At 38.9% G+C, this 70,206-nt stretch overlaps 1 protein-coding gene across 1 annotated transcript; it reads left to right on the top strand.

Moving 5' to 3' along the window:
* The first annotated feature begins 9,880 nt into the window (after positions 1-9,880).
* On the top strand, positions 9,881-37,529 carry SLC2A2 (solute carrier family 2 member 2). The gene is made up of 11 exons (NM_001081879.2): positions 9,881-9,946; positions 17,011-17,103; positions 20,022-20,284; positions 24,448-24,572; positions 27,573-27,688; positions 28,579-28,741; positions 29,234-29,421; positions 32,399-32,503; positions 35,955-36,056; positions 36,763-36,966; positions 37,056-37,529. Exons 1-11 carry the CDS (start codon positions 9,932-9,934, stop codon positions 37,254-37,256), a joined length of 1,575 nt encoding a protein of 524 aa, NP_001075348.1. The 5' UTR covers positions 9,881-9,931; the 3' UTR covers positions 37,257-37,529.
* The last annotated feature ends 32,677 nt before the right edge of the window (positions 37,530-70,206 follow it).

Genomic DNA, 70,206 nt, shown 5'->3' with positions numbered 1-70,206 from the left:
GGATCACATGGATGACAATCTTTATAAGTGGCTTCCTGAACAGTAACAAAGATAGTAGGCTATGAAGAAACAGCTGAAGCCAAACATCTGAGTTCATTCGGAACTCAGTCCCTAGTTAATCCTGTGACCTTGAACAAATCACTAAACTGCCTTTGAATACCAGGTTTTTCATCTGTAAAATGAGAAAAATAATGATACCTACTTCAGAATGTATTATGAAGATCCCATGAGATCATATTCATTATAAAGTGAAAGTTGATAAGATTATTAGTTATGACGATCATCATTAACACAACTATAACACAAATGAACAAGGTTCCAGCAATTTGTTTCAGTCCAACTACGCTGAATCTGAAAGACTTGGACTTTCAGGAATCTTTCATGGATGCTATGTGGGCACACTCAAGTGAGTGTGGATGAGAGAAGCAGGGTTTCTGTATTTCACATCGCTTCTTCTTAATTGTCCTACTTATAAATCTCCTACCTTTCCTGAAATAAAACTGCAGGCTCCTTTAAAAATAAATCCACATCCCCAAAGTTAGCAATAAAACAAGAGGCTCCACATGAGCAGTTCTCCACAGCACAGACTCAAGTGCCCCAAAATTCACGATGCTGACATTGGGTCCTCAGCGTCCCCACTAGCCTTTCAGGGTAGTCAATGACTCATCTCTTAGTTCCCCTTGAAAGCTTTTCTAGGGGGTTAGGAATGACAGACAGAAAACACACAGTGAATAACATAGAACTAGATAATCTAGATTACAGACTATGATTAGTTTTCTGGAATCTATAGGTCTAGAACCATCCTCAGAGTACACCAAGGAAAAAGAACACGCTCAGTCAATCCATGCCTTTAAATCCCCCAGATTTTCTCCTCCATCTTTTTGTCTTGGGTTCATCAGCTCTGGAAGAACTCCAAATAATCGACCCACCATTTACTTATGGCTTACATTTGCTCTGACAACACAAATCCCTGGTCTGATGGTAAAATCATCTGGAATCAGGTAGCAGCTGCGCTACGCCCCCCACAAAAGAACACACTCTCCAGTTTGTCACAGAACTCAAATCTCTCTATTACTCTTTGAGGCTGAAGCCAAGTGTCAGCTGCCATTCATCACTATATGTGTGCTGCTGTTTTTCTCACAGTAAAGAGGGAAATGAGATAGATCGTCTCTAACAAAATTAGGAAAAACAAAAGCTAGACCAAAGGGAACCTTGCATTTTAAGAAAAATGGATAAAGGTATATTTCTTTGAAAAAGTGAAGAGTATGTGTAGCTGTTTAGTACACAAAATCTAGCAGTGTTGGAAGGATACAGCACATAGCCATTTTCATCCTTTCCATATCCTGCCCAGTCCCGTTAAGCACTTGTTTGCCAACATTTTTTCAAAGTTCTATGAGCTCTGGGGTTATGTCGATTTTCTTCCCAGTTGTCATTAGAACCTACTTGTACTTGTATTAGAACCTACAAGTATTAGTACCTAGGAAGTGTTCGTTAAATATTTGTGACTGCAACAGTAATTGTTCACTGTTCCCATGTATTTGTTGACACATTTGTTAATTTCCTACCTCATCCTCCACAGGTTATTTGGGGAAATTCGAGGTGCTATTAATATAGACTCTAAAACTTGGATCCCAATCCCTATCGATTGTAAATTCTTGGAAGACAGGAAGCTTATCTGATTGGTTCACTGCTATCTCCAGCTCTGGCACACAAAAGATAATCTATAAATATTTGTTGAAGCGCTGTTTGTCTAAAGGTTTAATATAATATCAAGATCTTTCACTGTCAGAAAAATGCTGCAGTTAAAAGACACTAATGTCCTGTGGCTTCTTCCAAGGTTTGAAGTGGCTCGTCAGTAACCCCACAGTGGGAAGTCCATAATAATAATTAAATTTTCTTCCCTTTCACTCTCAGTGGGCAAGAGATGATGTTTTTGAACTGCTACCTGGGACTAATTCTAAGTGTCATTGATTAAAAAGGGAATAAATAGGGTTGGTCAACACATATCACATATCAGTTGCCATGTTTTGATCAGGGTCAGGGAATTCCTGAAGCATCATCATCCTTTGAGACCCAATGTCCTTATTGGAAATCTTCAAAGTGAAGGTGCCCTTTAATGCAATGTAGCCTATGTTCAGTAATAATGATAGCAGCATATACTTATTATGGGCATGGCACTTCCAAGCATTCCAGATATTTTACATGTATTAACACCTTTAATCCTTACCCAACCGATGGGAGAGGCATCATTATGTGCCCCATTTTACAGGTGAGGAAACTATGACACAGAGAGTTTAAGTAACTTTCCCAAAGTCACAAAGCTAAACATGATGGAACTGGGATTCAAACCTAGACCAGTCTACTCCAGGAATAAGGTAGAAATGGTTTCTGGGAATTGTGTGTCTTGGCTAAGTATGAATTAATCAACAAATATAATAGTCCCAGGAAAGCCTGAAGTCACTAAGTCAACCTTTTACGAGCACCTACTGTGTGTACTAGTAATATTCTAGGGGCTGGGAATACAATAGCGGGCATGATAGATACAGTCTGTCCTTCAAAGAATTTGTACTGTATTAGGGGAGAGACCAAAAATAAACATGTAAACAAAGAAGGCAACTTTAGGTATTAATAAATGCAATGAACAAGTCATAATAGGGAATTCATGACAGTGACTGGAGGAAAGGTGCTATTTTAGCTATGATGGTCAGGAGGGCCTCTGTGGGGGTTGTGGTGTATCATAGCTGAGTTAAGACCTAAATTATGAGAAGGAGACATCCATCCTGGGAAGTGTACTCTAGACAGAGAGGAGCTAGCTTGATGTGTTCAAGCACCATGTTGGCTGAAGCAAAACGAACAAAGATGAAGGTGGAGGACATGTTAAAAATAAGCAAGGAATCAACTCGTGGGCATGTTTAATGTATGTTCTTTGTTCTAAAAAGATATAAGACTGTACTGAAGACCATGCTCCTCCAGAATGCTTTCTTCCTTTCTGGAAAAGGCCTTCTGGGGTTATAATCCTCACTCTGGCTCAAGTAAAACTCACCTTATCTCTCTCATCTATAGAATGGTTATTGGTTATTTTGTGTCGACAGACGAAAAAAAGAAACAAACCAAGCAAACCCCATGGACATATTTCTGAAAACAGTGGCACCTCCTCAAGAGCCTCAGGCAGGTCCTTCAGGAGTATTCCAGAAGAAGGCATTGTTATCATAGGAGATGACAAATCCATGCACATTATGGCCCGTGAAGATCTTCTAGTGGGATAAGATGTGGAGCTGGAAGACAGTGATATCGATGATTCTGACCTGGGGTAGGCCTAGGCTAATGCGTGTGTTTGCGTCTTATTTTTTAACAAAAAAGTTTAAAAGTGGAAAAAAACCACCAATTTTAAAAATAGAATAAGGATATAAACAAAGAAAATATTTTTGTACAACTGTACCATGTGTTTGTGTTTTAAGTTGTGTTACTACAAAAGAGTCAAAAAGTTAAAAAATATTAAAAATTTTATGAAGTAAAAAAGTTACAGGAAGCTAAGGTTAATTTATTATTGAAGAAAGAAAAATGTTTTTTTAAATAAATTTAGTTTGGCCTAAGTATACAGTGTTTATAAAGTCTATATAGTATACAGTAAGATCCCAGGCTTCACATTCACTCACTACTCACTCAGTGACTCACCCAGAGCAACTTCCAGTCCAGCAACTTCCATTCAAGGAAAGTTCCCTACATAGGTGTCCCATGTTTTATCTTTTATACTGTATTTTTAGGGTACCTTTTCTATGTTTAGATGCACAAGTACTTACCATTGTTACAACTACCTACAGTACTCAGTACAATAACATGCTGTATTGGTTTGCAGCCTAGGAGCAGTAGGCTAGACCATATAGCCCAGGTTTGTAGTAGGATATACATTCTAGGTTTATGTAAGTATGACCTATGATGTTCACACAATGATGAAACCACCAAACAATGCATTTCTTAGAACATATTGCTGTCATTAAGCAATGCATAACTGTAATTCAATTAGAAAATGAGCATGATATATGAAAAGACATTTCACCAAAAAGAATATACAGATGTCAAACAAGTAAAGGATAATATGTTCAACATCATTAACCATTAAAGAAATGCAAAATATAACCCCAATAAGATATTACTACATACCTTTTAGAATGGCTAAGATAAAAGATAATGACAACATCAAATGTGAGGATGCAGAGAAATTGGATCACTCATACATTGCTGGTGGGAATGTAAAATGGAAGTTTCTAAAAAATTAAACATGCAGCTATCACATGACCCAGAAACTGCTGTCAACGATCTTTACTCCAGAGAAAAGAATACTTACGTTCACACGAAAAGTTTTTTTTTTTTTTAGCATGAATGATTATAGCAGTTTTATTTGGGATAGCCAAAAGCTGGAAACAATCCAGATGTCCTTCAAAGGTAAATGGTTAAACAAACTGTGGTACATCCATGCCATGGAATACGACTCAGCAATAAAAGCCAGCAAACTATTGATACATGCGTCTTGAGGGAATTATACTAAGCAATAAAAGCCAGTCTCAAAGGTTACATGCTGTGATGATCAGTTTGATGCATCAATTTGGCAGGGTCACAGCACCCAGATATTTGGGTACCACATTATTCTGGATGTTTTGGATGAGATTTCTATTTAATTGGTGGAGTTCGAGTAAAGCAGATGGCCTTCCAGAATGTGGGTGGGTCTCTTCCGATCATCTAGTGACATCCATCTCACCCAGTTGACGGTCTAATAGAACAAAAGGCTGACCTCCCCTGAACAACAGGGAATTCTCCAGCTGACTGCCTTTGGACTCAAACTGCAACTCATTCCTGAGTGTCCAGCTTGCCAGCCTCCCCCATCAGATACTGGACCCTCCAAGCCTCAACAGTCACATGAGACAGTTCCTCAAAATAAGTCTTTCTCTCTCTCTCACTCTCTCTCTCTCTGTGTATATATACATATATCCTATTGGTTCTGTTTCTCTGAAGAACCCTGACTAATATGCATACTATCTAATTCCATTTATATAACATTCTTGAAATGACAAAATTACAGAAATGGAGATCAGACTGGTGGTTGCCACAGTTGGGGAGTCAGTAAAGGTAAGAGGGAAGCAGTTGTGGCTATAAAAGGGCCACATGAGGGATCCTTGTGGCAATGGGAATATTCTACATCTTGACTGTGTTGATGTCAATATCCTGGCCGTGATATTGTACTACAGCCTTACATTGTACTATAGGTACATTGGGGGAAACTGGGTAAAGGGTATATGGGATCCCTCTGTATTCTTTCTTACAACTGCATGTTAATCTACAATTATCTCAAAAAGTTTAATTTTTAATTAAAAATGGAACAAAATATACCTGTTTTGATTATTTTATTGTGGCCCTCCCTGAGGTCTGGGAGATGAACTGGGATCTCAACTTGGGTGAATAAACAATGCAGCACCTATACTACTAGATGGCATCATAGTCATCCCAGTTTAACACACCAGAAACCTCCCTGCCATTCTGAGTTCTCGCTTTCCCTCCTCTCCCAAAAGCAATTATGAAAAAGTCCTGTCCGCTTTACCAACAAAACGAATCTTGAATTTGTTACTTCTCTTTCCCTGCTACCACCATTATTTCTGGCAGTCAAGAGCAAGTGAGAACTGTTGCAAGAGCTTTGCAAGTATGTCCCTCCTCTGTCACAGATGCCCCCATCCAATCCTCCCCTCACTCAACAGCATGAGTAACCTTAAAACATATACTGGATCCTATCACTCCCACACTTAATCCCCTCCAGTGACTTCTCATTGCCCTTCACATGAATCCAAGCTCATGCCCATGGCCCACAAGGCCCTACATGACCATGGCTGCTGTCTATCACCCCAGTAGCATCCCTTTCCACTTCCTCTTGCTACCCTGCTTTAAACAAATTTCTCTTATTCCTCAATCTAAGATCTTTCCTCCTTCAAGTTTACACATACTTTCCCCCTCCACTCTGCCTGCCCATTCTTCAGGTATCAACTAAGAAGATACCTCTTCAAAAAACATTTTTTTGAGCACCTTTTCCAAAGTATGTGCCCCCTGGTGTTCTCTTCCTCAGCACTCATTTAGTTTCTGTCATAGAATGTAAGCCCCACAAGACCCTATCTGTTTTGTTCACTGCTGTAACCCATGCCTAGCAAAATCTTCAGTAAATACTGCATTCACTGAATGTTAAATCAATAGATGTCCCAGTGCCAGCCTCACACACCATTGTAAGAAAGCCATGGACTAACATTGGTCAAGGTCTCCACATTCATGCAACTCAAATATGGCGGGGAAAGTGGACCACAATAATAAATAGACAAGTAAACAATAAAACAATACATTTTAATAATAAAATAATTTTAATATTTAAACAATTACTATTTTAGCTAATTTTATTAATGTATTAATTAAATATTTAACATTTACTGTTTTAATAATAAAATAATAGTAAATAAAATTTCAAGTATAAGTGCTATGAAGAAAACAAAGCAGAGTAACAGGCTTGAGAAGGAGTTGGAGGGCGTTGGCGGTATCCACCTTAAGAAGCCTGGTTGGAGGGTCAGAGCTGTCAACTGAATGCAGAGGAGCCAGCCATGTACAAACCCGGGCGGGGGTGGGGGGGGTGTGCTGGGGGGCGGGGGGGGGGGGGCCGTGCTCTAGGCAGAGGCCCATCGAGTACAAACAGTGCAAAGATGCTGAGCCTGGAACACATTAAACAAGTTTCAGGCCAGTGTGGCTGAGGCCAGAAGAGGAGGAGAGCAGTAGGAGAGAAGGTCTCAGCATCAGGGAAGGCTACATCAAGTCAGTCTCTCAGGCCGTGGTAAGGAAGGTGGGTTTCCTTCTAAGGGTGATGGGAAGACTTTGGAGACTTTTAAGCAAGAGGTGTTATGGTCTGGGTTAATTTTTAAATCACTATGGCCCAGTGGTTAAATTCGGCACACTCCACTTCAGCGGCAGGGGTTCGTTCTCAGCAAGGACTTACACGATTCCACAGCGGCCATACTGTGGCCGTGACCCACATACAAAATAGAGGAAGATCCGCACAGATGTTAGCTCAGAGTGGATCTTCCTCAAGCAAAAAGAGGAAGACTGGCAACAGATGTTAGCTCGGGCCAATCTTCCTTAGCAAAAAGTGGTAATAACAATAAATAATCACTGTTGGCTGCTCTGTCAAAAACAGACTATACAGCAAGAATGGGGACAGGGAGGCCAGGGGGGAGGCTGTGCAGTCCCACTCAGGAGAGATGCTTGTGGCTTGCACCAGACAGGAATGTGTGGAGAGGGTAAGAATAGGAAGGTTACAATGGGGACGAATTTGACTCAGAAATGTTCGAACACACTGGCCTTCTTCAGGGACTAGGACTTTGCAGCATTCTGTTGCACTCCTGGCTTGGGCCTGTTTGAACTCATTTGATTTGGTTCCTTTGCACTTAACCCACACCTGACCCAATCAGAGAGGAATGCAGCATGCTGAAACAGCTGGTTTTCTTTCCTCTCATTTATAGAAATAAACTAAACTCTCATTTTATTGAAAGGAAGGATAATAATGAAAAATGGAGGGGGCGCTCTTTTCTGTCCTTGGAAACTCACCGCCTGGAGCTTTGGCATCTATCTCGAAAATTAATCAGAGAAGTAATTAGAACGTAACCTAAACTGTCTTAAAGTGTGATGCCAAAAGAACCACCACACAGAACTGGCTTCACCGCCCCCAGCGGGGATCTCTGGGTGAACATAGGCGCTGCTGCACCGCATCGAGCGGCCCCTATCCCAACAGCAGAAAAGCCCGACTTTACCCCACAGCTAGGGAAACACGAAGCCGGCTCCGTGCAATCGGACCCTCAGCTCCTCTGGTGGGCGCGGAGGGCGACTCTCCTGAGAGGCCGAAATGGACTATCAGTTCTCCGAGGGCTCAATCCATCAATGCAATCACTGCAACTGAATCCCTCCACTCCCACCCCGGAGACAGTTTCGGCCCATCCCTAAATGGAGCAGAGATTACTCACTTCCGAGCAAGAGCAGAACAAGAGAAGCCTTGGCTAAACCAGACGAAGCTGGCCCAGGAAGCTCAAGGTCCTCGTGCTGGGCTAGCGAGTGGCAGGGCATGCTTGCAAGGGAGAGAATTCCTGCGCGCGCGCGCTCGCGGCGGGGCTGCGCCCTGCGTAAGAAGTTCAAGGCTCACCGGCCCCGCAGCGCTCTCAAGGCCAGTGCCGTCCCTTCAAAGGAAGATTGAAAAAGCAAAGGTTGGTAAACAGCAGAGGGTAACTATCACTTTTGACAGCCGCACAAAGACTTTCCTGCAGTGTCAGGTCACTGGGAAATGATTGCTAAGGAATTCTCCCCTGATTACAGAGCACTCTCTGACGATTGGGCGTGCGCATCCTCAGCCGAAACTGGTGCGCAAAGCCAGTAGCCGGCTATGCACTAACGTCAGTGTGGCTTTAAAGTCTGATTTCACAGCTGCTCTCCAAAGCTTGGGTCTGCAACGGAGAGCGCCTCATGTTATGACTGAACGAGTTAATCCTTGTAAAGTGCTGAGAGCAGCACCTGGCACCAAGCAAGAACTCAATAAAGATTAACTATCGTTGCTAGTAATATTTGTTCATGCTTTTCCACTAAGAAATTACTGTATTGTGTGTTTGCGTTATGTATGTCTCTCCTTATACATTATTAGCTCCTAAGTGTCTTATTCATCTCATGCATCTCACAGCCTGGGGCTGTGCTGGGCTTAATAAGTTTGTGGTTTGAATTGAATTACTCAGGTGAGTTACCTTGTCAAAGGGACAGAAATGAAACAAAGGTGATGAAATAAATGACAAATGAAATCTGAGTCTTCTTTACCTTGTCACTTTATCACCTTCTTTTTCTTCATAACAACCGTTTGTTTTTGCTGCTGTCCATGACATTTCCTCTGCTGGGAAACGACCAAGCTGAGCCTCAGTGGAACCACTGACACTAGTCGCCAAGCACAGCCAAGTTCAATCAATTTTTACATAGCCTGGGCCCCCACAGGGATCGGATATCAGAGAGGACACACAGAAGGCACAAGCTCAAGCTGTATGAGCAGATTTATTTGAGAACTTCACATTACTGCCTCCAACAAGTGCCACTTGACATACACGGAACTAATAATAATGGTAAAACAATAAAACCACCATTTGCTGAGCACTTTTTATGCACTATGCGAAACACTTTCGTATATTACTGCATTTAATCCGCCAAACAAAACAAGGTGTGTATTCTGTTATTTTTATCAGGTGAAAAAACTAAGGCACAGCCGGCCTTTCTTAAGGTCCCCCCACGAGCAAAATGTTGAGATTCAAACCCAAGTTCATAACTCTCTGAACCTCATTCAGGTAACCACTCAAGCCTGCAAGAGACCCTGGCCACACAGCCCAGCTCTAAAGCACAAACACCACGGTACAGGTTCTTGGTGGGGTAGAGTGCGCTGTGCCTCCCAGGCCCCTGTCTTTGTCTGTCCTCCTCACAACACGGCATGGCAGCCCACTGTATCTCATCTTCTGCAAAAGACCCTGAAGATTTCTCTTTCACCTGTTCCTGGTTACTACCACACTTAACACATGCCTTAAAATGTGACCGCCTCTGGTTTGTAGCTTATGCCTAAAGAACCTGCTCCTATTTTCCTTCCTGGTGGAAGAAAGACATTGAAGCCACAGGTCGCTGAGGCAAAGCATTTATTGATTAGATCATCAATGTTCAGCATCTGCCAAGATTAGACTTGGACTTTTAGGTAGTGGCCCCGCTCCTTCCTTGCTCCTCCTCCTCTAATGTGTAACTAGTCTTGGGAAGCTGGAGAAGCACAGGCAGACGCTGGCCAGCTGCCTGTGCCACACTCACTGCAGGACCTGGAATTAGAGGAAGACTCCCGACCCATAAAATGACAGAACATAAGGTAAAGCAGCATTGTGTTCATTCTGAGTCTGGCTTTGAGGAAAGGAGCAGGGGAATCTGTTCAAGTCAGTGAGCATATGAAGGATTTGGGGGATGTTGGGTGTAGCTACCCCAGATCAAAGCTGCTTCTCTTGGCCAACTGATAGTTCATTTGACTGCTAAAAAGTCACATTTCTTATTCAGTAATAATTTAAGGGGTCTCAAGGGGCTTTAAGAATATTTGCTCTGTTTTCTGACTAGACTGTCTAACAAGTGATTCTGCATAGCCATATTACTGAAGGAATGTGCAAAAAAGAAAGGGCAGATTAACCTGAATCTAACTCATTATGAAAACTGAGCTGAAATCTTTAAAACTGTCACTCTATGAAAAACAAGAGTTAGGACTGTTCTAGATTAAAGGAAACTCAGAAGAACTGACACCCAAATGCAACAAGTGACCTTAGATTGTGAAAGGAAGAAAACAACACTAAGGGACAGCATGGAACATTTAGGAAATTTTGAAAATGGGTTATATTAGATAATATTAGTGTATCTATGACATTCTTGGATATGATAATGGTATTGCAATTATGTAGGATAATGTCTTTGTTCTTAGTGAGTACATGCTGAGGTGTTTAGGAGTGAAGTGACACAAATGTCTGCAACTTATTTTCAAATGATTCAGCCGAAACCACACACACAGACAGAGACACAGAGAGAGAGAGAGTTACACGAATATGGTAAATGTTTACCATTGGTGAACACAGGTGAAGGTTATGGAGTGTTCACTGCACTCCTCTTTCAATTCCTCTGTAGAGATACTTTTCAAAACAAAAAGGATATAGTGCTGCTGCTCCTTCACAAGTTTCCCCCGACCAAACGCGCCTACCCCTGCACAGTCACACCCGTAGGTAAGTCTGTGCCCCTGTGAGAGCAGGACCTCTAAGCTCTGATCTGGTACAACTTACCTGCTGAGCAGTGCTTCTCATCAGCTGTGACAAGGCCAGGAGCACGGGCTCTGCAGTCAGCTGGGCTTGAATTTGTGGGTGTGCTGAGGCTACTTACCTGCTGTAAGACCTGGGTTAGGTAATTTAACTGAACGTGGGTTTTCTATATTGTGACAAAATAAGAACATATTAGGATATAATGTGGGATAGAGAGGGATTATACTAGCTCTTCATGGTCTGGAAGTAAATAAATGAGACAGTATTAGAGAGGCTCAGATGAAAAACATGTTACTGTTAATAGTTACCTATTTATGTAAGGTGTATTTAAAGAATAATTAGGACATCATGAATTCCTATGATCGCCCAGGATGAAGCTAAAGTAGTTACAACTTTAAGGACAATATAAAGATAATATTAAGTTAATAACTATACAGGTGGATGTAGATTTGGCAAAAATCATGAAGACAGTGTTCAAATAACTGAAGTTTGGAAGACAAAAAGGGAAGGTAACATGCTTCCCACAGAGCCTGGCACACTGTAGATGTGCAAACTTCATTTAGAACTATCATTAAATTCCCTCAGAGGGCTTTAGAAATTGTGCTGTAGGACTTTTCTCAAAAACCAAGGAATTGCCTAATAATGGACCCCAGAAAGAACAAGAACTGATATAAAGCACAATTTTTCAGCTTTGTGAACCTACCCAAACTTTGAAAAAAGTGGGATAAGCACGGACCGAGGGTCAGGAGACCAGGGTTCTCACTCTGGTTCTGCCCAGTGATGCACTGTATAACTCAGACAGGGACTTAAGACTCAGTTTCTTCAAGTGAAAAATGACGGGATTAGACTAGAATCCATTGCTCTCTAGAGGCCCTTTCAAGCTTAAAGATTCTACGGCTTAAGAGGCCCCTGGCCTTCTCCACAGTTGGGTGCAAGATCACCTCTGGGTTGGCATTTGGAGGCATGCGGTTTAGAGGAAAGGGTACAAGCTTCTCCTCCCCACCTAGTCAGTCAGAAGCTGCTGAAAATCTGCTTTTTTGTGTAGCAGTGGGCGTTTAAGAACATGAGCTCTGGGTTCAAATGCTACAGTATCTGTTACTTCCTAGCTGTGTGGTGTTGGCATACCACTTAATCGCTGAGCCCCGGTTCCCTTACCTGTAAAATGGGGACAATTTCATGGACTACATAGTATTGTTGTGAAGAGTATTGGTGATGTATGAAAAGTTCACAGGTGGTTGTTCGGCAAGAGTGATTATTATAGAGATCACGGAGAGAGGTGACGATGATGTAATTAAAGATGCAGTTGTTTTATAGCCCTGTCACTATTCACAGGAAGACTACATTATTTATCTTATTTAGTCTTTATAATAATCCTACACAGCAACTATTATTATACCCATTTTTTGGCAAAGAAACAGAGGCTCAGGGATATTAAGGGCCTACCTGGGACTCTTCTAAGTTTTCTGACTCCCAGGTCTACTTGTTTGTTTTAATAGACCTCATCTGACCTCTAAGCCACAATAAACACCACGTTTTGTTTTATGTTAAGGGTTTAGCCACTTGCCCATTCTACTCTTCCACATTTATCCAGCAGCATATTTTTAGTTGGATATGGAACCTAGTTTCTCTAACCTAAAATTATGATGCTCTAAATGAAGGTAGTCTTCCTAAAAGTGCAGGGTTAATACCTTATAGCCTATGAAGAGGTGGAGAGAAAAGGATTGATGGTCTTCTGCCACTTGGGAAGTGTATGGCCTTTGGACAAGTTCCTTATGCTTTTCATACCAGTTTTCCCATACGTGAAATTATAGTAATAATTCCTGCCTACATGGTTATTGGGAGAACAGGCAAACCATTTAGAACCCCAGAGCTGGGACATAGTAAGGTCCCGAGTTCTCAGTTTTCATTAGCTGCTATGTACCTATGCTTGAGTCAACCTCTTGGATATTAGACTGAATAGATGTGGGTTGCTGGGCTAAGTCAGACTTGGCGGTTTTCAGAAATTTTCCCTCTCCTAAATAAAACTTTCTCTGACCAACTCTAGTGCCAAATCACATAGAAAGTTAACTATAAATGTCATCTCACATTGTTTCAGAAAAAGAAAAGATGGGAAGCAAAGAGCCAGGTTAAAATAGAGTTCAGAGAGGGAAATTAAACCTGAAAATAAGAGGTAAAAAAAAAAAAAAGGAAATGCAATTAAACAGCTCCAGAGACTTCAGTATTTGGAATGATCACTTTAGTTGGGAATTCTCAGAAAGTCAAGTGATCTGCTTAAAATTGATGACATTGCTCCTTATGTGACCAACTGGGAGAAATATTTCTCTCAGGGAATTAAAGCGGGGAACTGCAGGCCCTGGGGTGGCAAGACCAGAGCCAACTCTGAAAAAGCAGCCAGGAAGACCAGAGGAGAAGGACTTTAAGAACACTCTAAGATTACTAAACATTTAAAAACTTTCCTATCTCCTTCACAGCTGCTTTCTGTTTTTGTTGTTGTTGTTGTTGTCCATATAACAGGAAAAAGTGATCTTAGGGGCAGTTCCGGTATTTCTCTTGTGATGACTTTAGAACAATTTGATTTGAAGGTAATAGGTCAGGAGCTCTGGAGAACCTCCATCTTTGAAAATTAACTTTCATTTTTAGCAAAGTGATGTAGGAACAGCTAACACTGTTGTGACTTACATTGTGTATCTGGAATGTCAGGGGATGGTTGACATAAATTATGGGGGACCAAATCTACTACAGCCACCACCTTCATCCCCAACTTCCCTTTCTGTATCATCCCTGCTCACCATTGGCATGGTCACCAGCTGGACTCTTAAAATAAGGAGACAGGAAATATATGCTTGTCTAGTGGGGATAGGAGGAGAGAGCCAGTAGAGAGCATAAGCCCATGGATGAAGTGAGAGGTGTCATTAAGATACCAAGTGCTTGGAGACTCTGCCACAGGAAGAAAATGCAATGCAGGGATGAAATTGAGCAAGTATATTTTGGCCCTGGGTTTGGTGGTGGGAAGGCCCTGAGGTTCTTCAGGTTAGCCACAGATGAGCAACTGAGCAGCCTTTGCCCTTCTGAATTTTTGTCCAGAGACTTCAAAAAGTTTTCTATGGGCAGGAGAGGAGGAAGGGGATTGTGTGGTGGGTGATGGGACGATGCCCTTTGAATTGGTGGGTGTTTGGTGATTTGGCTTCAGCATCACACTTGGAAAATTCTATGTGTATGTGCACTCTTGGATTTTTTTTCCATTTAGAAAGAGTATGATCTTAAATTTTCAGATATGCTTGACTTTTGAATGTCTGTTTCTGACCAATGAGAAATGCAAAATAACCAAGTAGTTTAAAGCATGGCTCTGGATCCAAATCATTATTTTACAGGTTACTGGCTGTGATACCTTAACCTAATCTAGTTATCTATAAAATAGGGATACTAATGGTGCTGTCATGAGAAGTGTGGTTGGCAGAATAATGGTCTTCCAAAAATGTCTATAACCTCATCCCAGAAACTGTGAATATGTAACCCTACATGGCAAAAAGGACTTTACAAATGTCATTAAGGTTATCGACCTTGAGATGGGGAGATTTTCCTGGATTATCCCTATAAACCAAATCCAATCCCACAAATTCTTAAAAGGGAAGAAACTTTCTGACTGTGGTCAGGGTCAGGGAGATGCAATGTGAGGATTTGACAGCCCATTTCTGGCTGTGAAGATGGAGGAAGGACACCACTAACCAAGGAATGTGGTGGCCTCTAGAGCTGAGAATGGCCCTTGCTTACCGCCAGCACAAAAACACAGAACCTGATCCTACAACCACCAGGAACTAAATTCTACCATCAACGTGAATTTTCTCCTACAGCCTCCAGAAAGAAATACAGCCTGCCAACACCTTAATTTTAGTCTGGTGAGACTTATACCAAGAACTCTAGGATAATAAATTTGTGTTATTTAAGCCACTGCTTTGTTGGTTATCTGTTACAGCAGCAAGAGAAAACTAATATGGATAAATGAGATAACACACACATAGCGATGAACAGGCATGCAGTAGGCATAAATATTTAGTATTAGGACTTGAAGCTGTGTTTGCATTGCACCTAACATCAGACTGTCCAGATTGTAGTGACAGAGATTATCAGAGAAGTAGGCTAAAGCCCTCTCAAGGCACCCCTGGTCCCCTTACCATTGAGACCATTACTCCCTGTAAATAGGATGAAATTCTGTGTCCTTGGAAACAGCTGAAGGGGAAAAAGGATTTGAGGAGAAACCACCAACCAAGTAAAAGGAACCCCATCTTAGCTTTGGCTGCCTGAGCCACTGAGTTTTAGATGTCTAGTTACATTTTAAGGAATAATTCAAAATCTCTGGTAATCCCATACACCATATGTCATAGTGTGTACACACGTGCATGCACTCATGCATGCATGCAAGTGCGCACACATACGCATATTTTACATTCAATATACTTACATATAATTTATAAATAATTTATATGTTTACATATGATTTATATCTAATAAATGTATATAATGTATATTATATGATATTATATATTCTTCTTTTATCATAACTTTTGGGTCAGCTTTGAAGTCCTTTCTTTCAGGGAAGGCAGTTGTCGGGAGGCAAGGTCTACGTAAGTGCCACCTGCAATTAATTCTGAATTAGTGGAATGAGAGGGAGCTTTGCAAACCTACAGCTTCCTAATCCCCACCCCAGACATTCCAATCCGGTAGTAACTCTGGAGCGAGCCCCGGGAAGCTACATGTGTAACAAGCTCTCCAAGTAAGGTCTGGTTTTAGAACCACTAAATTGGAGATTGGAGATTGACTGGAGAATAAGGGGTCCCAGCTAATTAGCTATTCATCATGGTGGAGTAGGGGGATTTACAATCATCCTCCAATTTAGAGAAAGACTGAAGATTTTATCGGAGAAGTGGCTTGGGTCACATATTCACTAAGTATGAGAGCAGGAAGTGGAACCCACGTTGATATGACTCATTCTTTTATTCAACAATGTTCCCACTATATTCCATGTTATTTATTTTAAATTTTTTAATTATGTAATTATACATGAAATAGTTCCTTATAAAATGTCTAATAATATAAATAAAAGAAAAAAATACTCCTTTACCCTCCTTCTCCAACCTTACATTCCTCCTCAAAGGTCATCTTCTTATTATTTGTTCTTAAAGAAAATATTCTATGAATTACATACAACATGCAAAAATTAAAGAATACTTGGGTTTAAGCCTTTTTTTAAAAAAACATTAATGATATTACACACCTTCCTTTGTCACTTAACAATAAGTCAGTACATAATGATCACACTTTTTTAAATGCTGCATAACAAGCCGTATGTATCATGATGTATATGAAACCTATTTGGCCATTTCCCATTAAGTGATATTTAGGTTCTTTCTACAATGTTTGTCATCACACATACACAAAGTGCTGCATCAACTCTTCTTATATGTGATTCTACATGCATGACGTGATTTCTCTAAGATGGCTAGACGTGCGATTATGAGTTGAGAGAATGAATGCTCTGCCCCTTTCAACACTGTTTTTTGTAGCTACATGGAGTTGGAGAGGAAATAACATCCCTTAACCCACAACTCTAGGTTCAACTAGATGCAAACGCTGGAAGTATCCTTACCTGGATGTTGATGTGGATCATGATAAAGGCTGCTGCTGTTTCTTGTATGAGTTTTGAGGTATTTTTGTACCATCGCAATGTCCAGAAGAGCTCCCCATCTCTGTTATGGGTGTCTTATTTGACTTCTCCCAATGACATAAATGACCGCTTTTATCTTGGCAATTTCCTTCAGTCCGCAGCAATTCTAGTTCTCAGTCCTAATTTTGAATTATATACATATATCTATATATATAAAGATCTTTGGTTCCTCCTCTGGAAGAAGCTGTCCCCAACTTTTTTCAGCTTTAGCAGTGGGGGCAGGTGGAGGGAGAATGAGGAAATGTGCTCACGTTGCCACATGACTGACCCCTGCTAGGAGCATAGGGCACACTGTGGATGACTATCAAGGAGCAAGAACCAGCCTGTGGAGCCTGTCAGAAATCCAAGCTGCAGGCTGATGGGATGGTGAGTAACTGAAACTGCCTGGTGTTTCCCAGCCCTGTGTTTCATTCTCCACAGGTCACTGGGACCTTGGCGTTCACTGTCTTCACTGCCGTGCTGGGTTCCTTCCAGTTTGGATATGACATTGGTGTGATCAATGCACCTCAAGAGGCAAGTGGAACATGGACAAGTTCTCTTTTTGGTAATTTCCGTCAGTGACAGAAAGATCTCTGTTCCTCTTACAGAGAGATAAAGTGTGCCCAGATAGGGAACACGACGAGGTAGTCCCAGCATTCTGTCAGGTACCACGTGCGTGATTCCAAAGCTGATAACCTGGGCTTGACTCTTCATTTAATAAACCTCACAGGAAAAGAAAGGGCAATAAATAATTCTTGATCTCTGACTCTGCTGTTCGCTGAGCTCACAGAAAATTCCAGCCAGGGCACCACGTACCTAAGGATTTTTTTTTACAAAGCGTAAGAGAAGTTTGCAGCATTCATTCAGAGATCCCAGCCATACATGAATGAAAAATGCCAGAAAATAAAAGGAAACAATAGAAGAGTATATTCCATTCTGGGTACAAATATTTCCGAGCCCCAACTCACTGGGCGTCAGGCACTTTAACACATGCTCTCCTCAGTCTGACCCTCAAAACAACCTCATTATGCCCATTTCTAGACCAGAATAGAAACTTTAGCAGCTTTAACACTAAAGAGATTCTACTCCATCCCTATTCCTGTCTCCCACAGGTGATTCAAAGGCAAATAATATAAAACTTTTAAATAATAGTCAAGAAGTCCAAAAAAGTTTGGATTTTCTCCATGACTATTTGAATGGGTATTTTTCAAAATATCAAATAATTAATATCTTTCTCATTTATTTTATGCATCTCTACTCTGGAATCCAGTGAACAGAGAGGAGAGGGATGTCATTTTTCTCAGCTGCCACAGCATCTAAGTGAGGGAATCAGGACTTCACTCTCTCTGCTCTAACTCAGACTGTCAGGTCTTTTAGGAAAGGATTAATGTCCTGTTCCTCTTCCTATCAGCAGTGCCAAGCACCATGATTGGTGTAAAGCAGGTGTTCAATAAAGCGTTTAGTGAATAAAGGAGAGAGAGAGAGAGGAGAGAAGCTGGGGGGAAGGCTGGCATAAGGTGAAGGTACACACATTTGTTGGGTGCCTTCTAGGAATCCATCATGTTTCATCAGCTTCTCTCACAACACTGAACTCCAAAGAAAATGTTAAGATACCGCAGAGTGTGAATGTGTGTTGGCCACAGTCCATCACCTGAAAAGGGTTGCTCTTTGAGCCAAAAGATGATGAGGCACCACACGTCATCACGAGTGTGGCAGGCCTCGCCAAGGCTGACAGATTTAGAGAATAATGCTGGGGGTCACATCTTTTTTCTGTGGGTGATGACCACATGTGTCAATTTACCAGGCTTCCTGAAATTTGGCTCAACATCACCATAATTTGGAGTCGGGAGAGCCTCACCTCTTTCTGTGGAAGACCTTTTCAAATCCTTATTTAAACCATCCTCTCCAGTCTTAGAGGGAAAATTAACATGCAGTTTCCTGTCCTCCACTCCAAGTCCTAGAGCCAGACCTGAAAACAGAGACTCCCCCACTGGCACCTGGCTCAGTGCCCTCTCTAGAGCCCCTTCCTTCTGTGTTTAAAGAGCTGCTTAAACACCATTATGTAAGAATAGTCATTCAGGCCCATTTGTTTTTATTAGTGGAATGACATTTGGAATTACTATAGAGTATTTTAAAATCACAGTTTTTTATGATTAAGAAAACTACCCATGCCTGTTGCAGAAAGTATTTTAAAAAATCACCCATAATTATTCTACCACATAGAGCAAACTGCTGAGAACCTTTTAGGTATTTCCTTCCAGGCTTTTTTCTACGCATATTATCCATATAGAGCGGCCTTCCAATGAGGCAAATGCCTTGGTCAGACTTCTCTTATCGTAAGAGGATGTCAGTTCTCTCCTCACTTGGCTGACTTTACCACATAGGGCTTTGCCCATGGCTGATGACCCAGAGCAGCTACATTCCAGGTCCTAGTCAGAGGTCCTCCCAGAAGGACTGCCACTGAATAAAGACCAAATCATTATTTAGAGGAATGAAACGGAAGGAAGATAGCCTGAAGGATGTGCCTTTACTCCATTATACTGTAGTATGATCTTTGCCTCTACTGAAACGCATTATAAAATATGGCTCTGTGAAATTTAGCTTTGAACGTTGTTTATTCTATTACACACTGAACTCTGTGAGGATCCACAGAAGAACCTTTCTTCAGATCTCAATACCTTCTCCAAAAAAACCTGAGTTGTTTTTATCTTTGGAATTCATCAATATGCATGATTGTTTTCCCGCTTTGCACTGGCTGCTAGGAAGTTTATTGCTAAACTTATAGTTCACTTCCAGCAAGGATACAGCACCTAGTGTTTGACTTTTGTATACTAACTTTATTTTTGGCCTCATCTTATCCTTCCCAATCTTTTTTCTTATATCCACTTTTATGCTTCTATCAAAATATTTATATAAGTCAATTTAAATCCTGCTTTGCAGGGGTAACACTGATGTGAAAATATTTTTTTAGCCTGGAGAACATTTTCAATTTGAATAGTTTCCAACATTTGAAACTTGAAGAATTTTACATAAAAACCTAGATAGAGTTCTGGCTTCTCTTTAAAAATTAAAGGTCATGCAACACTAGTCTCACATTTGCAGCTTCCTCCTTTAGATGGGGCAAATGCTCTTCAGGGCCATAATCCTACCCACTCACTGTTGTATCCTCAATAGCAGAGACAGTATTTCAGTTGTCTAGTCATCAAAGTTCTTCTTTACTTCTTCACTTCTTTGTTCCTGCCTGGTTCCGGTTGGCACTGGAATTTGTAACCTCTGTTTTATAGGATATGGTCAAATGTAAATAAATCTATGTGTGTTTGTATGCGTATAACACATGTAGTTGGGATGATTGTGTTTAAACACCTAACAAACATTTTAAAGGAAAAACAAACAAAAAAATATGTAGAATGTTATAAATGTTGGAGCTATGTTTCTTTATTTTATTTCTTCAGGTAATAATATCCCATTATAGACACGTTTTGGGTGTTCCACTGGATGACCGAAAAGCTATTAATAACTATGCTATCAACAGTACGAAGGAACTGCCCACAGTCCCATCCCTAAGGACTCCAACACCAACTTCTTCGGCTGAGGAAGAGGCTATGGCATCTGCCAGCCACATCATCATGTTGTGGTCCCTGTCTGTGTCCAGCTTTGCAGTTGGTGGAATGTTCGCATCATTCTTTGGTGGGTGGCTTGGGGACCGGCTTGGAAGGTAGGCAAATTTCATAAATATACATAAACACAGAAACTTTAGGTTTGTAAGAATTTGTTTAGAAAGAAATTGTCTTTTCTTTAGTGGAACAGAGTTGTTTTTTTCAATTTATGATCTTATGCGTTAGCTTTGTGTTGGACCAAATAATGGAGAAGGCTGTTGCAACAAACCACTTATTTGTGGACGGATTTACAGAAAAAGTGAGTTTGGTGTGTATTTCTAGATCTGATTTGATTTTCTAGCTTTTTAAGTTATAAAACATACTAAGAATCCAGTACACAAATGGTTAGCTCAGGAACTCAACGTAAGAGTCAAGAGTGGAATTTTTAACCTGGGAGTCCACTGTTTGCGTTACCAAATCACTCCATTTCTCAGACATCCAGTTTTTCATTTTCAAATTAGAATTTGGCATTTGGATCAGTCAAGTCCTAAGGTCAAGTCAATACCCCCAACTTCCAGTTGCCTAGTACGGCATGAGGTTTCCAGCTGCTGCTACTACTGTCAGAAAGCTCCAGCCAGAGATGAAGCCAGTGCTGTCTCCATTTCTATACTCTGGTTTCTTTTAGGCGTTTTGGATAAAAACATCAACATAATTCCTTTACACTCAAATTTCACTTAGTCATGTAACACACTAAAGTTCTTGGGATCCCCCACCACCACCATAAAGAAGAAATAAAATCAGAAAATCAAATGATTATTAATAAATAATAGATTTATTTTCCACTCTTTGAATCCACCTTTTATTTATTAATTACCTTTTTTCTGATGATAAAAATGTGCAACTATGGAAAATTTAGAAAATGTAAAAACCCTTAAAGATGTAAACAATATAGGCAACTATCTTAGTAATTCTAGATTACAACTCATTTATTTTTTTAAATTCCTACTTTAAATTATAATTTTGTCTCTCTGGTTATTAGAATTCTGAAAACTTCTTCCTCTTGTACTAAAGGTTTTATGTAATAAGACTGTAAGAAATTTTCTTAAGTAATGGGTAGCATGGTAACCCAAATTTTATTCTTGTTCTTATTTGAAAGGAACTTTCCTCTACCATAAAAGAGAATAGTCAGTTCCTCACATTTTTATCAACTTACTGTGTTTAGCTAAACTTTCTATCAGAATCCATAAATTAGAGAGTTCATAAATGACTTTAATCATTTAAAAAATTTAAAAATCCTTTTAACTTGTATCAAATTGGTTTAAGCAGTAACTGGAAATTTTTCTAGATTATTTCTAAAATAAATAAAATTAAGCAAAATTTAATTTAATTTTAAAATATGGACAAACCAATTCTTTTAGCAGGTACTAATGTTTTATACTTCTTCTCATCCCTGAAGAAAAAAATTTAAGCCTTTGTTGCCCTTCATTTATAGATGAGTTTCTGACAGGTCCAGTGATTTACTCTAAAATATTTAGTTAGAGTCCTAGTGACGGAAACAGGATGCATGCCCTCTCAAGTCTTAGGATTAGCATCAACAATGGTCACACCCCAAAACAATGTTAAATGACCATTTATCAAATAACTTACAGTAAACTAAAAGTGAGGCTGCTTCCAGCTCTCAGTAGAAAAATAATCTTCCTTGAAAAACAGCCATAAAATTAATAATTTTAACTTCAATATTAGGACAAAAGAGTTCAGTGTCTCCCATAAAACTATTTTCCTAAGGAGAACTGCTGAGAAATGACACGATTTGCCTTATTGCCAGCATCAGTGCTCCACCAGTTAAAAATAAATATGTATTTTTCTATTATTGCTTTAAAAAAAAGTCTTTCCTTGTAATTGTGTAACAGTCAATAGATGGCTGCGGCCACTATTTTGCAGATTTGGGCTCTCAAGGTCAATTGTTTCAGAGGCTGTGTACTTACAATTTAATCACAAGGGTACAGTGGCAGGAGATCATGGCCTGTGCAATCCACGCTAACATGAGTCAAGGAAGGTATACACAGCTTGCCTTGAATGTGTTCCTTCTTTCATATCAAAAATGGAACTCACTAAAATGAAGCATTAACCTTGGTTTCACACAGATCAAGTCCCAGCTCTGTCACTTAATAGCTGGGTGAAAATTAGCAAGGTACCTCGGTTCTCTAAGATGTTTCCCCCCTCTGCAATATGGGAAAAAATAATTGCTACCTCACAGCATTATTGTCAGAAATAAATGAGAATGAATAAAAAGGGTTTTGAGCACTGCCTGACACACAGTGAGCAGGCAGAGAATGTAGCCTTACTTTGATGATGATGCTGACAATGATGATGATGTTGACAACAATGACGAAGCCTATGCTAACAGGAGTATTTAGAGCAAGATTTAAAGAAATAAACTTAGAAATATATTTATTTCTCCCTGATTCAGCCATTTCACGTGGTTTTGGCTGATTTATTCTTGGCCATTTCTCAAGTCTGAGCAGAAGTAAAAATCCTTTAAGTTGTATAAAGTGCTCTGGCATCCATCAATGGTAAGGAAGAGTGACTTCAGAGCAATCTTGCATCAAAAATACTTTCAGGCTATCTCTTTTAAGACTTTTTATCTTTTTCTCCCCTAACAGAATACACTCTTACCTAGCTAGTAACAATTTCTTGTGGGTAAATTTTTGAATCTGCCTGCCCTCTGTCCTTGTGTAGAGAAAAAGCACTTCACAAAGAAACACCACTGTCTTTTTCTACTCTGCAGCTCTGAAGCTCCTTTTCCCTGCCTTTGGATTGTTCTAATTTCCATATATTAGTTTCCTATTACTGCTCTAATGAATTACCACAAACTTAGTGGCTAAAACAACACAAAGTCATTTTTTACTGTCTTGGAGATCAGAAGACCAAATTTAGTTTCACTTAGGTGAAGTCAAGGTGTCTTTCCTTCTGGAGGAACTGAGCGAAGAATCCATTTCCTTGTCCTTTTCGAGCTTCCAGTAGCTACTCATATTCCTTGGCTTGTGGCCCCTTCCTTCATCTTCAAAGCACATTACTCTAATCACCACTTCTATCATCATATCACCTTCTCTTCTGCCCTCCTTTTATAAGGATACTTGTGAGTACAGTAGTGAGCCCACCTGGATAACCCAGGATAATCTCTTCATCTTAAAATCCTTACCTTAATCACGTCTGCAAAATCCCTTTGGCCATATAAAGTAACATATTCCCAGGGTCTGAGGATCAGGATGTGGACTCTGAGAGAGGTGGGTGGGAGAGTGGGGGAGGATTACTCAGCCTACCTCATGATTGTTGGGCAATCACTGCAGTATGATTATATAGTTTTACTCTCCAGAAAAAAAACCTGTTGGGTGTTAATAATACTTGCTTAGAAAACATTCACCTATTAAAGTTTGAAATATTGAAATGCTTACATTTCTTTATGGCACAAACATTTCCACACCTATCCACTCAGATTCTTTTATTGGCCTTATCATCATCTACTAAACTTTAAAGGTTTTTGTGTACCTCACTTTCCCATTTAATAGGAATAAAAATATCAGATATCTGAAAATGTCAATTTTTCATATGATTAATTTTGAAAATGTTTTTCCTGCTATTGTAAGCTTTATTATGTATTTTACATTGGTTGACATTAATTCCTAGATTCTGGAAATATGCCGGCATACAATGTAAAAGGAAGAATAATTATAATTTTCTATGATAAAGTTCAAACTAAAAGTATTTTTTAACATACTTCCAAATAATTCATACTAAAGGAAATTTAACTTTGAAGGTTTCTGTCATGATCTACATCAACTAAAAACCTGTACCATTAAAGGGAAAAAAAAAGAAACAGGGTGTCATAGGTTACAACTACAGAATTGAATTTAGCTATCACCAGGCAATTATTCTTTAAAACAATCAACTTGGAGAAAACTTAATTGGTTAACTATTTGAAAAAGTGTCAGAAGTGTTAGCTTAAATCAAACTAGTCATCGCCACAATCAAATCATCTCTATCAAAACGTGGAGATCAGGTGCATGCAAACCAGATTCTCTCATTATAAATATTACTTATTGTTAATGTTTTAGTCTGTAGATAAATCAAAGTAGCAAGCATGGTTTAAGATTCTCCAGCTAGCTGTTTCAGCAAAATTAAAATAATCACTCTCAGGTAAAAATCTCAGCATTCTCTGGAAGCAAATAATTTTACCAAGTTTCAATGCTGAATTTATAATCCTTGCTTTTTAAAATTTCAGAATCAAAGCCATGTTGGTAGCAAACATTTTCTCAATAGTTGGAGCTCTCTTGATGGGGTTTTCGAAATTGGGACCATCTCACATTCTTATAATTTCAGGAAGAGGCATATCAGGACTTTACTGTGGTAAGTTGCACACACACACACATTTGTCTGAAATTTATTCTAAAGGTAGAACAGTAACATGCAGGGAATTTTTTAAGCCTAAGGTGACATCATAAAAGGGAAAGGCAATAGCACAAAGTTGAAGTCCTGAGCAGGGGAGATTTGAGACCAGCAAACGGGAGTTGTGAAGCTATGTTCTTGTCCATGGCAATGACATCATTTTTAGTTGTATGACCTCGGACAAATTATTTAACTCTCAGTTTCCTCATCTATTAAATGAAGAGGATAATAACATCTACCTCATAGGTCTTGTGAAAATGCATGTAAAATGTTCAGCATTGAATCTGACTACAGTAAACTGCCCAGGAATGCCAGCTGTTATTAGTGCTGTCATTCAGTAGACAGTGGAAGACTGCTGCCTCCAGAACCCTGAACTGGGCCCTTATGGCCCCACCTGGCTGCTTACGTCTCTGTCTCTCCTATCTGGAAAGACCTTAACACTCGGCCCATCTCTCAGACCACATTCCCCAGCCCTGTGTGATTCCAGACGTGGCTGGGTGAAGCGTTAAAATGACGGTGACCATAGGGAGAGGAAATCAGGCAGAAGCAGCTGGTAGACAAGGGCAGAATAGAGGAAGCATTCTCCTCCCATGACCCTCACATCTGAATAACTGGAATCACTAGTTCTTGGAAACAGATTTTTAAACTTTCCCAAGCAACTAATCAGCAAATGCCTGAACAAAGGGAGGATCGCTCAGTCTCTAAAATGGTCAAATCTTTTCTCAGTGCCAGTAATGCTCTGATTCAGATGGTTCTGGGTCACGGTTTTAACCCACTGTCCCAAATTGTAGCCACATTTGAAACTAATATCCACTGGAGTTGGGAGAGGAAGAATGAGGGCACAAAAACGGTGTATAAAATATGTATAACACCTTTCCCTGCAAAGAGGAAAGACTATAATTCCCTGCATCTTCAATGGCCTCACCTCTCCCTTGAGCTGCCTTCTCCGGCTCAGCGTTGCCCACCCTGAGCTCCCCACGGCTCCTCTACCAGCCTGGTGAATCGCTGGAGGATCAGTTGAAACAAAAGTCTAAAGTTACCTAATTAAATGTCTCTTTTCAGTATTTTCAATGTTAACACAAATAAATAACTGAAAAGCAAGATAGTTCTATCAAGGTGAAAAGTCAACCCACATGTGGAAAGGCCTTGGATTCGCAGTGAATCAATTCCAGCACTGTCCCTGTCTGGCCTATAATAATTGAATATGAGCCTCAGTTTCCTCTTCTTCTGTAAAATGCAAATAATAACACTATCAAAGAGGTCCAAATCTTTCTTTCTTCCTTCTTTTCTAATTTTTAAAATACAGTAAGGGGGCCGGCCCCATGACTGAGTGGTTAAACTTCCATGCGTTCCACTTCAGTGGCCCTGGTTCACAGGTTCAGAGCTGGCTGCGGACCTACTCCACTCATCAGCCATGCTGTGGAGGCACCCCACACACAAAATAGAGGAAGATCAGCACAGATGTTAGCTCAGGGCAAATCTTCCTCAAGCAAAAAAAAAAAAAAGGAAGATTGGCAACAGGTGTTAGCTCAGGGAAAATCTTCCTCACCAAAAGAAAGAAAAAATACAGTAAGGAAAAAAATACAAAATGTTTTTGGTAAAGTTGAAAAGAAATGCTATAAACATATTGTAGAGCAACCCATTACTAGCATAACCAAGTAACTTGTATCCTCCATCGTTTAAAATTATGTCTGGTCCTATTCTGAGCATTAAACTTACTAAAAATTATAGGAAATACAATTTGACTTCAGGTTCTTATGACTTCAGACCTGTGAGCTTATCTACATAATTCTGTTCTAGAGGTATAATTGTAGGTATTACACAAAGATAGTACAGCCTGGAATAGGGCCCAAAAAATGGGGGTTTTTTCTTACTTAAGATTAACAGAGCACACATTAGAGTCACATGCAAAAGTCAGCAGAAATTCAGGTGCCGTATCAACCATGCAAATGTTCATGTGAGATATTAAGAACAATTTGAATCATTACAGTTCCCAAAAGCATCTTTTACACAAAGACCCTTCATTTCCATTTGATAGGCAGGCAGTGTCTCTAAGAGGAAGCCTCTGACAAATCTTATTTTAAAATTCTTAAGAAAATAGCAAACATTGCATTCAGCCTTGTTTGCTGATAGTCTTTGACCTTTTTACGCACTCAGCAGATGGCTGGGTACTCCACCATTTCCAAGATGACTGATTACATCTGCATTTAGGAAAGCTATAGAAGGCAGAATTGCCTAGTGCTTTTCAGCTTTTTGTATTCCTTTAAGTACCACAAGTCTTTATTCAAATAAAATATTTTCTGAAGGCTATTATTTGGAGAGAATAAAGAAGAAACTAGGTTGTTCTGGCTGGAGTAATTGGAGGAAGACTGCCTGAGTTCCTTAACCCCTTCCTCCTCTCCACACCCTCCTCCCCAGCTCGAACTCTCACAGTGATCTTGAGGCACCTCCACGTTGTGGAAACTCAGATAGGGCTTGGAGTTCTTGTGCTCTGTATCCCACTGTGACCTTGGGTAAGTCGTTTCTCGCCTCTATCAAGTCAAGAGGTGACCTCGATATGTTCCAATTTCCTTTAATCCCATGAGTCTAGATAAGGATTTTTTTAAAGAATATTATTAAAGCATTCTTCAGTCTCTTTTCTCAAGACAACTTAAGGCAATATGATATAAACTCAATATTAACATGGATTTTTTTTAACTAAATAAGACAATGCTATGAATAATTGTCAAATATATGACTAACCATTTCTCTCTATTCGTACATCCAACTACAACTTCATCTGGAGTCTTATCAACAAATATTCTTTGCATAAACTGTGTCTTTGGCTGTGGACAAGGGCTCTTCCTTCCAAAAGACTCAGGAAGGGACTTTCAGTCAGGATACTGACTATATTTAAACCAAATTATTGTTACTGAGATAGTCCTGGCTGCACTTTAACATTTATGTTCATGTGTTACGCAGGGCTAATTTCAGGCTTGGTTCCAATGTACATTGGTGAAGTTGCTCCAACCACACTCAGAGGTGCCATCGGTACTCTTCACCAGCTGGCCATTGTCACGGGCATTCTCATTAGTCAGGTAAAAGCTCCTATCCTTTACTTTTCCCAACTTCTCCCTCCTTGACTGTCCATTCTCACTGTAGATCAAGACAGAGGAAAAAAACTAGTTCCACCAGTACCACTAATGGGAGTGGAGGTCGTGTAGAGACATAGGCATTTTAGCTCAAAACTAAGTGACTACTCCACTCCTCACTTTCCCCCCTTGGAATTGTGGTGGAGGAGGCACTGGTGGTGACCTGGCAAGCCAAGTCTTGAACTTCTGGAGCTATTCTAGAATTAAATTATTCCATTTAGATTTCAAGGAATAAGAAACTTCAGATTTTTGGCTGTCTGGGTTTCCTTTGTTTTGGGCATCTTACTCAGAAATTTAATATGTAAATGATCACCATAGCAGTTCTTGTTCAGCTGGCTCTATCCTTTCCTGCTATCCTATGGTCTCAGAGGGGGTCCTCGGAACCCAGAGCTATGACTATCCAGATAATAGTCTATAAACCACTGAGATAGGGATGACAAAGCTGGTTCTCATCAGAGGAATTGTTCTGTCTATGAAATCCCATTCTATTTAAGCTCTGGGTAACCTAAGAGGAAATTTTTAACAAAGGTACAAAGTTATGCATATTTTTGGTGTTGCTTTAGATATCAAATGTGTTCTTAAAAGTTTGATTGCTTCCCATCCTAAATGTCCCATTGAAGTTGATGAAAACAAACCTAGGTGAATTCTTTGTAAAACAAATTGTCCCTAATTTAGTTAAGGTGAGAGACACTAGTAACAGTTTCCATCTTGTGCATGTTTGAATGAAAGTTGTCAGGGACTACTATTAAATAGTCAATGTGCTTTTTCAACACACTGTTGCAGAAGACAGATCCAAATTGTTGTGCAGTTGATACGCTTCCTCCCTGCCTTTTCAGATTGTTGGTCTTGACTTTATCCTGGGCAATCAGAAGCTGTGGCACATCCTTCTTGGCCTGTCTGCGGTGCCAGCTGTCCTCCAGTCTCTAATGCTCTTCTTCTGTCCAGAAAGCCCCAGATACCTTTACATTAAGTTGGATGAGGAAGTCAAAGCAAGTAAAAGTAAGTCTGTACGTGACTTTACTTTTTTCCTATTGTTTTGGAACCAACAGTGTACAAGAATGGTTACTTGTGAAGTTGGTACCAGTACTTTCCAAACGAAGTCAGTGATTCCATGCAAGAAGAATGTGCAAGATCACTTTCATATGACTGGTCCATGCCATTTTGCACCCATAAACATACACTTGAACCCAAATTGTAAACCCACATGCAGGGTAATGGACTCAACCAGAGGCTTCTAAAAGAGTTCTCCCAGTGCTGCGCTTCAACGATAATGAGGTTCACAGTTTTCTTTGTCATGACATGAAGCCAAATGTTCTGCGTTTTTTAAAATAAAAAAGCAGGATTCAATTTAACAAAAAAGAATTCCCAACACACATGCTATTAAGTAGTAGAAAGGGCTATGCAGAACTGCAGTTCTTTCATTAACATATGAAAATAAATTTATTTTTGTTTTGACCTGAGTTGTGACAACCTGATCATTTTGGGGCACAGGTTTGAAAAGACTCAGAGGAGGTGCTGATGTCACCAAAGACATCATTGAGATGAGAAAAGAAAAGGAAGAAGCATCAAGTGAGCAGAAAGTCTCCATACTTCAGCTCTTCACCAATTCCAGTTACCGACAGCCTATCCTAGTGGCGTTAATGCTACACCTGGCTCAGCAATTTTCTGGAATCAATGGGGTAAGTTTAAGGACACTCCCTAACTTTTGAGAGCAAAGTAAACTAAGACAGAGAAGGAAAGGGGTATAAGTCTAAACAGCTAAAAGACATTTTAAAATGTTGACATCACATTTTACTACAACAGACACATTGAGTGAGCATTAATTTTCTTTGTTTTGCCTCAACCGCTTTCTAAAATTAGCTTACAATTTTTAAAAATGTCAACAACCAATGGTATTGTACGTCTATTAAGATGAAGGCAAAAAGGCAAAAGTCATAAATACAAAAGAGAGGAAAGGAGAATAATTATACCAAAAAAACTAAATTACAAGGGAATTGTAGAGTTGAGTGTCAAATTTAAAATTTCTGATAGCCTCGGCAAACGAAATCCATAGTTCCCTCCATTTAGATGAAGTACCAGACAGCCAGGTGCAAAGAAGTTTCCTGCCATCCAAGAAACTTTCACTGTATTTGGGGAGAGAGTATACAAAATAAACAATGGAGTGAACTGGCATGATATTGCTGAGTGAGGGCAGTAGATAAGACATGACTGAAAAACATAGTGAGTATTAAATTAGCTAGCATTTAGGTTTTAACTGAAATCCTTGCATAATGCTGACTAATATTGTTCTACGGGCAATTAGCTACTAGAATAAAAAATTAAGTATTTATTAAGAAACTAGATAATGAAAATCACTTATCCCCTTTCTTTGCTGTTAACAATGTGACTTGGGCTTCATCTATACCGAGCCAATCCCAGACCCGTAAGGGATACTCTGGGGGTTACTGATGGATGGGTAGAGACTTGGGGGAAGCAAAGAATGTAATTCCCATTAGTTGAAGGAAAAGGAGAACTGACCTTCACTCCATAAGCTGAATACTGATCTGCTGTGGTCTCCATCCTCCTTTAAGGAGTTCCTGATGTTCATTTCTATCGAATACTCTATATAATTTGGGGGCTCAGAGACCAAATTCATATCCCCTTTCTCAGCTCTGTCTGTATATCCCATGGCACAAAACTTAACCTCTCCGAACCTCCCTGCCTTAGCTTCCATCCCACTGCCTGACTTAGAGGCATCCAGGAAATGTTGAACCTGAGGCTGTTAGGCAGCCTAAAAATGTGGCCTAATGTGCAATGTGCATAAGCCACTTCTCACTGAGCACAGTCTGCACATCCTCCTGCATCAGACCTGTCTGCAGGAAGAGGTGCCAGCAAGAGGACATGCTATGTGGGGAAGGAATGACAGAGGACGGCAGAACAACAGAATGACCTAAAAGACTATTATAAACCTAAAACCATAGCTAACTAATAAAGGCTATTGGTGAGGTTGTAAACCAGATTTCTCCATCTCCACCGAGATTAGTGGAAAATTTTGGATTAAGTGCAATAGCAATCAGAACTCTTATACACCCTGGTGAGAGCGTAATTTGACACAATTTCTTTGAAAAACTGGTTGGCAGTATCTATCAAAACTGAGCATATGCATACACTCTGGTCCAGCAATTCTATTCCTAGGTAGAAATGTGTACATACTTCACCAAAATGATTGTACTAGAATGTTCACAGCAGCACTATTCATAATCACTCTAAATAGCAACCACCTAAATACCCATTAATAGAATAGTTTAGTAGAACTAAATTATGGTGTATTAATAGAATACTATATATCAATGGGAATGAATAATCTACAAATACACACAACAATATGGATGATTCTCACAAAGGTACTGTTGAAACCAGATACAAAATAATAAACACATTATGCAGTTCCAGTTATATTAGGTACAAGACCAGGCAAAATTTATCTACAATGGTAGAAGTTGGAAGAGGTTCCTTGGGAAAATAGGGGCACATTTAGGGGGCTTCTGGAGGGCAAGAAATGATTTATGTCTTCATCTGGGTCCTGATTACACAGATGTGTTCAGTTTGTGAAAATTAATTGATCTGTACTCTTATGTGTACTGTTTTGTATGTTTTGTCCTTTTTCTGTTTTGTTTTGTTTTTTGCTGAGGAAGATTCACCCTGAGCTAACATCTGTGCCAATCTTCCTCCACTTTGTACGTGGGTCACCACCATAGCATGGCTGACAAGTGGTGTAGGTCTGCACCCAGTATCCGAACCTGAGAACCTGGGCCACCAAAGCAGAGTGTGCCAAACTTAACCACTACACCACAGGGATGGCCCCTATGTATTTTTATACTTTAACAGGAATTTTAAATTTCTTTTTCCTTTTTTGTTTTTAAGGAAGATTAGCCCTGAGCTAACATCCATCACCAATCCTCCTCTTTTTACTGAGAAAGATTGGCCCTGAACTAACGTATGTGCCCATCTTCCTGCCTTTTATATGCAGGATGCCTGCCACAGCATGGCTTGACGAGTGGTGCGTAGCTCCACACCTGAGATCAGAACCAGTGAACCCTGGGCTGCCGAAGCAGAGTGCATGAACTTAACCACTACGCCACTAGGCTGGCCCCCAGAAAATCTAAATTTTTTAAAAAGAGACGGAAAACACAGAAGCGGAGTTCTCAGCTAAATATAAGGAGAATTTCTAAGCAATCAGAAGCTTTAAACACTGAAGAGGGGCCGGCCCAGTGGCTCAGTGGTTAAGTGCGCAGGTTCTGCTTCGGCAGCCCGGGGTTTGCCAGTTCGGATCCCGGGTGCGGACATAGCACTGCATGCTGTGGTAGGCGTCCCACATATAAAGTAGAGGAAGATGGGCACGGATGTTAGCTCAGCGCCAGTCTTCCTCAGCAAAAAGAGGAGGATTGGCAGCAGATGTTAGCTCAGGGCTAATCTTCCTGGAAAAAACCAAAAACCACTAAAGAAAGATTGTAGTTTCTCCTTTCTTGGAAGGAGAAGGCAGATAAAATTTTTAGTGAGTTCTAGAGACCACAGTCCCACAGAAACAACTGAAAATAAACAATGTAAAATATCTCTTGCTTTAAAGCCATCAGTGCTAGGCTTCTTGATTAAGGCTAAACTATTATTACTTTGCAGATCTTTTACTACTCAACCAGCATTTTTCAGACGGCTGGAATCAGCCAACCTGTTTATGCAACCATTGGAGTTGGTGTCGTCAACACAGTTTTCACTGTTGTCTCTGTAAGTAAACACCCTAGATAAACACTCTGCTTGTTCCTCAGTCCAGAAATTGGGAGGAAAAAAACCTGTGATCTAAAAGTGATCAGTGACTTATTGTCCACGTGTACTTGGTGTGTAGAACTAAGTGGGTCTCAAGAAGAGTCCTGTATGTGAATAACCACCCACTGTACTGAGATTAGGCTAACTGAGCCAGTGGATCACTGGCTGTCCCCATCTGCCAGGATGCCATTTAGTCACTCATATGTGAATTAATAATTCACTTGGGGGCAGAGAGGACCTTTTCCTGGTGTAAATCCTGGGTTCCTTCTCCTTTGCTCTGTACTTAAGCCTCTTGGGATTGGTTGACAGCTTGTTATTTCTATCAATATTGGGTCTTCTACCCAGGTTCCTCTCCTCCCATGGCCGAAATTCTTTTTTTATCCTGATGTCTTGAGGAAAACATTTTTTAAAATAAATAAACAAGGTCCCCTCTAGTAGTTATCTAAGCCTCTAGCAAAGTTAAACAGACTCAGCAAATTCCTACAACATTAGGCCTTTGGGCAGAGCTTCCAGGTAGCTTACAAGGCTACGGATTCTGGTGATGCATAAGCGTGTGTGTGATATCATGAGGATGGAGTAGATGTGTAGAGCTTGAAAAGTTATTCTTAATTTTGAAATGTTATTTTTTTGAAAAGTCAAATGTTATATATTTTTGAAATGTCTTTTTTTTTCCCCAATAAGGGGAAGAGTTCATATACTCTTCTTAAGACCAAATACCTTCTATAATGAATGATTCAATGTCTTGACAACAATGATACTTAATATAACAATCTAAGAATTAAAGTAAACAAACACCCAAAAAAACCCCCAAAACTTCTTAACTAATTTAATTCACTCTAAAATGAGGGTAATGGGGCTTATTTTTATCTTTGAATGCAGGATATTCAAAAAGCTTGTGCTTTTCAATTTTGGTTACAATGCTATAGTCAATATACTCTAGTCACTTGTTTTTCATTCTCTGCACATGGACTTTTAACTATTACCTTAGGGTGGTCAATAAATTACAGCCCGGCTACCTAGATCAAAAGGCAGGTTTGTCCAGACCACATTAAACAGTGCCAGACCTTGGAAAGAGGAGGAAGAACAGATAACAAGGAAACACCAGTGGTTCTGTAGACGTGCCTTTAGAAACCACGCCTGTTCAAGTCAAAAGGCCCCTCTAACTCAGTGAAGGCCTGGGACGCTGTCCAATGGACTACTCATATTCTTTTGTCTCCTAATATTTTTTACAAATCCTACTTCCACATATTTTTTAAATATACAGACTATGATTAAAATATTTTCTATGTAACAGGATTTGCTATGTAAAGCATCAAGTTGTCAAGATTGGGTGACCCAAACTCTAAAAATGCATAAAAGGAAACTACTGTAGAATTTCACTTTTGCTTCCCCTCCCCTACCCCACTGGAGTGGGAGAAGTTGTTCTGAAAACAGTGCCTTGATTATTTTGAACATACATTTTTAGAGTTCATCCTTTTATTCTGTAAGTTTTTGAGCAAGTGAGTGATATAATAAAAAAAATCATCTCTTAATTAGCTGTCTAATTAACCCTCCAGGACTACAGACAACATTTAAAATTTTTAATTATATTTATTTTTGAAAAGTTGTTTTAAAATTCAAAATGAAAATAAAATAAAATTCAGAGTGTACAAAAAGGATAATCCCTCAGTCACCCAGTTTCTCTCCCCCAAATTAACCAATGTTACCAAATTCTGTGAATCCTTTCAAATAAAGACATGCAAATAGGAATATGCACTGATAATATATTAATGTTTTACTAACTTGAAAAGAACATAATGTTTTTTTTCTCAATGAGTATTTGGGAAAAGAGAGAGACTCTCCTAACTCCATGCTGAATTGTGTTCCACATCCCAGAATTCCTTCCACACCCATGGGCCAGTAGAAGGGAGCCTGTAATCTCAAGAGAGAAAACAAAACAGGAAGAAACGTGGAGGGAACAGGGAGGCAGATGTGTCTAGGGGAGAAGCAGTGGCTACCAAACTCCAGGTGGGCATCCAGGATCTGAGTGACGCACACTGTCTGAGGCAGAGACAAGGGTTATGGTCAGGCAGACATCTCCAGCCACTGACCAGGTCTCACCCTGTCGTACTCCTCCTGAGCACTCACCGGGCCTCGAGCAGGGGATTCAACTCAATTTTCAAGGCATGTAGTTTTAGAGTTTATTATCCCATTAATAATAATTGTTCAGAAACAGAAAATAACAGATATAATAAAAGCCCTTATTCCTGAAGAAATGCTTCTGTTTTCTTGGTAGTTTGACATGATGTCATCAAGCCAGCTTTGAAAGTCGTAATTAAAGAGTCAAAATATATAGAAAAACTTCATGAACTTGAGGAAGGCTTGTTTTTCCTACTTCCTTTTCAATAATTAAATGTCAGCTGTTTGTTTATCATTCCAAAGTGATTTGAAACTCGGATATAAAATGCCTCTGAGTTAAGGGGCTTTTACTGTTGATGAAAAGAAATGCTTCTCAGAAGTTTTCAGAGCCAAAGCTCACTATACTAAGTGTATTGGATTGCTATTGATTTACTGACAGATTTATGAGCCTCGCTGATTTACCCTCTGAAGTGAGAAATTATGACAGGTAATTTTTGATGTGTGACTCAGCAAACTCGGCAGTATTCCAAGGATCAAGCATCTATGCAACACACTCTGGTCTTGGCTGATTGTAACCCTTAACCATGAATGCAAAGGTCCACAGACCCAAAGGAATCAGTGACATATCTCCTGAATTAGGTTAAGAAAGCACTCTAACTTTTTGCTTTAAAATCTTATCTTTTCAAATGGATAGTTCACTCCCAGCAGCAGGTGCATTTAGACACACTAGAAAAATGCAGACCTGACTATTTTGGTCAAGTGATCAAATTCCATATGTCGCTAGGTGAGTGGTCATACTTTGACTTTACTAGTAGTGAGAAGGTTGGATGAGAACAGTTGACACCTCAACGGTTTTACTGTTTAAAGTTTCTGCAGTGCACAAACCCTTGTATTTATAACTTAGGATAATTATCAAAAGAGAAATTAGTGTCATTTTTTATGTAGGACCTTCATATTTTAAATGTATAGGAAATCCATAGGGAGAGATCCAAGATGTACAGCCTTGTAATATTGTATCCAAAGTGACCATCGTAGAATGGTGGTAATGCTATGGTTCTGTCTCTAGGAGGGCCTGTTCAAATCACTGTGACTACATGAAACAGGTATTTGTTAGTTACCTCTGTTTACTGAGACCAGCTCTGCCACCTCGAGCAAGAGTCCCTTCCCTCCTCAATTCCACATGTATAAAATGAGATAATAGAACTGCTTTCTTCCAGGTGTGTAAATTAAAATGACCTCTTTGGAAGTAAAACTATTTAAGTATAAAGTCAATATTTTTTTTAAACTTTCCTAGGTATTCCTTGTGGAGAAGGCAGGGCGACGCTCTCTGTTTCTAATCGGAATGAGTGGGATGTTTCTCTGTGCCATCTTCATGTCAGTGGGACTTATGCTACTGGTGAGTTTGGTGCTGCGCTGAGATTTTTGGTTACCATATGACAGCACTTTTGCGCTCCAGGTTAAAGTGCTTTGTATGTCAAAAACATCTGAGATTGACTTATGAAATAAAGCCAGAGGAACAGCATATAAAACAAAGGAGAAATGTAAAGAAAAAAGGAACTAGTTTTTTGGATGTAAAGACTGAACATGAGCAAGTAAACTGCACTTGTTAGGCAAGGAGGCAGTGCAGCAAAATGGTCAGAACACAGGCTCTGGGGTCAGCCCCAACAGGGTTCTAATGCTGGCTCTGCCACTTGGCTGCCTGTGTGACCTTGGGCAAATACTTGGACCTCTCCAGCCTAGCACTCTCATCGAATACTTCAAGAGGGGTCATGCATGCTGTCTAGCAACTTTGGTATGAGTAGAAGCAAAGGTCACTGGATCTTTGCCTTGCCTTGCCTCTTTCACAGGAAAAAGAAGAGTGACTAAGAGTCATATAAAATCCTAATCCAGAGGATTTCCTATAACGGAGCTCAACAGATTTAAGGATGACTCCGACTAGAATAAACTTGTCTCCGACTAGAAAAACTTATACTTAATTGAACATAAACACATCAGGAAGAGAGCTATGTCGCCTCTGAATTCAGTGAGAGTCTACTTAGCTGAAGGAAGAAGCAGCCAATGATCCCAGTTCTGCTGTTGTTTTTGTTTTGTTTTTTCCCCAGAATAAACTGGCTTGGATGAGTTACGTGAGCATGACAGCCATCTTCCTTTTTGTCAGTTTCTTTGAAATTGGGCCAGGCCCCATCCCCTGGTTCATAGTGGCTGAGTTTTTCAGTCAAGGACCACGGCCTGCTGCTTTGGCAATAGCTGCATTCAGCAACTGGACCTGCAATTTCATTGTAGCTCTGTGTTTCCCATACATTGCGGTAAGCAGCCTAAGATTGTGCATATTTACTGAACAGGAGATAATGTCGAACAGCTGCAAATTAGAACTCTGTGTTTATTCTCTCTGCAGGACTTCTGTGGACCTTATGTGTTCTTCCTTTTTGCTGGAGTGGTCCTAGCCTTTACTCTGTTTACATTTTTCAAAGTTCCAGAAACCAAAGGAAAGTCGTTTGAAGAAATTGCGGCAGAATTCCGAAAGAAGAGTGGATCGGCCCAAGCACCAAAAGCTGCTGTCGAAATGGAATTCCTTGGAGCTACAGAGACTGCGTAGAGACAACCTGCTTTTTGATGTGAACAGAAACAGGATGGAAGCTGTGTGTTTTTAAATGACGATTCTTTTGAGAATTTTATATCTGCATCTTGAAGTATTGTTTTATTTTCTAAAGAGCTTTTATGGGCTCTGATTAGAAACGTCATCAAGTATTACCAAAGAAAGTATTTTTTTTTAAGTTAGAGAATCTATTTTTGATGGTAAGACTCTGTAATTAAGTAAACCAAAAAGTCGAGTTCATTTCGCTGCATTAAATGGCAAGTACTGTCCTAAGGTTCCTAGGTCTCTTCTTCATAACAATGTTCTCCTGAAATTGAAGCAGTTTCACTCTATCATATTATGCTTCATTAAACATGTGACTAGAAGCCTGAAGATACAACTAATATTTACGTATTTGAATGTGATTAAGTTGGAATTTTCTTACCCACAGACCTCATACCAAAGGAGATATGGCTGGTGGCAGTAAAGTCCATGTTAAAATTAATACTTTTCCATTTCTCCCACTCAGCCTTTTTCTTGTGCATCAGAGTTTGTATTTTGCTTAAATTTTTATTTTTCTGTATTTTCATGTGAAATGGTTTATTGAATATATTAGAATATGTTTATAAAGAAAAACTTTTATTTTTGGTAGGTGTACCAAAATCTTTCAGGACTCAGAAAACACAAAAACATTTTAGTTCCTTTGATGACCAAATGGTTTTTGTAAGATTAAATGCTAAAAAGGTTTTAACTGGTCACATAGCGTGAGTTATCAATGAATATTAACATCTATTATAAACCTATGTTAATTCCTCGCTGGTTCAATCCTGTCAGCTACATTTTGTTTTGCCTTTTAATTGAGCACAGCCTGGTTTTCTGAGCTATGTTATAAAATACACTCAAACAGTGATAAGTCAGGCATTTTGTGTACCTCCTCCAACCCTAAATAAGTCAAAGTAGCCTAACTTAGGGAACTTGAAGTAAAAGACTGCTCTTTGCGTTAAAAAATATTTTCTAAATTATTTTGTTTCAAAACAAGTTGAAAAGGTAAGATTGGAGGATTCCGGGGGGGGGGGGTGCTCCTGAAACTTTATGAATGTTCACTTTCAGACTTGATTGAAGTCCCTATTTAGTTTTCCTGGACAGACTGAGTTCCCTAACATAACAGAATCCCTCTCTTTGCCGCTGCCTTCTTTGTCTCAGGGGTGGAGGACGCCATCTGAGCTGCTCTGTTGCTACTGCTATCAGTTGTGCACCACCTATGCGCCCGGCCCTGTCACAAGTGCTTTCACCTATGCAAGCAAATTGGAAACACACAGATGATTAAACACACTTTCACTTACAGTCAGTTTTGCAACTATGGAAATACAGTTCTGATGGTTACCAAAGGCTTAGCGGGGAGCTAAAGTAGCTCCAGGCTATTTTCCTCACAAAGTGGAGCACTGAATCAGTCCTTTTTATGTTTGCTTTAATGTGCATAAAAGAAAGGCACTTTTTAGAGGTGGAAAAAAATACTGAACACTTGCCTTTTTTTTTTTTTTTTGTCAAAGTTGTTTTCCTCTACGTAATTTGGCAATATAAACAACATGAAGTTATTTCTTTTCACTTTGACTGATTTTTATCTCCTTTGGCCCAATTTAGGATAAACTATTTTCACTGAGGACTTCAGGACACAGTCAAAGTGAGCTTAAATAGTTCAATAGACCTTTGTGCTAAATTGTGAACTCTGCAAATAAAAGTAGGGACTGAATAGGGCAGGAGCAGGAAAATGGCTCTTATGTGGCTCTGTCTTCTTCAGGATGCTGGTGGCCTTTGGGAAGCCCAAAGTTGCAATGATAAAGAAAGTTAACATTTTTATAGGCAACGAATGTGATTTAATCAAATCACTATTCCTGATCTCATTTACCAAGAGAATAAAGCAGAAAAGATTTAAATAACCCAAAAGACTACTTTTAAGTTCTAATTAGTTATTTTGACTGACCCACAAATACCAGAAATTCAGACCATGAAGTCCTCTGCCTCAGAGAAATTTAAGCAATTTCCATGGTTTCCCCTCCATAATTTTTTCCTTTCAGAGATACAAGTGAGTTGAAAAGAAACATTAAGGTGAAATAAGAAGCTGCTGGAGGTTTACATTAGGTCAAAGGAATGAGCCTAACATAATAAAAACTCCTAGGTCTTCAACAGTATACATCATAATAAATAATAAAATTGGCACTAATTAACTAGATTTAATCCCAGGGAAATTAGATGTGAGTTTGGACACTTAATTCTCGTAGTGCTCTATCATTTTTGCGGAAGTGTTTCCATACTCTAATGTCCTTACAAATGTGATTTTTCTCTTAGCTTGTTCGAAGCATGATTACACTTGGTCTTGCCATTCATCTGCTAGTCTAGCTACTGCCCCCTGTCATGACACTAGTCACAGGGTCTTCTCTAACTTCCTCCTCTCCTCTTTCCTCTCTCCATCAGCACCGGTATGTGCCCTGAGATAAAGTAAGAGAACGCCCCCTCCTCAAGGAGCTCACAGTCTAATGAGGAGTTCGAGAAGAGCAGGGTATAAATGTTTCCAGAGGAATCTTTTGCCTTCCATGAACCTCAATTTGAAGCCCTCTCTTACAAAATGGGCTCAATAATATTACCTACCTCAGAGAGCTGTTGTGAGGATTAAATTTGAAGCACTAAGCAGAGTGCCTGGTATGAAGGGGGTGCTCAGTTAATGTTACCTAGAATTAGTATTCACAAAAGATACTGTTAGGATACTGTAGTATCATATATAAGATAGTCCTAAATTTTTCTTTTGAATAAAAGGAGTCTTATAAATTCAGATAGTATTTTCTTACTTCAAGCAACAATCTCACAACAAAAAGGAAATGGTAAGAATCATGGGAAATATTAGGCTATCTAATTCCTAAACCCATACCTGATATTTCTAAGTAGGTTATAAGAATTTTTATTGTACTTTTTAAATCTGCTTTTGCCTAAGTTATGCTATTTTTTAAGAGGTCTGTAACATTAGGTTTTGGATAATACTAAGTACAAAGTAAAATTCTGTATATCATATTTAAATGTAATTTGACAGGATTATAATTATAAGACAAGATCAAACCTTCTTGATAATCCTCAAAAATTGCAAAAGTGTGTAAACCAGTGTACAGGCATAAGCTACTTCTTATTGCTAGCTTACTGTTGCTTCTGTAGCAAATAAAGCAAGGTTAGGCAATATTTTGTGCTTATGGTGTCCTAAGCAGGGGTGCTAAGTGTAAAAAATATAATTTTCATTACAATTCTGTATCGGTGACCTGAGGAGAAAAGGTTTATTTCAACCACTCTGAGCCATCTGCTGGTGTTTTTACTGCTTTCTAATTTGGTGCACATTAGAAAGAATCATCATGAAAAGAAACTGGTTTTAGTTAAGAGTATATATACACTATAGTTTTATTTCAATAAATATATTTCCAAATGCTGGTTGTTTTATTTTATATAGAAAATAACCACATTTCAGAAGACTGATATTGGTTTACTGTATACACTTGTTTCCTTCTCATAGTATTTTTCCTATTCTCATTTTGAAGATAATGTGTGAGTTACTTTTTAAACCCAAATTTTATTTCCATCAGGCAGTTGTTTTGATTATCGGTAGTAGAAAAAACTAATCTGAAGGCTAGGTAAGAACAGTTGAAGAGGAATGAATGACTCCCTTTGATGAAAATAAAAATAATTCAGTAAATATTTAATTGAGCTCTTACTATGAACAAGACACTTTGTTGAAGTTTTGTGAAAGATACAAAGCTTAGAAAACATAGTCCCTATCCTTAATCATTTGCTTTCTCATAAAGGGGATAAAATTTGAAAATAAATAGTTATATAGCAAGGAGAGAATAGAAAAAACTTTAAGTTAGCAGTTTTCAAATATTTAAGTTGACATCTAAAATTTTTCATCATATGTTTAAATAGCACCAAAGGACATAATTTTTAAAAATATGGTATATATTGACATTTAATAACTGCCATGCCCTATTTATCCAATGGAATTTAAATATCATAGTAATTTGTTACTCACTATAACCATTAAAAATATATACACAAATATATTTATGTATTTAACAGGTGGAAATTTTACTGCATTCTTTTCTATTCTCATATTTTCATTACATTTCCCACAAAGATTTTTATCCTAAGTAATAAATGTATATGCTTTAAAATATTTTTGATGATTCTATTGTAAGTCTCTACAACAAAAATATCTATACAATCATGTGCTACATAACAACATTTCAGTCAACAATGGACCACTTATATGGTAGTGGTCCCATATGATTAGTAGCATATAGCCTAGGTGTGTAGTAGGCTATACTATCCAGGTTTGTGTAAGTGCAGTCTATCATACTTGCACAATGACAAAATCACCTAAGGACACATTTCTCAGAATGTATCCCTGTCATTAAATGACACATGACTGTAATTTGAATTTTAATTTTTAAAAATGTTCTGTGTCGGGGGCCAGCCCCACGGCCTAGTGGTTAAGTTTGGCGCACTCCACTTCAGCAGCCCAGGTTCAGTTCCCAGGTGTGGACCTACACCACTCGTTGGCAGTCATGCTGCGGCAGTGACCCACATACAAAATAGAGAAAGACTGGTACACATGTTAGCTCAGGGTGAATTTTCCTCAAGGAAAAAGAGAAGGATTGGCAACAGATATTAGCTCAGGGTGAACCTTTCTCAGCAAAAAAAAAAAAAAGTCCTGTGTCTACAAAGGCCAAAATGTTTAATCTTTTCTTTTTCTGGATTGAGTTGGCATGTATGATTATTAGTAGTAAACAACTGATGAAAAACATATGCATTACTAATTTTAATAAAATTATTCATTTTAAAAGTAGCTATTTTAGAAATTCATCTCAATGAGATGTATAGGGTTATTTTTTCAATTAATTTAAATATTAATGAATGGGTATTTCTTATTGCTAAAGTGAAACAGTGTTCAGCATAAATTCTATTATTACTTTTTGTTATTACAGATATATTGAAAAATCTTGTTTTCATAAATAAGTAGACAGGAACAGAAAGAGCAATGTCATTCAAGTCATGAACTCTAAGTTATAGCCAAAAAGAACATAAAAATTAATCATCAAAGTAATTTTTAATAGTCTATCAGCTAATAACTCAATTGCGCCATTTAATTTTGTTGAAATCAAAGAACTTGTATTGGGAAAGGATTTGTTATCCAGTTGTTACAATGATTCCCTCACTTCGTTTCTGGGCAGCATACCAAAAAGGCTTTACCGAGAATTAATAGAAGACTATTAATTGTATTGTTGAATCTTTCACTTAGAGGCAACTTGCTTAACCTGATAGACTCAGAAGGGGTTGGGAGAATTGGAATATTATTAATTTTATGCATTTTTACATATATATAAAATTCTACTATCTTATCACATGCTATAGTTACACCAAACCATCAGAGCCCAGATTTAGCTTGTTAGCTTGTTCAATTCATGGAAAATGTCTGTCACACCTATTGGGCAAATTCACTCTCCACTGTCAAACTAATTTTCCAAATCAGACTTACTTTTTATCTGGCTTAAGTCTTCACTTCCAATAAGTACCTTAAGACTCATGCCTGTGACAGCCATCTCATATCTGAATTCCAGTGCTTCCACAGGTAAACACAGAAGGCATAAGACTATCTCTTGTATTTCTTACAGATGCTTTCTTTTTGTTCACTTTTATTGGTCTTTCCTTCAGGAGCAAGGCACTTTGAAAATAACTGGGCAAGGCCTGCTAAATAAAAGTGGTCATTATCCTGTTCTACAATGTCTAAACTCAAGATATCCTAAACCAGGCCAAAAGGTATTATTTCTTATGCCACCTTTTTTAAGGGAGGCTTCATAGGTAAAACTATTCCCAATGATCTCTTTGTTTGGCACCTCTAAAGGTTTGACGCTCTGAGGCAATGCACCATGGTGCGAGTCAGGATCCACTGAGAAGGAGGATTACAAAAGAGGTGTTGGAAAGAAGACCTAATGACCAACTGCAGGCACATTACTGGGCATGAAAGCATACATTTTTGTCCATGAATAGGAGATAATTTGCCCAACTTTGAAAACAGTTATAAGTTACTCACAAACTAAATGCTGAAGGGGTTGAGGGTAGAGGAAAACATGAAACTTAGAGGATCAGCCCAGAATATACAGTATCCAAACAATGGGAGTTCAATAAGAGAGGAAAAAACAGAATAGAGGGAAATAAGTTATCAAAGATACCTTATCTTGTTGAGCTAAAGAAGACTTGAGATTGAAAGCTCACTGTGCGCAAGCACAATAAACCAACAAAGCCCAAAATTTCATCATGAAATTTCAAAACACCATAGATTAAGAGTATACATAAAAGCATTCAGAAAGGAAAGACAAGCCACATACAAAGGAACAAAATTCATAACAGCATGTAACATCTGGACAGCAACTGTGGAAGCTGAAAGGCTGTGTGGAGCAATGCCTACAAAATTCTGAAGGACAATAATTTTCAACCTAGAATTCTATCCCCAGACATATTATCAACTGAGTCTGACAGTAGAATAAAGATATTTCCAGACAAACAAGACTCAAAATTTTACCTCTTCTGTACACCTTTTCTCATGAAACAAGTGGAAGGGATACTCTACCAAAATAAAAGAGAAAACCAAGAGAGGAAGACACAGACTTCAGCAACAGGAAAGATAGAAAGGTAAGTCTCAGCACAGAAGTCCTGACAGCTAGCATCAGGGCCTAGAAAGTAACCGATTCAGATTGAAGCAAGGAAAAGAAGGTTCCAGGGAAAAACAGAACAGAAAGATTCTCTGATTTGTGTTTGTGTTTGGCCATATGAAGAATAATTTGGGAACATTTAGAAAAAATTAGTGATAAACACATAAGAAACTAAACAAATGAAAATATGAGGCAATTATGAATTCCTGGGGAGAGAGTAAGGTAGGGAGTGGCACAGAAAAGAATCATCATAGTACACTACTTGGCTCAGCAGTTAATAATTATTTACATAATTAAACAAAACGCAATTCTTGTTTTCAAACAAAATTTGTAACAGTACTATATTATGAGCTATGTGGAAAGGTGAGAAACTGTGAGAATAAGAGTTTAATTATTATCTATCATAATAAGTTGTCAATATATAAATCCATAAAAAAATATCAGTATAAGCCTATGTGCTGGTAATTTTCCCTGTGCCCCTGCAGATCTATTTTCGCCCTTTCCACTCTGCTCTGTGCCTCAGAAGGCTGATCTCTCAGACTATCATCTGGGCTCCTTGTCTGTGACTTCTAATTGGGTTTGCTTAATGGGGTGCATTGCGGGGAAACAGGACAGGAAGAGGCAGAAAGCGGGCTATCAGTTCTTACAGCTTCCACCCTCCCCCTTTTTGGCTGGGCAGTGACTGCATTCCTCCACCCAAGCCACAGCTTCTGCAGGGTGGGTCTTCTCCTTCAGCTTCTGTTCTTACTAGGTTCTGGTAATGGCTCCCCTAACCTTGCCCTGTTTGATCCTAGAGCTGGTAATGGCAACCTACTATTATTAGTTCCACTATTACTAGTCCTAGGTGCTAGTCCTTTGCTGCTTCCTTAACTTGGCCCACTCCTTTGTAAACCATCTCTTCATTAAATTTTTTTAATCATCCCTTTTCAGTAGGCTTCTGTTTCTGTTGGGACCCTGAACAATATATGAATTCAAATATGGAAATTAAAGCTTTAAGAAATAGTTAAACACTTTTCAAGTGTTTGCCAATAAGGAGACTCATGGGTGGAGAGGGATGGGGAAGGAAATTACTGTGGGTGTGTTTTTAATATATTTAATATAAGCCTTGTACTACTATTTGACCTTTAAATTATAGACATGCGTTATTTTAAAAAAATAAAAAAATAATTTTTATCATTTTAATTTAAAATATTAAATCAACTTTAAAAATGCCTCATAGCCTAAAAGTGGATGAGATTATATACACACAATACATTTTAGATAGGATGACAGAGATTGAGAAGCTAAAGAGAGGTAGAAAGGGAGAGAGAAGAGGGGGGTGGGGGAGAGACAGGACAATATTAACAGTGTTTAGTGGTTATCCAGAGGTGGTAGGATTTCAGATGGTGTTCACGTGCATGTGTGGTAGGATTTTGGATGGCGTGCATGTGCGGTAGGATTTCGGATGGCATGTTTGTGAGTGTGTGGTCCAAGTTTTCTTCATTGTGCATGTATATTATGTTTATAATAGGGTAAAAGTAAATGTGGGGGAAATTAATCTTTCAGAAATAGATGTTGAGAAAGAGGAGAAATGGTTCTGCAATTTGAAGAACACAACAAGACCTTATTACAATGGGGAGTGTATGAAAAGAGGGAAAAGGGAAAGGAGAAATAGAGAAGGAATTTTAGGATGAGTGAAAAGAGGATAAGTGAAACATGGGAAAATTTGATACAAAAATCACAGGTAGTGATATTAGGAAGGAAGAGAAAGAAAGGTGAGAGAAAAGTGAAAAATGAAAAATGAATAAAGATATGAAGACATTTTGAGAGAGAGTAGAAAACTTGAGGTTGCTTGTATCAGATTGACTGGCCCTTTTCAGCAGAGAAAGTACTAGGTGAGCTCATATCCTGAGCAGGAATCCTAGAGATCATTGATTCCTCGTATACTTTCCCAAAGAGCCCATCCACCAATTTTTAAAGGACTCTACTTTTTATTTTTAATAATAGTACACTTTAGAAACAGAAAAAGATTGAGGGGAACTTGTATGGCCAGATATTGGAATTTAGAGTTGCCAGATAAAATACAGGACATTCAGTTAAATTTGAATTTCAGAATCTCATACAAAATTTGGAACATACATATACTAAAAAATTATCCATTGCTTGTCTGAAATTCAGCTTTAACTGGGTGTGCTGTATTTTCATGTGTTAAATCTGGCAATACTAAAAAATTATCATTATAAATAATGAAGCATGGTACAAATACATAGACTGGCATAACAGAATTAAAAACTCAGAAACAGTCACAGCTATATAAAAATAATTAACTTGATAAAGTAGGTATTTCAAATAAGGGGAAAGTAAATATAACTTGATAAAAGTTACTGAACATATATTTACTAGTTAGAAAAAATAAAAAGTTAGATGCCTACCTCACACTAACCAAAACAATAAGTTGCAAATGGAGAAAAGTGCTAAATTTAGGAAAAAACTAAAGAGCCAGAAGAAAATAGGAATGAATATTTCTCTAACCTTGTGGTGTAAAAGATCTTTCCAAATAAAAGTAAAGAGAAAAGCAGTAGAGGGGAAAAAAAAGATAGCTTTTCCTACCTATGAATTAAACATTCGTGTATGTTTCTAAAAAAGAAATAATAAAGTGCAAAAGTAATGGGTAACATATATAACAAAGGGCAAATATTCTTAATGCCTAGAGAATGAAGTCACTGTTTCCTGTCATATTGGCAAAGCTATTAAAAATGACTCTGCTGAAGTTGACAAGAGTGCTAAGAAAACAGGGCCCTGATACACCACTTATGGAAAAATAAATTGGTCTATCTAGGGAAAATATTCTTCAGGAATGAGAGAAAGAAAAACATTTTCAGATGAAGAAAAATCAAGAGATTTTTGTTGCCGGCAGACTTGCTCTAAAAGAAATATTAGACATTTCCTTAGCATTTCTTCAGGCTGAAGGGAATGATACTAAAAGGAAACATGGAACTTTAGACAGAGCAAAGGAAATGGTAAACATCTGGGTAAAAAGTTTTAAAAACTATTTTCATGTTTAATTCTTTAAAATATGTACAACTGTTGAAAGCAAAAGATATACATTGTCTGGTAAAGTTTTCAGTGTATATAGAGGTAATACCTATGACCACCATAACAAAAAGGCAGCGGAGTAGACTGACTTACGTGGCTTTAAGGCTTCTACATTTCACTTGAAGGGTTAATACATTAACTCTTTACATTAAGTAGACTGTGAATGGTTAGGTATACATATTGTAATCCCTAGAGCCATCACTAGAAAAATAATATAAAGAGATATAGTCCAAAACCAATAAATAAAATGGAATATTAAAAAAAATTCAAACATCTGAAAGAAGGCAGGAAAAGGAAAGAGAAAAAATAAAAGAGATGGGAGAGAGAGAAAATAAATAATAAAATAGTAAACCTGAATCCTACTGCATCAATAATTATAGTAAATGTAAATGGTCTAAACAACCAATTACAAGACAAAGATTGTGAGAATGGGCATAAAAGTAGGAGTCAGCTATATTCTGTCTACAAAATATCCACTGTAAATATAAGGACATAGATTAAAAGTGAAAGAATGGAAAAAATATATTATGCAAACCTGAAAAAAAAAAGCCGGAGGGGCTACATTAATACCAATAAAGCAGACTTCAGAACAAGGAATACTCTGGGGGATAAAAGACATTATATAATAAAAGGGTCAATTAGCCAAGAAGATGCAACAATCCTAAATATGTATGCACCTAACAACAGAGTTTCAAAATACATGAGGAAAAAGTGATAGAAATAAAAAGAAAAAAACAGACCAACCCAGAACTACAGTTGGAGACTACAACACTCTTCTCTCAGTAACCAATAGAAAAAGTAGGCAAAAAAATCAGTACAGACCTGAACAACAAACAAATGAACCTAATCAACATCTTTAAAACACTCTAACCTACAACAGTAGAATACACAATCTTTTTCAAGTGCACATGACACACTTGCCAAGACAGACCATATTCTGGGCCATAGAACATGTCTTAATAAATGCAAAAAAATTTGAAATCATACGAAGTATATTCTCTAACCATAAAAAAAAATAAGCTAGAAATCAACAGCAGAGAGATACTTGACAATACCAAGCAGTGATGGGTATACAGAGTAACCGGAACTCTCATTCATTCCTAGTGGGAACACACATGGTAGAGCCATTTTGGAAAACAGTTTGGCAGTTTCTTATAATGTTAAATATACGCTTAACATAAGACTCAGCAATCTCACACTTTGTATTTATCCAAGAGAAATGAAAACTTATGTTCACATAAAAATTGTACATAAATGTTTATAGTGACTTATTCATAATCATCAAAACCTAGAAATACCCGTATGTCATTCAACTGATGAACAGATAAACTATAGAATACTACTCAGCAATAAAAAAGAGTGAATAACTGATACATGTGTTAAAAGATAATCTGAGGCATATTTAGAATTTTAAGAGTTCGAGCAAAAATCAAGTCAAATCAAGTAGAGCCAAACAGGAAGTGGTTAGGAGTGCTCCACCAACAGGAGCTAGTGACGAGACTTTTATAGAGAAGTGAAAGCAAAGCAAGGACATTATTTGATTGACTATAGAGTTGCCTTATTTTGGAAAGCCTAGCTTGCTGGCTGTTTGTGACTAGCTGTCCTTAGGTTTTGATTTACTACCTTTGAGGCATTTATAGACTCAGGTTTTGGTTTGCTTATATAGGCTGCCAAGGCATTAAAGCTGCTTCAGTCTAATGGCCGCCTAATTTAACACATGCGACATATGGATGAATCTCAAATGTATTAGGTTAAAAGAAAAAAACCAGACTCAAAAGACTACATAATCTATGATTCCACAGATCTGATATATAGAAGGCAAAAGCATAGGACTAGAAATCCAAGTAGTGTTTGCAAGGGGTTGGGGTCGATTTATAAAGGAGCTGCATGAGGGAATTTGGGGGAGTAACGGAATTGTTCTTTATCTTGATTGTAGTGGTGGTTTATTGGACTATATGTTTGTCTAAACTCATAGAACTGTATATGAAAAAGAGTGAATTTTACTGTACGTAAAATTTTAAAAGTAAATTTGATATTTTCAAAAAGATAAAATAAAGAGTAATGAACTTATCTTCTCAGGTCACTTGAGGAGAGATTTTTTTCCATGTTTTCTGCCTATGGTCAGTCATCAAAACATGAATCAAAACCAAGCTAATTAAGCCTTGTTTATTCTGTTAACTCTGGGTGATTTGCCACAGAAGAGGAATATGCCAATCATCAAAATCCACAGATAATCCTAAAGCACAGTTTGAGCTTCTCTTCACAGTCTATGAGCTAATACTCAATCCCTTTTTCCAGAATTGCCAAGGAGGCTTGATTGAGTTCCAGCATCATTTCCAGACCTCCCTAGGTGGAGCCATTAATAATCAGTGAAATGGCCCAAAAAGAGAGCACTGAAAGGCACATGAGTTTCAAAAATCTGCTAACTACATCATCAATTTCTGAACGACTGAGAATTGAATACAAAGTTCACGGTACCACCCTCCGTGTCTCACACACCTACCACACTCTGAAGCAGAAATCAACCTCGTAACAACAAGCTCATGATATTGTGTAACCCTAAGGAGGCAAGGATGAGGCTGGCTCCGTCTGGAGCCGAGCTGATTGTCACCATCAATCTGCATAGTCAGGAACGTCTGTACTCAGAGCCTCTGACAACCAGTTTCAGTTTAGACTTGTTCTCAAGTGAAGCTGGTGATTATTTTTATCTCCTAATGTTATAGTTTAACTAATTCACTAATGATTAAGACAATTTTAAAAATTGAGCAAGCCCCACTAGCTAAATGGCTGTTGCACTTTAGTTAACATGCAAAGGGTGTCAGCAGCCTGCAGTTAGCTAATAATGCGTTATAATTAATAGTACTTAGGAAAAGTGTCCTGTCAGCGGGAGCCCTGAGGTTGTTTTCCTAATGTTCCAAGATGATCTCCATCAGGCATTTTCTGTTTCATCAGATAAACGACTGGTACTGTCCCTCTTTTGATTCTCTTAATTCTAAAAGTAATTTGGGTTCTGATTCAAAAAACTCACAGAATTTTCTTCATTAGCATTTTCTTGAACTGACACCTGGGGTGCTATGATGGTAAAAGTTAATAACGACCTTCTTATTTACTCACTTCCAATTCTGCCTTGCAAAGCACATCTATCTCAGCAGGAGGGCTTCGGCAAGCAAAACCCAGGGAAATCAGGACAATGATTCATCCTCCCCAGTATGGATTTCTTCATTTGCCTGTACTATCTCATGCTCTTCTCACTGTTTTGTAAAATTTTTTATTTCCCTGTGTATAGGATCTGCTTTGTTCTATTATTCTTAATTAGTGATAAAAGGTGTATTTTCTTTTTTTTTTAAGATTTTTAAATTTTCCTTTTTATTCCCAAAGCCCCCGGTACATAGTTGTATATTTTTAGTTATGAGTCCTTCTAGTTGTGGCATGTGGGACACCGCCTCAGCATGGCTTGATGAGAGGTGCCATGTCCGTGCCCTGGATCCAAACCGGTGAAGCCCTGGGCCGCCAAGGCGGAGCAAGAGAACTTAACCACTTGGCCACGGGGCTGGCCCCAAAGGCGTATTTTCTATGTAGGGAAAAAAACTAGATGTCCTACACCATTAACTATTAGATCACCTAACATCACTTTGCTGGAATAAGACACAAGTGATGATGGTTTCTGAGACCAGAGCAGTGCAAGGAAAATAACAGCATATCATAGTGTAAAAATATGGCCAAAGACCCATCCTCACCTCCTACATCACTATTACTGTCAAATAAGAACATACATAGAGATAATTTTGGAAATTCAGTGCCCGTTCCCAGATTCCCCTTCCTATCTCTGCCGTCTTCCATGGCCCACCCACATTCTGGGGCAGTGGCAGAAGAGGGATGAAAGAGGTACTTGTCCCTCCTACCACACTTTGCAAAAGCAGAAAGTGTCTAACTCACGTAAATATGATAGAACTATCAGAAGGAAAAAATGTGAGATGAGTTACATACACTGTGAAGCAAGAATCATTGTTCTATTGGTTCTGCGATCACATAAAATTTCATTTTTCATCAAGTTACAAATCAGATACAAAGAAAACCTCTAATAACTTTGGCATTGGGTCACATGGAGGAGAGTCTAATTGTGTAGTCTGTGTTGTGCGGTAGAGTGTTCTATGAATGTCAATGGGTCAATCTGGTTGATAGGGTTGTTCAGTTCTCCTATTTCCTTATTAACGATTTTTTCCTTTAGTTGTTCTCTGATCACGCAGAGAGAGGTATTAAAATATCCAACTGGAACTGGATTCGCCTAGTTGTGTAACCTGTGTCACCGTCATACATACTCTTTCCCAACATTTTCACCATTCTAAACTCTACTATTATTATGATCACCATTTTAAAAATGAAGAAACTGAGGCACAGGGACGTCAAGTAAATTGTACAAGGCCACTCAACTAGTAAACAGTAGAGCAGGATTCAAATTGAGGTAGTTTGACTTGAAAGTCCCTGATCTTCACTCCCATGATATGCTGTATCCTGTCTCATCTAAATTTCAAGAGCAGGTAAAATGAGGTCATGACTTTATCTGCCCTTTCCAAGGTGTTTGCAGCACAAGCCAGCTTCGAGGGTTGCTCAAACACCATCCTGCCCTCCACCCTCTCCCACCTCCGCCCCTACTCAACACGACCTTATCCTCCCTTCAAGGAGCATTGGAGGGGACACTCTGAGGGTGTGTTTTAGCAGTTTCAGCTTTCAACGGGTCAGAAGGTAAGGGTCCTTGCTTCGGCATGAAGAGCTTTGGGGTTCTCTCTCTTTCCAGCTTCTCTTGGTTCTTAGCTACTATAGCTTTGTTCTCTTCCAGGATGCTAATGTGGATAGGTCTGAGCCCTGCCTTGAGAGGGGCCCCTTGTTCTGGAGAGGCCTTGAGATGAGGAGACAAAGCCAACATTGCTCTGGGGTTTGGCCATTCACCTGTCCTTGCTTCTTTTTTTTTTTTTTTAAAGATTGGCACCTGAGCTAACAACTGTTGTCTTTTGTTTATCTGCTTTTTTTCCCCAAGTCCCCCCAGTACAAATTGTATATTTTAATTGTGGTTCCTTCTAGTTGTGGCATGTGGGAAGCCACCTCAGCATGGCCTGATGAGTGCTGCCATGTCCACGCCCAAGATCCAAACCAGTGAAACCCTGGGCCGCCGAAGTGGAGCACGTGAACTTAACAACTCGGCCATGGGGCCGGCCCCCTGTCCTTGCTTCTTTTTGTTAACAGTGTAGTAAGATCTCAAAGGTCAAGTATGGAGTGTGGGCTTTGAGGAAGGGGCAATGAAGACCTAGTTGGACTTGGCCTTAGGCTAGAAAGGCAAAAGGAGTCCTCCTGGTTCACTTACAGTTCACCTAGTTTAGCAACACCAGGATGTGTCACAGGAGTTGGGGTCAAAGTTATACAGGAATGAGCAATGTATATTCTCCTGGATATGGCTTCTGTGTATACATCTCTTACAGAGACTGTAATGGTGGGCCTCTGGCCACCTCCGTTTCCATTAGAGAAAAACTCACACCATAAGATTCTCCATAGAGAATGGAATAACCACTTCTAAACCTAAGAATTGTAAATTCCCATTCAGAATATGGGTGAAGAACTGTTCTGCTGTACGCCCAGGGGATTTTTTTTCCAAATCCGAGGGCCCTTCCAGTTTAGTTTAGGGCAAACCTTGGATTCAACACAGTGCAAGCGGAAATCTCATCAAAGGACAGTGCGTTTGACACCCTGAAAGCAACAGATGACCCACTACTCTCTTTAGTTGACTGAGGAAGAACTACAAGGTCTAAATTCCAAATACGAGGCTGATACCCAGACCCTTTGGAAGACCAGCTCCCAAAGGCACCCAGACAGACCCAGCAAAGTTGTGTTCATCTTGCTGCACTTACCGCGGTCATGGTCTGACCTCAGCCTTGTGGGCTCAGCGAGTCAGTCCCATAGGGTCCCAGAGCTGCCTGAATTCATGGATGCAGCACATGTGGACATAAAGAACACAGACTCTGGAGCCAAACTACGACAGTCTGAATCTCGGCTCCACCCTTTATTAGCTGCAAGTTACTTAACTTCCCTGTGCCTCAGTTTCCACATTTAAATAATGATGATAATAATAGTAGCTACCTTCTAGGGTTGTTATGAAAATTAAATGAATTAATATTTGAATAACGTTAAGACCAGTGTCTGGCACATAGCACATGTGAGAGTTATTACAAAACTAATAAGAGACTGGCCATAATACCAGATTGGTAAATTATTTTACAGTGAGAAAACAGAGTTGTCAAGTGACCTAAATACTCATGTTGACCTGACCTGGCCCAAAGGGGAGCGAAAGCAACATGGTTCTTAATGAGCATGGAATGTTAGCAAGCAAGGGGAGTCATTATGATTTAAGTATCTAGTAGCATTAGGCTCTGAGATTGTTTCAGATTGGAACATTCCTACTATAGATATGTTAGTATAGTTATCAGGCCCGTATTGTGGGCCTGGGGGGTCATTTGTTCTGCACTGATCTGTTGTAGCAGTTGCGATAGTAAAAATAATAATAGGGGGCTGGCCTGGTGGCATAGTGGTTAAGTTCGCATGCTCCACTTCAGCAGCCTAGGGTTTGCCAGTTTGGATCCTGGGCGCAGACCTACACACCACTCATCAAGCCATGCTAAGGCAGCATCCCACACAGAGGCTCTAGAAGGACTTACAACTATGATATACAACTATGTACTGGGGTTTGGGGGAGAAAAAAAAAGAGAAAGATTGGCAACAGATGTTAGCTCAGGGCCAATCTTCCTCACCAAAAAGAACCTTAAAAACATCTAAATAATAATAATAATAATAATAATAATAATGTTACAACAAAGTTATAATAGTAATTTGATAAGCGCTTACTATATCTTTTATAAAGATAAATATTCTCTCATTTATTCCGTACAACACTCCTGCAAAGTATACACTATCACAAATGGGGAAACCAAGATTGAGAGAGATACATGTGGTCCCTCTGGGATTTTGCCTTTGCAGTTTCCTTGCCTGGAACACACATTTGCCAGATGCCTGGGTCACTCCTATACATCCTTTAACACTCAGTGCTAATGTCCCCTACTCTAGAAAGCAGGCCCTAACTCCCTTCCTGGAGCCTCCTCTGGGCTAGGCACCCTCCCTCTCTGCATCACCCCTGAAAAGCACTCACTACATCATATTAAAACGTTCTCAGCTGTCTCTTCCACCAGAGCAGGCTGCACCTTGTTATGAGTACATCTTCTTTCTTCCCAGAGGTGTTCAATATCCGGCAGAAATGATTATTCAGTAGAATGAATATAGTGCCTGGTACCGGGTAAGTACTCAGATTCTTTGGGAATCACAAATTAGATGGTGGTAAAGCCTTTAAGTATCAAATCGGTGACTGAACTAAGAACCCTTTAAGGTCCCTTCCAGTCCTGAGACACTGCAGTTTTGAGACTCAGATTTGAGCCTGGGTGGCTGGTAGATGATGTTGACCTTCACTGAGAAAAGAGAAGTGGTTTCAAAAGGTTAAGGAAGTCAGTTCTGAGTTCAAATGAGCCAAAGAAATTGCCCCTTCAAAGTTGGTAAACTCATCTAAAAGTAGAGGAGCCAAACATTTTTTAAACGAAAAAACCCCCTACAACGTATTATAACACTATCCCACATGACACCACTTCTAATTTTCAAATGTAAATCTCTACATAGTTCCCTGGTATTATAATAGTTTGACCCTAGAAATAATCCAACTTGAGTAATATCCTCAAAGAATGAACTGCTCAGTTATACAACAGATTATATCTTGAAGGACATAAAAATACCATACAAGAAGAGATAAGAGACTGGGCGTCGGGTCAGTCTCTTCCTGTTTCCAAATGGCCACTGCAGCAGTAGCAGTGGGCTCCTGCTAGGCTCCATTCAAAGCCTTGATGTACTGTTGGCCTCTCTTGGTTATAACTGTGACCTTCACCAAGGTGACTCACGCAGTAGTCATTCTTTTCTGTCATCTAAAGGTTTCATGAATTGTAAATCCATTCAAAACTGATAAGCATACATCAGTCCCCACTTAAACTCTGTTTCAAAGCATAGTTGTTTGCATTAGTCCAAAATCTGTCAGAAACCTTTCACACTAGGAAACCCATGGTAAGAATCTCAGTTGTAAGAATATTTATTTCACTTAAGTCTTGGTAACAAGCTTAACAAAATGTAGCATAGTTCCTTTTGTCTTGTTTTTAAGGTCTCTTCATTGTAGGAGAAATATTTCGAAGAATCTCTGATAGAAGGCTGGTTTTGATTGCCAATGTCATAATCTAAATTTCACCACTAATATTGACTGACTGATGTACCGAAGGAGCGTGGTCACTGATTCTCTGTCACAGAGCCAAGTTTAATCTGAGCATGGTGGGAATACTGCTCCCTTTGTGGAATTCAGTGCAAGATAATGTGCTCATGTGCTGACGCAAATCTGTAATTTCAAGTTGGGTTTGCCAATGACAGTGTCACTACAGTACAAAATCAAAGTTTAATGTGTCTGTGTTCACATGCTTTCCAAATGCATTTCAGAGTCCACTTGTAGTATAGATAAGCTCTGAAATCTGCTATTTTGGATTTTATCCAAACCACGAAAGTGTGTGGTTATTTTAACTTGTGAAAATTGCCCCTCCTGAGGCAGTCCATTTCTTTTAGACAGCTCTAAAAGTTGGACAATCCTTCATTAAATTGAACTGGAATCTGCCTCCCTGAAATTGCTTCCATTTTTTCAGGTAGGAACATTTTCCAGGTAAAAGCTACAGGGGCCCAATCTCAGCCTATCATGAAGAATGATTTTCTAACAATCCAAATGTTTCAGTGGACAGTGAGATCCCTATCAACATGACCACGGCATGAATGAGTATGCATGAACTGCATGTATACTGTGTGTCAGACATTCTTTTAAGTGCATTCTCTATATTAAATAGCCTATCACAACAGCACTTTTAAGTAGATACTACTATTATCCAATTTTACAGATGAAACAGGCACATGGATTTTAAGCAACCTGCCCAAAATAACACATGCAGATAGTAAATGAGGAGAGCCAGGACTCAAATCCAGGTGGTCTAAATCCACTGACCATACTGCAAAGCTCTATGCTATTGGATCAATTACCACTTGATACAGAGAATTCCAGCAGCAAATGAGGTTTGAACTAAATGACGTTTTAAGTCATTTCCAACTATGAGAATGTATGGCACAGGGAATTCTCATGCAATGAGAACACTTTCCCCTTAACCACCCCTCCTCCAGAGTCTAGAATAATTACCTCTCTCATGTGCTCCCTTGGATGCTTACAATTCCTCTATAATGACACTTATCTAACTTTTCATCATTACTTATTGTGTTTCTCCCATATAAAACTAAACTGCTCCAGAACAAGGACCACCTCTATCTTCTTCATCATTGTATCCTGAGTACCTAGCACACGGCCTGGCACAGAGTTGGCAGTCAATAAATATTTGTTGGATAAATGAATGAAAGATATAATGAACCAAGGGTAACATCCCACAGTTCTGCAATTTAAATTTTGGCAAATCTCACTGCAGAACTAGAATCTAGAATGAAGTCTAGACGAAAACAGATGAACACACATTAAAAGATAAGAGTCTTTAAAAAGCATATCTATTTATGCTTATTGTATGTTGCTTACTAAAACAATACAAATATTTAACAACAGGAAATTGTTAAATAAATTACGATCTGTTCACCCAGTGGAACATTGGACCTCTATTAAAAATGACACTGAAAAGATTTATGGAGTCATATCGGCATCATGGCAGCATGAGACGCTTCCTTTGTTGGTCCTCTTCAATCTACAACTAGTGGGATGTTTATAACTCAACAAAGTTCCCTCTGCTCAGCACACCAGGATGCCAGAGGGATCCACACATTGTACATCTGAAGATAGGAGGATTGGAATACATAGAGGATGTGGAACCATGGGAACAGTGGAGGTGGTGCCCATGACCCTGGCCCCCAGCCACGACGGCTGAGCCTGCAGCACCAGTGAATCTGGTAGCAGTGGCAGAGGCGGGGCTCATAACCACAGCCTCTCAGTGATGTTGTTGCCCAGAAATCTGTGCTCCCTCCCCCAGCTGCAGCTGTGCTTATACCCCCAGAGAACCCAATGGCAGCAGCAGAGGCAGCACATATAACTGTGGTGCCTGGCTGCAGCAGCACCCATAGCCACAGGGGATCAAGCAGCAGCAGCAGCGGGGCCCTCAACCCTGGCTCCCTAGCTGCAGTGGTGCCCATGACCCTGGCCCTCCTGTCCACAGCAATGATGCCTGTGAACCTAGCAACCTTGGATGCAGTGTAGGCACCTGCAACCCCAGCTCCCCCTACCCTCCATCTCCCTCTGCCACAGAGGCAGTGCCTGCAACCCAGGCAACACTGGACACAGTGGAATCACCTGCCATCCTGGTGACCCTGGTGGTGACTCTTGCATCCACAGTGGCACCAGCAGCAGCAAGGTGCCAGCACCTCTGGAGGCCCAAGCAGTGACAATAAGGGCACCAGTGACATCTCTGACAGAGGGAGTAGAGGGTGAAAAGTGCCTGCTCACAAATATAGCCAGAGGCAGCTCACATAAGAGAAACCAAAAACTCATGCGATAGCACCACCTAGAGGAAAACAAAAGAAAGGTCTCTAATTACCAATCTATTGAATTGTTAGAATCAAAGTAAATAAAGCTTTACATAAATAAGAAAGGTGTTTGCAACTTCAAATGCACCAGTAGAGGAAGAACTCACCATGCACCGTGAAAAACTGTGGTAACATAGTATCACAAAAAGAAAATGACAATTCTCCAAAAACCAAACAACGTAATGGAAGATTGTGATGTGACAGAGAATTCAAAATAGCTGTCATGAAGAAACTCAACAAAGCTAAAAAAAAAATCAGAAGGGCAGTTCAACAAACTCATGAATAAAATTAATGAACAGAAGTAGTACTTTACCAGAGACTGAAACTCTAAAAAAGAACCAAACAGAAATTCTGGAGCTGAAGAACTCAATAAATGAGATGAAGAATGCATTAGAAATCTTTGGAAATAGAGCAGACCACAAGAAGAGAGAATTATCGAGCTCAAAGATAGAAATCTAGAAATGATTCAGGTGGAAGAAGAGAGAGAACTAAGATTTTTTAAAAATAAAGAAACTCTAAGATAACTATCCAACTTCATTAGAAAAGGCAACATAAGGATAATGGATATCCCAGAAGGAGAAGAGAGGGAGAAGGAAGCAGACAGCTTATTCAAAGAAATAATGGCTAAGATCTTCCCAAACCTGAGGAAGAAACTAGATATACAAATCAACAAAGATAACAGAACACCTAATTATCTCAATCCAAAAAGGCCTTCTCCAAGATACATTATATTAAACTGTCAAAAGTCAATGAGAAAGAAAGAATTTTAAAGGCAACCAGGGAGAAAAAACCAGTATCCTACAAAAGAACCCCCATTAGGTTATCAGAAGATTTCTCAGCAGAAACTCTACAGGCCAGGAGTGAATGAAATGTATTTGGGGGCCAGCCTGTGGATGCAGCAATTAAGTTCGCACATTCTGCTTCAGCAGCCTAGGGTTCACCAGTTCAGATCCCAGGTGCAGACCCAGCATCACTTATCAAGTCATGCCATGACAGGCGTCCCACATATAAATTAGAGGAAGATGGGCACAGATGTTAGCTCAGGGCCAGTCTTCTTCAGCAAAAAAGAGGAGGATTGACAGCACATGTTAGCTCAGCACCAATCTTCCTCAAAAAAAAAAAATTTAAAGACAAAAACTGCTAGCCAAGAATACTCTATCCAGCAAAGTTATCTTTCAGATATGAAGAAGAAATAAAGACTTTTCCAGACAAACAAAAGCTGAGAGATTCACCACCACTAAACCCACCTTACAAAAAATGCTGAAAGGAGCTCTTCTACCTGAAACAAAAGGCAAAAAGTACACAAAACTTTGAGTAAGGAGTAAATAGATGGACAGAACCAGGAAATTGCAACTCTATTTCAGAATAGGGTGTTAAGCAATTATAGCATAAAGGTTAAAGGGAAAAAACATTAAAATTAACTATACTTCAATTTGGTAACAAACTCACAACAGAAAAAGGAATAATTTGTGACAACAAAAACACAAAAGGGGAGGAGAAAAAGGACAGAACTCGTACAGGCAAATGAAGATAAGATGCTATCAGCAGAAAAAGGAGTATTTTATCTGTGAGATGTTTTATATAAACCTCATGGTAACCACAAAATAAAAATCTAGAGCAGAGACACAAAACACAAAAAAAGAGGAAGCTGAGAAAAACAGCATAGAAACCCACCAAACTACTATGGTAGACAGAAACATAAGAGAAAAGAAACAGTGCAGACAGAGCAATCAGAAAACAAAAGATAAAATGGCAGTAGTAAGTCTTCGTATATCTATTATCGCCCTAACTGTAAATGGATGGAACTCAGCAGTCAAAAGGCACAGAGAGGCTGGCTGGATTAAAAAATATACTGCCTTTCAAGAGACTCATCTTAGCTCTAAAGACAAGCATAGCCTCAAACAGGAGGGATGATACTCCAAACAAATGGTAGCCAAAATAAAGCAGGTGTAGCCATACTTATAACAGACAAAATAGAGCCAAAAAGGATAACAAGAGACAAATATGGACATTATATAATGAAAAAGGGAACAATCTATCAAGAAGACATAATAGTTATTAAAACATATGCACCAAACGTAGGAGTACCAGAATACATCAAGCAATTACCAGCAGACCTAAAGGAAGAAATTGACAGTAACACAAATAAAAGTAGTGGTCTCTAACACCCCACTTACATCAGTGACTAGATCATCCTGACAGAAAGTTGACAAAGAAACATTGGCCTTAAATGACAGATTAGACCAGATGGACTTAATAGATACATACAGAACTATCCATCCAAAAGCAGAAGAATACAAATTCGTCTCAAGTGGATGTGGAACATTCTCAAGGAGAGTCCACATGTTGAGATATAAACCAAGTCTCAATAAATTTAAGAATACTGAAATCCTATTAACTGTCTTTTCTGACTACAATGGTATGAAACCAAAAATCAAGTACAAGAAGAAAGCTGGGAAAATCACAAATATGTGGAGATTAAACAACATGCTGCTGAACAACTACTGTTCAATGAAGGAATCTAAAGAGAAATGAAAAACTACCTGGAGGGGGCTGGCCCCATGGCTGAGTGGTTAAGTTCGCATGCTCCACTGCAGGCGGCCCAGTGTTTTGTTGGTTCAAATCCTGGGCATGGACAAGGCACTGCTCATCAAGCCACACTGAGGCAGCATCCCACATGCCACAACTAGAAGGATCCACAATGAAGATTATACAACTATGTACTGGGGGGCTTTGGGGAGAAAAAGGAAAAAAATAAAATCTTTAAAAAAAAAAAAAAAACTACTTGGAGACAAATGAAAATGAAAATACAACATACCAAAATCTATGGGATGCAGCAAACATGGTACTAAGAGGGAAGTTTATAGCAATAAAGGCCTACCTCAAGAAACAAGAAAAATCTCAAATAAACAATCTAAATTTACACCTAAAGGAACTAGAAAAAGGAGAAAACGTGAAGCCCAAAGTCAGTAGAAGGAAGGCAATAATTAAAATCAGAGCAGAAATAAATAAAATAGAGACTAAAAAGATACAGAAAAGATCAATGACACTAACACCTGGTTCTTTGAAAAGATAAACAAAACTGACAACCTTTGGCTAGAGTCACTAACAAAACAAGAGAGAAGGCTCAAATAAATAAAATAAAAAATGAAAGAGGAGGGGCTGCCCGGTTGCACAGTGGTTAAGTTCATACGTTCCACTTCTCAGCGACCTGGGGTTCGCCAGTTCGGATCCCAGGTGCAGACATGGCACTGCTTGGCAAAACCCATGCTGTGGTAGGCGTCCCATGTATAAAGTAGCGGAAGATGGGCACAGATGTTAGCTCAGGGCCAGTCTTCCTCAGCAAAAAGAAGAGGATTGGCAGTAGTTAGCTCAGGGCTAATCTTCCTCAAAAAAAAAGAAAAAGAAAAAAAGAAAGAGGAGAAGTTGCAATGGATACCACAGAAATACAAAGGATCATAAGAGACTACTATGAACAGCTACATGCCATCAAATTGGATAATCTAGAAGAAATGCATTAATTCTTGGAATCATACAACATTCCAAGACTAAATCATAAAGAAATAGAAAATCTGAATAGACTGATGAATAGTAAGGAGATTGAAACAGGAATCAAAAAAAGGAGATTGAAACAGGAATCAAAAACCTCCCAAAAAACAAAAGTCCAGGACCAGACAGCTTCACTAGTAAATTCTACCAAACATTCAAAGAAGATTTAATACCTATCCTTAAACTCTTCCAAAAAATTGAAGAGGAGAGAATGCTTCCTAAATCATTTTACGAGGCCAACATTACCCTGATAACAAAATCAGACAAGGACAACACACATACATAAACAAAATTACAGGCCATTATTTCTGATGAACATACATGCAAAAATCCTCAGTAAAACATTAGCAAGCCAAATACAATAAAAGGATCGCACACCATGATCATGTGGGATTTATTCCAGGGATGCAAGGATGATTCAACATCCACAAATCAACCAATGTGATACGTTAACAAAGTGAAGGATAAAAACCATATGATCATAGCACAACCGGAAGGACCTACAACTAGAACATACAACTATGTACTGGGGGCTTTGGGGGTGGAAAGGAGGAGAAGGAAGAGGGGAAGGGGGAGTGGAAGAGGAGGAGGAGAAGAAGAAAAAAACCATATGATCCTCTCAATACATGCAGAAAAGGCATTTGATAAAATTCAACAGCCATTTATGATAAAAACTCTAAATAAAATGGGTATAGAAAGAAAGTCACTCGGCATATTAAAGACTACATCTGACATACACACAGCTAAATCATACTCAATGGTTAAAAACTAAAAGCTTTTCACCTAAGATTAGGAAGAAGACAAGTGCCCACTGTCACTACTTTTATTCAACACAGTATTAGTCGTAGTCCTAGTCCTAGTCAGAGCAACTAGGCAAGAAAAAGAAATAAATGGCATTCAAATTGGAAAAAAGAAGCAAAACTGTCACTATTTACAGATGACGAAAACCCTAATGACTCCACAAAAAAAGAATTAGAAATGATAAACAAACACAGTAAAGTTGCAGGGTACAAAATCAATATATAAAAATCTCTTGCATTCTATACACTAACAATGAACTATCAGAAAGAGAAATTAAGAAAACAATTTCACTGACAATCTCAACAAAAAGAATAAAATACCTTGGAATAAATTTAACGGAGGAGGTTAAAGACTTGTACACTGAAAACTGTACATTGTTGAAAGAAACTGAAGAAAATAGAAAGAAATGAAAAAATATTCCATACTCATGAATTGGAAGAATTAACACTGTTAAAATGTCCATATTACCTAAAGCAATCTACAGATTCAATGCAATCCCTATCAAAATCTGGATGGCATTTTTCACAGAAAGAAAACAAAAAGTCCTAAAATTTGTATGGAACCACAAAAGATCCCCAATAGCCAAAGAACTCTTGAGAAAAAAGAACAAAGCCAGAAGCATCACATTTCCTGATTTCAAAACATACTACAAAGCTATAGTAATCAAAACAGTATGGTATTGGCAGAAAAACAGACACAGATCAATGGAACAGAATTGAGAGCCCAGAAATAAGCCCACACATATATGGACAACTAATTTACAGCAAAGGAGCCAAGAACATACAACAGAGCAAGTAAAGTCTCTTCAATAAATGGTGGTGGGAAAACTGGACAGCCACATGCAAAAGAATGAAACTAGACCACTATCTTACACCATACACAAAAATTAACTCAAGTGGATTAAAGACTTGAATGCAAGTCCTGAAACCATAAAACACATAGAAGAAAACATAGGCCAAGCCCCAGTGGACTAGTGGTTAAGTTTGGTGTGCTCTGCTTCAATGGCCTGCATTCAGTTTCCAGGCGCAGACTTACACCACTCGTATGTCAATGGCCGTGCTGTGGTGGCAGCTCAAATACAGAAAGAGGAAGATTGGCAGCAGATGTTAGCTCAGGGCCAATCTTCCTCAGACCAAAAAAAGAAAGAAAGAAAGAAAAAGGGAACATAGGCCATAAGATCCTTGACATTGGTCTTAGCAATGTTTGTGTGGATTTGACTCCAACGGCAAGGGAAACAAAAGCAAAAATAAATGAGACTACATCAAACTAAAAAGCTTCTGCACAGCAAAGGAAACCATCAAAAAACGAAAAGACAACCCACTGAACGGGAGAAGATATTTGGAAACCATATATCTGATAAGCAGTTAATATCCAAAATATATAAATAACCCACTCAACTCAACAAGAAAAAAAGCAAATAACCTGATTAAAAAATGGGCAGAAAAGGGCCGGCCCAGTGGTGTACTGGTTAAGTTCGCACACTCTGCTTCAGTGGTCCAGGGTTCGCTAGTTCGGATCCCACGTGTGGACCTATGTACTGCTTATCAAGCCATGCTGTGACAGGTGTTTCACAAATAAAGCAGAGGAAGACGGGCACAGATGTTAGCTCAGGGCCAATCTTCCTCAGCTAAAAGAGGAAGATTGGTGGTGGATGTTAGCTCAGGGCTAATTTCCTCAAAAAAAACCCCAAAAAACAAACAAAAGAACAAGTAGAGGATTTGAAAAGTAAATTTTCCAAAGAAGACATACAGATGGCCAACAGGCAAATGAAAAGATGTTCAACATCACTAATTATTAGGGGGATGCAAATCAAAATCACAATGAAATATCACCTCACACCTGTTAGAATGGGTATTGTCAAAAAGCCAAGAAATAACAAGTGCTGGAGAGAATGCAGAGAAAAAGGAATCCCTCGTACACTGGCGGTGGGAATGTAAATTGGTGCAGCCACTATGGAAAACAGTATGGAGACTTCTCAAAAAATTAAGACTAGAACCACCATATGATTCAACTATTCCACTTCTGGGTATTTATCCAAAGAATATGAAAACACTAATTTGAAAAGATATATGCATTCCTAAGCTCACTGCAGCATCATTCACAACAGCCAAGATATGGAAACAACTTAAATGTCCATTGACAGATGAATGGATAAAGAAGATGTGGTATATATATATATATATATATATATATATATATATATATACACAATGTAATGTTAGTCATAAAAAAGATGAAATCTTGCCATTTGCAACAACATGGATGGACCTTATGGGTATTATGCTAAGTGAAATAAGTCAGAGAAAGACAAATATTATATGATCTCACTCATATGTGGAAGATAAATAAATGAACAAAACAAAACAAAAAGAAATTCACAGATATAGACAATAGATTTGTGGTAACCAAAAGAGAAAGGGGTTGCAGGGTGGGTGAAATGGGTAAAGGGGGTCAATTGTATGGTGACAGATGGAAACTAGACTTTTGGTGGTGAGCAAGCTGTAGTGTATATAGATGCTGAATTATAATGTTGTACATCTGAAATCTATATAATGTTATAAACCAATGTTACCTAAATAAAAATAAAATGATGCTGAAAAATAGTAGTTAATGACTTAGAAACACATTCTCAGTATATTAACTTAAAAAAATTAACCAATAAACACATTTTTTTGGGTTGTGAAAAAGGAAAGGAGAAAAATATATTGTATATACATATAAACATTAGTGAAAAGATGTGTTATAATCCTAAATAGCAATAATGTTTTTCTCTGTTTTAGAATTACAAATTTTTGTTTTTTACAGATGAAGGGTTTTTTCTATTTTCTACAATGAACAAGTATTACACTTAGAAAGAGGAAAAATAAAGGGAGTATTAGGGGTTTTTTTGCTAAATACAAATGAATTGCGAGTATAAAATAACTAGGAAGGAATGGTGCAGCTTTTACCCATGTGCTCAATTACCTCTTTTTCCCAATACTTTAGTTGAAATACAGTATATGGGCAAGTGTAAGGGGAAAAGGTGGCTCTTGGGAAATATTTTTTTTTCAAAGTGGAAACAATAGCACACCCAAACTTAACTAACATGTTCAGAGGCCACTGTGCTAGTATGAATCTCTGCATGGTTTTGTCATTCTCCACTCATCAAAACAATGCACTAACTCCCACGAAGTGATTTAAACAACCAACCAACCAATAACAAATCCTTCATAATAACAAGTGCTACTAAAAAGAAAAACTGGTTGTAGAAATGGAAAAGGGTAAACAGGTGTAGGGCAGTGATGTTTCTTGGGCTAGAACTACATATTTTATAGGGCAAATGACATACAAAAATTCCAGGTAGAAACAGTTTTTCTAGGTGTTTTCTTTAGGTCTTCCTATATTTTCCCTCCAATAACCAGATTTGGCAATTTCTGAAAAATGTTATGCAAAGATTCCAACTTCTTACTTTTTTCCCCAGACATAACAAGAAAGAAAGGATGGAAACAGAGAGAGGAGTAGGGTAAGAGAGAAGGCAAAAGGTGGTAAGCAGTGCTGGCTGCTGGCTCTGGTAAAAGAAATCAATTGTCAACTGATACAAGTGAGGGTCAGGAAATATTTTTTAAAGAGAGGAGGGGAGGATGGGTGGAGGATGTGCCTGGGAATCACTGAAAACTGGCCATCCTTCCATCTATTTGTGGGGAGGGCTGGAGTTTGATGGCTAAGATCGGGAGAAGGAACAGAGAGTGGTAGGAGTGACATTTCAGATGAGAGCATGGGGTAATTAGAGTGTAAACAGCTCTATCTCTCTACACCTCGGCATCATATGAACAATAACCTGGCAACCATTTATCATTATTACAAGACCTCCCTAACAAGCCACAGAAACTCTCTGCATTAGAAAAAACGATATTTAGTAAAACCTCCTTCTCAAAAGAACTTGTTTCTATCTGGCCATGCATTTACAAAAAAAGTAAAGCATTTTTTAAAAGAGAGAGCTATGGCTGGTAAAAGGCAATTCCTTGGAGGAAAAAAATTGCTATTGAGAGGGATAACATTAAGTACATAGTAAGTAAAACATCTGAAGATATTGTGCACCCTAAGAAATGGTGCCTAGATATCCAGCTGATGTGAATATGAGGTATACTTGGAGTCAATCTGTGTGTCCAGAGAGTGTCCTTGGGACTGCACTATAACCACAGATATATATAATTTAATCAAATATGTGCAAACAGACAGCTCGAGGCTTGGATGTGGCTACAAGAGATCTTGTCAGAGCATGTAAGATATATATTAAGAACTACATACAACAAAATGGATGAATCCCACAGGCTAGTGTAGGGTGAAAGAAACCAGATACAAAAAAGCCCATACTGTATAATCCATTTACATGATACTCTAAAATAGGCAAAAACAAATCTATGTGTCACAATTCAGAACAGTGGGTTTTGGGGGAGCAGGATGATGGGGTGAGATTTTGACCAAGGGAACAAAAGGGAAGCCACTGTACTGCTAATAATGTTCTCCATCTGGATCATAGCAATATAAAGTGTACCCATTTGTAAAAATTCATTGATTTCTTAATCTGTATGTGAGACTTTAGCAAGGGAAAATAAGAGAGAAAGATATTTTAAGTATTATATAGCACGTCTCAAAAGAGAGACACTGTATTTGGCAGCCTAAATCATTCTGGTTACCAGAGAGGCCCACCCTGTTGGGAGATGGGTGTAGTGCCGGTATTCTTATGGCCTTCGTGACATTTTTGTCAGGATCATTCCTTTCCCTTTTCTCAGTCTCCTTGGCAGCCTTCAAAATACACATTCAATCTCCTGGGAAGGTTAGCACAACTAGAGCCAGAGGGAGCTGGGCCCTCATCACACTCACCAGCTTTGGGAACTTGGGCATGTTCTCCATACCTTGGTTCCCTCATCTGCAAATGAAATGCTAAAATGTAAAGCACCTGACACGTTGACATTTTAATAAATGTTCACTCATTATCTCCAGTTTCCCTTCCCAGGAAGGAAAGTGTCTTTGGGGTAATAAACACAAAATATTTGGGAAACTAGTAAGTACTCTCCTCCTCTGAATAATACTTCAGCATTATTGTGTGCAGCTATCCTCAGAGCTGATCCTCTACTGGAGAGACTGGAAGGATCCCATCTCTAAGCTGTACAAAGCTGAGGCCAGACACCACTGTGGAAAAGGCAGCTAGCTTGTGAGGCCCCAATAGAGCAATCTGCCTTCCATCGCCTCCTCTTTCCATTGGCAACAGCTGACGGACAAGTTTTTTTTGAGCAACTGATGCTTCTTTCAATCTGATCTTATAGTGTGTTTCTACCACACTACCTCCCTGGCCCTTTGTGCAAATAGTTCCCCAGAACCCATTATGAGCCTGCCCTACTGGGGCCAGGGCAAAGCAATTTACACCCTCTACACATTCCCAACACTTAGCTTACCTGGGAGCCTTCCATAGAGCTCATCGGGCCATTTGAATTCGTATATTCAAAGATGACATTCTGATGATAAATTCTGGCATTTTTTGTGATCTGAAATAAGAATAGAGTGACCAGCAGTTCCTGCGAATGTGGTTGACAGTCTGCTCTTGAAAATTATCTACAGCCACTGTGGCCCAAATTACTGATTACTGTTTGCCACAGACAGGGGTGGTGTGGCTTGGACAGTGCCAGGCCACTGCGGATTGCTGCATGCCAGGCGGCTCTCTACCGCTCTCATTTCCTAGCTGCCAATGTCAACTACAGCCAAAGCACCACTTAGCTCTTGGCACCAGCATCTTTTATTTTCGCCTGGTGTGGCCTAGATGCTTCAGCTGGAGACAATAGCACTAATAATGCCCTTCATTTAAGACAGTGGTTCTCAACCCTGTCTGCACATTAGAATGAACTGAGAGGCTTACAAAACAATTACCTATGCCTGGCTCCACTTCCTCCAACCTCCCCACCTCTTCCCCCACCCCAGAGATTCTGGTTCAATTGTTCAGGGATGAACCTAGTCATGGTTACGTTTTAAAAGTTCCTCAGGTCAATCTAATGTGCAGGTTGGTTTCAGAACTACTGATTTAAGAAGTCTGAAAGGATATACACCAAAGTATGAATACAGGGTCTATCTGGGTATGATGTTACATATAAATTCTATTCTCTTTTTTGTTGTTTTTCTTATTTTTTACTGCAATTTTTAAAATTTTGTTTTATTATTTTTATTGTAGTAACACTGGATTATAACATTATATAACTTTCAGGTGTACATCATAATATATTTCGAACTCTGTATAGATTATGTCATGTTCACCACCCAAAAACTAATTACACTCCATCACCCCTTTTGTCCCCCTCCCTCCCCCCTTCCCCTCTGGTAACCACTAATCCAATCTCTGTTGCTGTGTGTTTGTCGTTTTTATCTTCTACTTATGAGTGAAATGGTATGGTATTTGACTTTCTCACTCTAACTTGTTCCACTTCGCCTAACACCCACAAGGTCCATCCACGTAGTCACAAATGGCTGGATTTCATCATTTTTTATGGCTGAGAAGTATTCCATTGTGTATATATACCACATCTTCATTATCCATTCGTCCCTTGATGGGCACCTAGGTTGCTTCCAAGTCTTGGTTATTGTGAATAATGCTGTGATGAACATAGGGGTGCATGTATCTTTATCCATTTGTGTTTTCAAGTTCTTTGGATAAACACCCAGCAACAGAATAGCCAGATCATATGGAAGGGTCTAGTCTTAATTTTCTGAGGAAACTCCATACTGTTTTCCACAGTGGCTGCACCAGTTTGCACTCCCACCAGCAGCATATGAGGGTTCCCTTCTCCCCACATCCTCTCCAACACTTGTTGTTTCCTGTCTTGTTAATTATAGCCATTCTGACCGGAGTGAGGTGATACCTCATTGTAGTTTTGATTTGCATTTCCCTGATAGTTAATGATGTTCAACATCTTTTCAAGTGCCTGTTGGCCATCCATATATCTTCTTTTGAGAAATCTCTGTTCAGATCCTTTGCCCATTTTTTAATTCGGTTGTTGGTTTTTTTGTTGTTCAGATGTGTGAGTTCTTTGTATATTTTGGATATTAACCCCTTATCTGATATATGGTTTGCAAATATCTTCTCCCAATTGTTAGGTTGTATTTACATTTTGTTGATGGTTTCCTTTGCTGTGCAGATGTTTTTTAGTTTGATGTAGTCCCACTGTTCATTTTTTTCTTTTATTTCCCTTGCCCGGTCAGACATGCTACTTGAAAATATGCTGTTAACACTGATGTCAAAGAGCGTACCGCCTGTTTTCTTCTAGAAGTTTCATGGTTTCATGTCTTACATTCAAGTCTTTAATCCATTTTGAGTTGATTTTTGTGCATGATGTAAGATAATGGTCTACTTTCATTCTTTGGTATGTGGCTGTCCAGTTTTCCTGGAACCAATTATTGAAGAAACTCTCCTTTCTCCATTGTATGCTCTTGGCTCCCTTGTCGAATATTAGCTGTCCATAAATGTGTGGGTTTATTTCTCGGTTCTTGATTCTGTTCCATTGATCTATGTGTCTATTTTTGTGCCAGTACCATGCTGTTTTGGTTACTATGGCTTTGTAATATATTTTGAAATCAGGGAGTGTGATACCTCCAGCTTTGTTCTTTTTTCTCAGAGATCCTTTGTCTATTTGGGGTCTTTTGTTGTTCCATATAAATTTTAGGATTCTTTGTTCTAGTTCTGTGAAAAATGTTGTTGGAACTTTGATAGGGATGGCATTGAATCTATAGATTGCTTTAGGAAGCACAGACATTTAAACTATGTTAATTCTTCCAATCCAGGAGCACAGAATATCTTTCCATTTCTTTGTGTCTTCTTCGATTTCCTTCAACAATGTTTTATAGTTTTTGGTGTACAGACCTTTCACCTCTTTGATTAAGTTTATTCCTAGGTATTTTATTCTTTTCGTTGCAACTGTAAATGGGATTGTATTCTTAATTTCTCTTTCTGCTGCTTCGTTGTTAGTGCATAGAAATGTAACCGATTTTTGTATGTTGATTTTGTTTTCTGTGACTTAACTGTATTCATTTATTATTTCTAAAAGTTTTTTAGTGGATTCTTTAGGATTTTCTATATATAAAATCATGTCGTCAGC

This window comes from Equus caballus, chromosome 19 (genome assembly GCF_041296265.1).
Source record: "Equus caballus isolate H_3958 breed thoroughbred chromosome 19, TB-T2T, whole genome shotgun sequence".
Taxonomy (NCBI): Eukaryota; Metazoa; Chordata; class Mammalia; order Perissodactyla; family Equidae; genus Equus; species Equus caballus.
Note: the sequence above shows the minus strand (reverse complement) of the source record. Positions and strands in the feature narration are given on the sequence as shown.

Excerpts from the sequence above, each read along its gene's own strand:
- SLC2A2 (NM_001081879.2), top strand. Across the intron at positions 17,104-20,021 it reads TGATCAATGCACCTCAAGAG|GTAATAATATCCCATTATAG; the intron begins GCAAGTGGAACA and ends TTATTTCTTCAG. Across the intron at positions 32,504-35,954 it reads CAGTTTTCACTGTTGTCTCT|GTATTCCTTGTGGAGAAGGC; the intron begins GTAAGTAAACAC and ends AAACTTTCCTAG.